General features: G+C 37.4%; 1 protein-coding gene and 1 pseudogene across 4 annotated transcripts; one reads left to right on the forward strand and one right to left on the reverse strand.

Moving 5' to 3' along the window:
- Positions 1–9,694: 9,694 nt before the first annotated feature.
- Positions 9,695–48,204, forward strand: YTHDC1 (YTH N6-methyladenosine RNA binding protein C1). Of its 4 annotated transcripts, none has more exons than XM_052641706.1 (17): positions 9,695–9,929; positions 20,759–20,860; positions 21,224–21,552; positions 21,681–22,107; positions 27,268–27,357; positions 27,823–27,876; positions 28,456–28,550; positions 30,665–30,773; positions 30,883–31,000; positions 38,181–38,265; positions 39,442–39,608; positions 42,147–42,229; positions 43,392–43,428; positions 43,501–43,564; positions 43,672–43,734; positions 45,229–45,363; positions 47,209–48,204. In XM_052641706.1, the coding sequence occupies exons 1-17, from the start codon at positions 9,902–9,904 to the stop codon at positions 47,431–47,433; spliced, it is 2,211 nt and encodes a 736-aa protein (XP_052497666.1). In that variant the 5' UTR covers positions 9,695–9,901; the 3' UTR covers positions 47,434–48,204. The 4 variants fall into 4 exon arrangements, with proteins under 4 accessions (XP_052497666.1, XP_052497667.1, XP_052497668.1 ...); XM_052641707.1 differs by having other exon boundaries at positions 43,525–43,564; XM_052641708.1 differs by lacking the exon at positions 27,823–27,876.
- A 20,089-nt stretch (positions 48,205–68,293) lies between these two features.
- The window catches only part of LOC128049531 (UDP-glucuronosyltransferase 2B31-like), a 15,909-nt pseudogene continuing 12,113 nt past the window's right edge, over positions 68,294–72,089 (reverse strand).

A 72,089-nucleotide genomic window follows, 5' to 3' on the forward strand; every position in this document is an offset into this window, starting at 1 on the left:
GTCTTTTCAGATTAGCTTCTTTCACTTACTAACACGCATTTAAGATTCCTCTGTATCTTTTCATGCTTAATAGCTCATCTTTTTACAGTGCTGATTAATAATATCCATTGTCTGGAGTACCATAGTTTGTTCATCCATTTACTTACTGAGGAATATCTTGTTTGCTTTCACATGTTGGCAATTATGAATAAAGTTACTATAAACATCCATGTGCAGGTTTTTCCTTGGGCATAAACTGTCAACTCCTTTGCGTAAAACCCAAGAAGGATGATTGCTGGACCCTATAGTAAGAGTATGTTTAATTTTGTAGGAAATAGCCCAACTGCCTTCCAATGGCTGTACTCTTTTGCCTTGTCACCAATGTAAAAAGATAAACTGAGGCAAATTAAAAATCCTGTTTATTTGAGCAAAAAATAGATTCAAACTGCAAGTAGTTAGGAGCAGTTGACTGAAAAGAATCAGGGGAAAGACTTTATATAAGAAAGCACAGAAGCTTATAGCTTAAGGCCTAGATGGTTATTTGTGATGTGTTGCACTTAGTGGTTTGATTTCGTAAACTTGAGACATTTACAGGTTTAGGATTTGGTTTGCTTACATCAGCCCCTATGGTGTTAGAGCCATCTAAGAATAATGGCTTCCTCATTTAATTAATTTCACAAAGGTAAGATTATCTGTCCAAATGCAAGGATAAAATGCAGCTAAGTCTCAGAAAGAATTGCAGCTGAAAACTCGAATGCTGTAAGACAACCACAATGGGTATTTTCCTTTTCTGCTTCCCCTTTGCATTTCTTCCTTACTAGAAGATCAATCGTACCTGCTACTCAGTCCACATTGTGGTGATTAGTTCAAATATTCAGTGTTAATTATAGCTCAGTCACACAAAGAAAATGATCCTTGGTCTTAATTCACTCCTAAATCCTGCATTACTCGCATCACCTGCGGCCAGGAGCGACCATGACATTATACAGATAAAGCCACTGGGAGCTGTATATGTGAGCGCAGTGGTTTGCTGGAACTGGCTTATAATGACTTGTGTGCGTGTGCTCAGTCACTCAGTCATGGCCAACTCTTTGCAACGCTATGGACTGTAGCCTTCCAGGTTCCTCTATCCATGGAGTTTTCCAGGCAAGAAAACTACAATGGGTTGCCATTTCCCACTCCAGGGAATCTTCCTGACCCAGGGATTGAACCTGCATCCCTTGCATTGGCAGGCAGATTTTTTACCACTGAGCCACCTGGGAAGCCCTATACAAGAGCCAATTGTGAGATTTTCAGAAATTTTGCAAGCTGGTTGTTAACGGGATTATTTAAAATTAGATTATATGTGGAGTCCATCAAGTATATTATCACCATGTTTATTTAACTTTATGTAGAGAACATCATGCAAAATATCAGGCTGGATGAATCACAACCTGGAATCAAGATTGCTAGGAGAAATATCAACAACCTCAGATATGCAGACAATAGCACTCTCATGGCAGAAAGTGAAAGGAACTGAAGAGCCTCTTGATGAGGGTTACAGAGGAGAGTGAAAAAGCTGGCTTAAAACTCAACATTCAAAAAACTAAGATTAGGGCATCAGGTCCGTCGCTTCATGGCAAATAGAAGGGGAAAAAGTAGAAGCAATGACAGATTTTATTTTCTTTGGCTCCAAAATCACTGTGGATGGTGACTTCCTGCCATGAAATTAAATATACTTACTCCTTGGAAGAAAAGCTATGACAAACCTAAACAGCATATTAAAAAGCAGAGACATCACTTGGCCGCCAAAGGTCTGTTTAGTCAAAGCTATGTTTTTCCAGTAGTCACATATAGACGTGAGAGTTGGACCATAAAGAAGACTGAGTGCCAAAGAATTGATGCTTTCGACTTGTGCTGGAGAAGGCTCTTGAGAGTCCCTTGGACAACAAGGAGATCAAACACATCAATCCTAAAGGAAATCAGCCCTAAATATTCATTTGAAGGACTGATGCTGAAGCTCCAGTACTTTGGCTACCTAATGTGAGAAACTGACTCAATGGTAAAGACCCTGATGCTGGGAAAGATTGAGGGCAGGAGGACAAGGGCCAGTAAAGGATGAGACGGTTGGATGGCATCACCAACTCAATGAACTTGAGTTTGAGCACACTCCGGGAGACAGTGAAAGGGAAGCAGCCTGGCATGCTGCAGTCCATGGGGTCACAAAGAGTTGGAGACAATTTATCAATACTGAACAAAAAAGTTGTAAATAGATTATTTTAAAAACAAAAGTAATAAATTTCAAAACTCACCACTTTAATTCTTTCAACTAAAAGTTAATGCTGTCTCTGTTCTTGAGCTTATTTATATTTTCATCAGTTGCATCTGTGTTGTGAAAATACTACACAATTGTGTTACTGCACACTTTTCAACTGAACATATCACTTTGTTCATGATATGGTCTTACTTTGGTAGCTTGAAATAGGTCATCATGGAATTATCTATACCATAGAAATTGGCAAACATTATAAAGATAGTTTTCCCTTCTGGAGAGCTGGTTGTTAAATATCTACCAGCTCACCACCAATTAAAGGAATCAAAACCCTTTATTATCTCCTTCCATTGTACTAGAAGACAAGTTCCTTCAAACTAACTGTAACACAATTGATAATACAATTTATGCTTCTACAGTTTTTTAAATTATTTTTTTAATTGAAGTATAAAGTGAAGTTGCTCAGTCATGTCCGACTCTTTGCGAACTCATGGACTGTAGCCTGCCAGAATCCTCTGTCCGTGGGATTTTCCAGGCAAGAATACTGGAGTGGGTTGCCATTTCCTTCTTCAGGGGATCTTCCCGACCCAGGAATCAAACCCAGGTCTCCTGCACTGCAGGCAGACTCTTTACCTTCTGAGCCAGCAAGGAAGCCCCAAAATTGAAAATAAATTGAGGTATAGTTGGTTCAAAAAATAAGATGGTAGTTTTAAGATTATTACTGCTAAGAGATGACTATGAGTTTGGATAGCTAGATAGCAGTTTGCATAGCCATGTTCACAAGTAACCACAATGAGAACAGCAAGTGTCATGGGACTACAGGGTAGACAGTGATTACCTGAGACAGGCTGGATGATATATTAAAAAAGAAAAAAAAGGAATATATAAATGTTTGTGCTCAGATGCTCAGTCATGTTCAACTCTTTGGGACCCCATGAATCATAGCCTGCCAGACTCATCTGTTCATGGGATTCTCCAGGCAGGAATACTGGAGTGGGGTGCCATTTCTTCCCCAGGGAATCTTCCTTCCCCAGGATTTGAACCAGTGTCTCTTTTGTCTCTTGCATTAGCAGGTGGATTCTTTACCAGTAGTGCCACCTGGGAAGCCCAATATACAAATAAATACATAGTTTTCCTTAATAGAATTACATTTCCTGGTGGCTGAGATGGTAAAGAATCTGCCTGCAATGCAGGAGACCCAGGTTTAATTCTGGGTCAGAAAGATTCCCTGCAGGAGGGCATGGCAACCCTCTCCAATATTCTTGCTTGGAGAATCCCATGGACAGAGGAGTCTGGTGGGCTACTTCAGTCATAGTTGGACATGACTGAAGCAACTCAGCACACACACATACATGTATACTCTGAAATGATTCCTGCAATCAAGTTAATATACTCTCTATCCATTTACATAGTTATAGTAACTGTTTTTCCCCCTTTGGTGTGGTGAGAATACTTAAGATCTACCCTCTAAGAAAATCACAAGTATGTGTAAAATGAACTATGAACTAGTCACCATGCTGTACATTAGATCCTAGAACTTAGTCATCTTAAAGCTGTTGTGAAAGTGAAAGTGAAAGTGAAGTCGCTCAGTCGTGTCCGACTCTTTTCGACCCCGTGGACTGTAGCCCACCAGGCTCCTCTGTCCATGGGGTTCTCCAGGCAAGAATACTGGAATGGGTTGCGATTTCCTTCTCCAGGGGATCTTCCCAACCCAGGAATTGAACCCACGTCTCCCACATTGCAGGCAGACGTTTTAACCTCTGAGCCACCAGGCTCTCCTAATATTGTATTCTCTTATTTTATTAAACTTATTTTTTAAAATATGTGTGTATGTATGTGTGTTAGTAACTCAGTTGTGTCTGACTTTTTGCTGCCTCATGGACTATTTAGCCCACCAGGCTCCTCTGCCCATGAAACTCTCTAGGCTAGAATACTGGAGTGGGTATCCATTCCCTTCTCCAGGGGATCTTCCCAACCCAGGGATTGAACCCAGGTCTCCTGCATTGCAGGCAGATTCCTAACCATCTCAGCCACCAGGGAAGTCTCTTTTTAAATAGATGTATATGTTTGTATTTAGCTGCGTCAGGTTTTAATTGCATCACGAGAGATCTTTCCATGAGGTGTACAGGTTCAGTAGTTGTGGCTCACTGGGTTTAGTTGCTCCTCATCATGTGGGATCTAGTTCCCCAACCAGGGATAGAACCCAGGTCCCCTGCACTGCAAGGACGATTCTTAACTAGTGGGCCACCAGGGAAGTCTCTGTTATACTAAACTTTTTGATGTTATTATTTTATAAAGATACTTCATCCTTACCAGGCAAAGGTGAAGATGGGAAAATAGAGAGGCAGGAGCATCACATCAGGTCCTATTAAATTAGCTCACATAGTACTTTACAGAGGCACTCAGGCTGGCAGTAAATAGAAAAGAGGGTGGAAGATGAAGGCACGCTAGGCTTTATGCATCTGGAAGTCCAGATAAGCATTTCAGTAAAAGATACAGACTCCTATCTCCTGCTCTCCTCTCACCTACATGCGCTTGCTTAGAAATAGGAAATGTCCTCGTCTGCATCAAACTCTTCAGAATGAGCAAATACAAGGCCTCTAGTGGAAAAGGCCACAGACAATGACAGTGGGCTCTCGGCTTCTTTACTACTGCCTTGAGCAACTATTTTAAACACAATTGCATGCTGCTCAATGTTAAGTTCAATTTAGAGATTTGCCTAAAATTCTTCATATGTAATTTTTAAAAATGAAATATTTCAAAGACACTGAAGACAGTAACATAACCCTCATATTAATGTATTAATAATTAATACTTAATGTAACATGTATTAGTGTAATTGCTTTGATATGTATTTCAGTTCTTTCTTATCTTTAAATAAAGCATATCTGATGAGCATTAACTCCTCCTTGTACCCCTTCTCAGTTCTATTCCTTCCTCACATCCCATAATTTTGTATTTTTCATACATTATTTCTGTATAAAATAATACATTATATTTTATGTGTTTTTAACATTTAAACAATATTACGACAGCAATCTGAAAGCTCCTGTTTCACATAACATTATGTTTTTGAAATTCAGCCATGTTTTAAATGTAGCTCTTGTTCATTTTTAATGCTGTATTATGTAACTGTGTATGAATATAACACAAATTATCTATACATTCAATTCTGTATTCCATGCCTAGGTATGATTATATCATACTTTCAGTTCAGTTGAATTCAGTTGCTCAGTCATGTCTGACTCTTTGCCACCCCATGAATTGCAGCACACCAGGCCTCCCTGTCCATCACCAACTCCCGGAGTTCACTCAGACTCACATCCATCGAGTCGGTGATGCCATCCAGCCATCTCATCCTCTGTTGGCCCCTTTTCATTCTGCCCCCAATCCCTCCCAGCATCAGAGTCTTTTTCCAATGAGTCAACTCTTCGCATGAGGTGGCCAAAGTACTGGAGTTTCAGCTTTAGCATCATTCCTTCTAAAGAACACTGAACAGGGCTGATCTCCTTTAGAATGGACTGGTTGGATCTCCTTGCAGTTCAGGGGAGTCTTCTCCAACACCACAGTTCAAAAGCATCAATTCTTCAGCTCTCAGCCTTCTTCACAGTCCAACTCTCACATCCACACATGACCACTGGAAAAACCATAGCCTTGACTAAACGGACCTTTGTTGGCAAAGTAAGATCTCTGCTTTTCAATATGCTATCTAGGTTGGTCATAACTTTTCTTCCAAGGAGTAAGCGTCTTTTAATTTCATGGCTGCAATCACCATCGGCAGTGATTTTGGAGCCCCCCCAAATAAAGTCTGACACTGTTTCCACTGTTTCCTCACCTATTTCCCATGAAGTGATGGGACCAGATGGCATGATCTTTGTTTCCTGAATGTTGAGCTTTAAACCAACTTTTTCACTCTCCTCTTTCACTTTCATTAAGAGGCTTTTTAGTTCCTCCTCACTTTCTGCCATAAGGGTGGTGTCATCTGCATATCTGAGGTTATTGCTATTTCTCCTGGCAATCTTGATTCCAGCTTGTGCTTCTTCCAGCCCAGCGTTTCTCATGATGTATTCTGCATATAAGTTAAATAAGCGGGGTGACAATATACAGCCTTGACGTACTCCTTTTCCTATTTGGAACCAGACTGATCTATTAATCTGTCTTACTTTACCACACTGTGTTACTGTAGTTTTATGATAAGTGTTGAAGTCAGGTAGTGCTAATCCTCCAAATTGTTCTTGTTTTCCTAAATTATTTTGACTCTTCTAGACCCTTTTCACTTCCCTACAAATTTAATTTCACCTTGTCAAATTCTTATAAGAAACTCCACTGGGATTTTGAATGAGATTGCTTTGAATTTATAGATCAATTCACGGAGGGTTGACATCAATAGTGAGTCCTTCAATGCATGATGAGTATCTTTTCATTTATTTAGGTCTTCTTTAATTTTCTGTCTACACTATTTTATAGTTTTCAGAATTCCTAAGTATCTTATATTTTCAATGCTATTGTAAATGTTTTTAAATTTTATTTTCCAATTGTGTGTTGCTATATTTAGAAATACAATTGATTTTAACATATGGCATTTTATATTACTTCTCTAAGTGCCATGTAACAACATACCCCCAAGTTTAGTGGTTTCAAGAACAACCTTTATTATCTTTTGTCATTTCTGTGGGTCAGGAATTTCAGAACCACTTAGCTGGGTAGTTCTGGCTCAGGAAATTGAGGTCAGATTAGGGCTGCAGTCATATGAAGGCTAATCACCTTGAACTTCTGTAGGTTGCATATTCATGTTTTTTAATCTTTTCCAATATTCAAGACTCAACTTCCACATTTTGTTTCCTCTTGTGGCTAATTCTGGGCCTTGGTTTTACTCTTTCTGTTATACAAATTAGCAACCATCAATAACTACTGTCTTGATCTGTTATCATTCATGGTTATAAAATGATGATGTCCTAACTTCTAACATTGCTTCACCCTGGACACATATTAACTTGAATACCTCCCTAAAGAGAAACTTTCTTTCATCAACTACTTGCCTGGTAACCATGAGATACAGCTCTAATTTGAAAGACAGGTTAAATGATGACTTCTCTTGTTTACCATTTTTCAAAATAATGAACTGGTTCCCTAGCATCACCCAAAGGGGACTGATAGATTTTTTTGAACTATGATGAATTCAAGGATTTAAACATATTTGGTATATCGGTCCACTGCAATTTTATCTTTACAGCTGCTCAAAATGCCTCATAGTTTGATAGGGCCCTAGCATTCTCTTGCCTGGAAAATCCTATGGATGGAGGAGCCTAGCAGTCTGCAGTCCATGGCGTCACGAAGAGTCGGACACGACTGGGCAACTTCACTTTGACTTTTCACTTTCATGCATTGTAAAGGAAATGACAACCCACTCCAGTGTTCTTGCCTGGAGATTCCCAGGGACAGGAGAGCCTGGTGGGCTGCCATTTATGGGTCGCACAGAGTCAGACACAACTGAAGTGACTTAGAAGCAGCAGCAGCAGCAGCATTCTCTTAATGACAAGATGTTCTAGGTTCATATTGTATATTCCCTTTATTGATATTATCTAAGACTCTGTACTGAGTTTACTTTACTCTTCACTCTATATAACCTTCCCAGGGCAACAGAATCCAACTACCATTTTTTTTTTTTTTTTTCTGAATCCACACACTTCATTGATACATACTTCAGTCAGTAACATTGGACAAAGGTAAGGCAGTTGAGAGGGATGGTGGAGGAAGAGTCTTACTGGAAAGTGCCTGCCCTAATTAAAGGAATTAAGCTTCAGTAAAAGCACAGAAACACTGATGGTTCAAGATGTCTTAGGTTAGCAGGCACCAGTTTGCAACCTGTTCTATAGGACCTGGCCCTGGTCTGATTTAATAATAAACATTGCAGAAAATGTTTCAGAGATGTTTAAGATTTTGCTGTTTTCCTGTTAGATGTGCTGCTCATCTTGAACTTGTGTTGGCTTATTTTCACATTTTATAGGTGTGGATCTGTGGAAAGCCAAAGGTGTTTTCCATCTCCGTCCAGTGGGCTCACCCCTGAAATTATTTCTCTCTGTAGATACTGAGCTGCTTTTGTTTTCGGTTGGGTCCTGATTAGGCCCTTACTCCTAAAGATGTGGCCTGTCTCAAACATTATCTCAGCCACTTGCTCTCTCACTCATTATCTGGGTGGTAGCTCAGTGTTCCTTGTGGATCCTTGACCACACCAAGGTCTCTTTCCTGATCAGAGCCTTTTGGTGTGCTGGTCTCTGCTAGAAGACCCTTATCGCCACCTTTTTCTGGGTATCAGTCTCAACTTCATCTCCTCAGGACTTTATATAAAAAGCCTTCACCTATCCCCCCTGCCTTGCCATATTAGCTTTTTCTTTCATACAATTCATCATGATTTTTAATTTTTTACTTATGCTTTGTCTTCCTCGGTAGAACATAAACTAACGCCTTGAAGAGAGAAACCAATCAAGGTCAAAGAACAAGGCAGCATAGATCCTGTCTTTCTTTAAATTTGTTATTAGTTTGATTTTTTATCTTAACAATGTTAACCTTTTCTTTTTTTTGCGTTCAAATCTTCTTTCCCTTGTAAACTCAGTTATGGAACAGTGAAGCAAAATTACATTTTCATCCCTAAGACAAATGAACTTTAAGCAAGTGTCCTCGAAGATCTTACTCTATCATGTAAAATGATTTTTGGTCACTTTCGTAGTTTTCATTTCTTAAGTCTGTTTAACTCAACTGTGTACCCTAGGAGCTCGATACATGTTTAAGTCAAATTTATGTGACTTACAAAGCTATTTTAAAATACAATATAATTCCTTTCCCCAGTAAAAAACAAAACTAGTAGGCTTTTGTTACAAGTATGCTGATCGCATCCTGAGCTGCCTTTCGGTAAGCCTTCAACACCAAATTAGAAAGTACATCTTGTACTTAGTGGAGAAAGTGGTGGCCGCACAGGGACTGGCCCAGACTTGTGCTAAATAAGCCTTCAATTTTCAGAACTGAATCAGGTGTCCCGCGGAGAGACAGGAAGCATCTTTGCCTTGAGGCTGGAAGGTACTTTAATAGGCGCTTCAGGTGACAAAACCTGGGAGTACGCAGGATAGCATGTAACTCGAAATACTTAATCACTAGAAATGAAACTCATTCCAGAGACTTCCGGGGTGCGGGGGGCGGCACGACGTGCGGACGTTACGTCACGTTCTCTTGCCCGTCCCGCCTCCTCGTCCCTCTCCGCACTGTGACGTTCCCAGGGAGGAACGTAGCGTAAACAGCGCAGGGCACTTCGGGAGCTGGATTGTTTCACGCAGGAAGCAGGCTCCATTTTAGCGCCGCCCGCCGTCGCCATCTGTTTCCCTCCCCCCAACCCCCCGCCTTCCCCCCCGCCTCGCGTCTTTAAGCCCCAACGGGAAGGCTGGGCCTAAGCTGCGGGTGGCTAGAGTGAAAGGAGGGAAGGGGAAAAGAGAGAAAGGGAAGAAGCGGGAAGAAAGGGTGAATCGGGAAGGCTAAGTGTAGAGGCCACGGTGCGGAGCGCGCAGCCCAGCGGACGGACTGACGGACGCGCCTGTTTTGCTGCCGCGCCTGCGGCACCCGCGCGAGTCGCCTCGAAGCGGCCCCGGCGGTAGCAGCAGCAGCGGAAACAAGAGGGGAGCAATGGCGGCCGACAGCCGAGAGGAGAAAGGTTAGTGCGGAGAAAGGTGACGAGCGGAGTCGGGGCTCTGGAGTGGTCGCCCGAACCGTGGTCGTCATTGTGAGTTGGGGGTTGAGAAGGTTAGCTTACTCCGCGCGGAGCCTGTCTCCTCAAGGACCAGGCCTGCCCTTTCGTCCTCGGTCTCCACATGACCTAACACTTCATCTAGCCTTGGATTTTTCCTTTGATCCTAATTTCCTTCTTCACGTAACGTTTATGCGTCCTGGGCGCGGCTGAGAGAAGGCCTCTTCGGAGTTGCAGGCCCTTTGGTTTATTTCCTGGTAGTAGTATGCGGAGGTAATGCGTATTTTCAGAACAATCTTTTCTGTTAGGCTGAATTTCGAAAACCCTTAATGCCACGATTAAAGCTGGTAGTCTAGTAAGTAAAGATGTTTAAGACGTGGTATAGATAGATGATTAGTCCGGGGAAATGTCGACAAGTAATTTCTGGCTGTTCCTGTTAAGTAGGCAGTGGCAGGAATGGCCTATTTGGTTACATATTTACTTATTATGGGAAAGGTAATGTTTGAAAAGATGATTATGTGGTTCAGGCCAGGCAGAAAAAATCTTGGCCCCTATTCTGAAAGACACGTTTTGCGTAGTTCCTGGAGGGTAACTAGGAACAAATGTAATTTATAGAGTCGGAGGGATACAATTGCTTTGAAATTTGGGAGGAACTGATGTTGCCAGAATGAAATATCAGGTCTTTTGAAATACTGGCCTTGCTGGCCTAGAAATGTTAATATAGATCCAGAATCAATACAAGTCTGAAGAGTAGTCTAGATTGGGTGGTGCGTTAAGGTTTTTTACAACCCAAAGATTACTGTAATAGTTTTGGGAAGGATATAGCTGATTATTAAAAAATGTATGCATATATGGCCAGCTGCTGCCCTGCATTTCTCGGATCTACCCTTTTGTGTGGCTAATTAACTTGGCGAGGGGAGCAATTTGTTAAATGGACTGTAGAGTCAAGTTCCATTAGATCTGTGATCTCTAATTTTGCTCCTTAAAAGAAGAAAGAGTCAGTGAACTGGAAAAATCAGTGAACTGTTCTAGGGATAGGGACAACCTTGGGAAATGGACTAGGTGGGAATATGTTTAAGATAACTGCTCCTGGTTTAAGCAGGAGATGGTGACTGGGTTTAGTAGTTGAATTTTCCTTCCTTAAATGAGTCCTAAAAATCCTCTCCCCTCCTTTTTAGCAATCCAGAAGGAATGCGATCATGGGATTGATTGGATTTTAGTAGTTGAATTTTCCTTCCTTAATGAGCCCTAAAAATCCTCTCGCCTCCTTTTGAGAAATCCAGAAGGAATGTGATCGTAAGATTGCATGATGTTAGTAAATAAAACACTGCTTTTAATTAGAAGTATAGTAGTAAATAGATGATTTTAATCAGTAAGAATTAACTCAGTCAACAATTGTTTCAAGAGTGTAATCTATGAGCTTGTGTGTGGGGTGGCGGTTGTGATATGTGAGATGAGCTAGATAAAAAATGAGTAAAACTTGGTACTTCTCAAGAGTTCCTTGTCTCAAGATGAACATAGTTGTAAGTCAGTTATGGAGTAGACACAGTTGTACATGAGGAAAAAGAGTAGGTGCTATATTGAATTTTTTGCTTTAGAAATGGATTTAGAGGTGAAAATGTCTAACTACATGAATACTTAGGATAAACTGTCCAGCTTTTGAAAGGCCTCACATTTGTGTAGTTTTTAAAAACTTAATTTTCATAATTGAGCTTATTTCAAAATTTATGATAAAAGTGCTTATCTTATAGTTTAAGATTGTCTATAATTTACTGGGAAAGCTAGCAGATACATACCTACTGGAGTTGCTTATTTAATTTTGAAATGGCAAGATTTCTAGAATAGCCTACTTTGCAAACAAGTAAACTGAGGCCTAGGGTGTCTTACTTTCTTGATATTTGTCGAACAGCTGGAAAATAGCTAGAATTAGAATTAATACTTGACTTTATTTTCACATTGAACAAGGAAAAATGAGCAGCTCAGTACTTACTGTCATCAGTTGTCTTGAATGAAACGTTAAGAAATTATAAAGATAAGCCCTGTAAGAATCTTAGACATGGCAGAAACCTTAGGCCTTTCTTTAAAGATTCTATAAGTGGTGTAAGAGCTTGATAAGAAATGAGTTTAGGTTGCAAAAATTTGCTGTAAATAACAGAACAGTTCAACCTTTGGTCATAAACCCCTTGTATTATTGGGCTTTGCACATTTGCTACGTAATAAGCAGCCATTACCTTGTATAAATGCTTCTGTAATACCTGTACCTGAAAGCTCAAGCCTGTAATTGGAGAAATTGCCTGCTTAATTCCTGTGGTGATTATCCAAAGTGGAGATTTGGAAGATGTTGAAATGTTGGTGGTATTATCGAATGTTATTTGCTGCTTTTCTGTATAAACATCTTTGCATTTTATTTAAGTTCTTAAAAAGTTCTTTCTGGAGAACAGTTACACAAGTTTAATATATCTAAAATGTCGATAATGAGGTACCACTTTAAAAAGTAACATTTTTTTTGCGTGTTACCCAACTGGAAGCTCCATGAGGGCCAGGAATATGTCTGTCTTGTTTACCCTATTCCTGGTGTACAGTAATTGTCTCAGTACCTTGAATAAATGATTTAGAAAATTGTAGTTAGTTAGTTCAAGGTTGGACTTCATTAAAAACTGACTAGTTATATGATATTTGCTATTTATGTCCAAAGTTGAGTTTCTCAGTTTATACATAACACACGTTCATGCAAGTAGATACAAATATGTGCATTTGGTAACACACACACACACACACACACACACACACACGCACACACAAGTCCTCACTCTAGTAAGTCCTTAGGGCTAGATAGTGTTCGTTCACTTTAGTTAGGGCTTTATAAAGCATAGAGTATGTTTGATATTCCAATGTATTTGTTTTATCCATGATAGACGTAGGACAGAAAGCTACAAATGCTCTCCGTAGACTTCAGTTGTTTGTTTTTTGAAAGGAAGTTTGGACGGGATGGGAAATCCAAGTCTCTTCTTTGAGAGGAGTGACAATTTTGAATGACAAAAAAATAACTCGTCTAATCTAAAACAAAACAGAATGGGAGGTTCCAGGAGATGTTGCTCCATTGCCAAACCCCGCTGTAACTATATTAACTGAATTAAAATAACAACCGTAATGTATTGGTGCCCTATGTTAGACACAAAAAGCACAATATATTTAACTGCTCAGGTTTTTTTGTTTTTCCTTCCTTTAAATACTTAAGGTCTTAGTCTGAACCTGGATCCTGAAATAAATAGTACTCTATCTCCTGATCCAGAAGCTTCCAGAGTCCAAAAAAACCAAAAATGAACCATTTCTCAGATAAAGATTATTTTCAACACTGATATCCCTGGAGTTAAGGACTGTGGCCTTTCAGGCCAGGAATTTCAAGGTTGAGGTGTAATTCTGGTAGAGTGGAAAGAGTACTAAGTTGCAAAAATTTGCTGTAAATAACAGGACAGTTAAACTTTGGTCATAAACCCCTTGTATTATTGGGCTTTGCACATTTGCTACGTAATAAGCAGACATTACCTTGTATAAATGCTTCTGTAATACCTGTACCTGAAAGCTCAAGCCTGCAATTGGAGAAGTTGCCTGCTTAATTCCTGTGGTGATTGGATTCAGAACTGTGAGATTTTATTCACAGTACTTGAATTCATTGGGCTTTTTGGAATACTTGTTCCATACATAACCTTCTAAAGGTTAAAAACTACTTTCAAAGCCAGTTAGATTTTAAAGTTCCTGTGCTTATCTTATCCAAACAAATACTCCCATCTACAGAAGACAAGCCTTGTTGACCAACACAGTTTTGAACAGGTTCTCTAAAAACAGTGATTTTTTTCTTTGTTTTGTTTGTTGTATTGTGGATCTGTATATTTATCTCAAAACTCAGTTTGTTAATAGTTTGTGATGGTAACATAAGATGATGCTTGCTTAACCAGTGATGATAATGAAGTCCATGTATGAACATCATATATTGCATATGCAAAGCATTCACAGATGATTGTATTTCCATAAGGGAATCAAGCTAGCAGCAGCGTGCTTTGTTTTGTTTTAAATCAAGGAGTATTTGAAAGTCAGACAATTCAAGTAGAAATCTGAATTTGGAAATCCTCTGGAAAATTTATAAGCTCTGACAGGGTACTTGCATTTCTCTTAAGACAGTGAATCCACTGGAGTTGAGTAGGGTTGTCTTGTGTACTAAAAGTATATATGTTTGGTGTTCCTGTTACCTCAGTGTCTTGAATTGAACCTTAATTTTTTGTAGTTACTTAATATCAGTGTTGCTTAAGAGTTATGGGTATATGCATTCTAGGGTCAGGCAGATAAAATGCTTTTTTAATAGAGTGTGTGTTGGCAAATAGATGGAGAAACAGTGGAAACAGTGGCAGACTTTATTTTCTTGGGCTCCAAAATCACTGCAGATGGTGATTGCAGCCATGAAATTAAAAGACTCTTGCTCCTTGGAAGAAAAGCTATGACCAGCTTACACAGTATTAAAAAGCAGAGACATTACTGATAAAGGTCAGTACAGACAAAGCTATGACTCTTTCAGTAGTCATGTATGGATGTGAGAGTTGGAATATAAAGAAAGCTGAGCGGCGACGAATTGATGCTTTTGAACTGTGGTGTTGGAGAAGACTCTTAAGAGTCCTTTGGACTGCAAGGAGATCCAACCAGTCCATCCTAAAGGAAATCAGTCCTGAATGTTCATTGGAAGGACTGATGTTGAATCTGAAACTCCCAATATTTTGGCCACCTGATTCGAAGAACTGACTCACTGGAAAAGACCCTGATGCTAGGAAAGATTGAAGGCAGGAGGAGAAGGGGACGACAGAGAATGAGATGGTTGGATGGCATCACTGACTCAATGGACATGAGTTTGAGTAAACTCTGGGAGTTGGTGATGGACAGGGAGGCCTGGCATGCTGCAGTCCATGGGGGTCGCAGAGAGTCGGACACTACTGAGTGAGTGAACTGAACTGTGTGTGTCTTAGTCGCTCAGTTGTGTCTGGCTCTTTGTGACCCCATGGACTGTAGCCCACCAGCTCCTCTGTCCATGGGGATTCTCCAGGCAAGAATACTGGAGTGGATTGCCATGCCTTCCTCCAGGGGATCTTCCCAACTCGGGTCGAACCCAGGTCTTCCATATTGCTGGCAGATTCTTTACCATCTGAGCCACCAGGGAAGCCCTATGTAATACAATAGGTAATGGCAAGGGATAAGTATGGTCTATGTTCAGGAAGTATTGGTAAATACCCTGATGAAACATAAAGATAGATTGTCTCATGCACAGCTTTGACATAAATTACCTTGTCTGTGTCTTTACCAAAGACTCTCAGGACTGCTCCATCTGGTGGTTTTCAGGTAAGAATCTGGGCCCCTAGTGATCAAATAGTCTTTTATTAAAATGTAGAATTTATGTTCTTATTTTAAACCCTTGGAGCTTTCAGAAACAAACCATCCAAGAGCTAAATTCATTCTACAGGCTCTTAATGTATAATTTTGAATAGATTTGAACTTTAAATGGGAATACTGTTTGTGTTTCATTTGAGTTACTTTGTTGCGTCGACACATTGTGAAAAATTCATTTTTTGCTGTGGCTTTAAAAGGGTGTTTTTTTTAAAAAAAGACTTTATATAGATTTCTCAAAAAATAAACAAAACACTTTAAATACTGCATTTGAGGGGCTTCCTTGGTGGTCCAGTGGTTAAGAGTCCACCTTGCAATGTAAGGGACTTGGGTTCGATCCTTAGTTGGGGAAGATCCCACATGCCACAGAGCAGCTAAGCCCGTGTGCCGTAACTGTTGAGCCTGTGCTCTAGAGCCCAGGAGTCTCAACTGCTGAGCCCATGTGTTGCGCCCTAGGGCTTCTGCTCTGCAGCAAGAGACGCTACCGCAATGGGAAGCCCATGTGCCATCACTCCTGAGCCCAAATTGTAGAGCCTGTGCAATGAGAAGCCACCACAATGAGAAACTCAAGCACCACAAAATAGCTTTTGTGCAGTGAAGACTCACCACAGTCAAAAAATAAAAATAAATAGATCTTTAAATAAATAAATTCATCTAAAAATCCTATTAGGAAATGCTGCATTTGAGTTATATTTTATATAGAATTCTTAACCAGGTATCTGCTAACCTTTGTTCATTTTATTGCTAATATTCTTATGGTTCTGCTGTCAAACTACTGTGACGAAATTGAACATGTGCATATCACTGTGCAGAATAATGTTAAATTTCAGGATAAAACGAGTGATTTAAAGCATAAAATAAGTCACACTGGAGAACCAGTGGTTGTTACTTTCTCTCTTCTTCCCCAAAAGGATGTACCAGGGGTAGGTTAATCTTTCATAGTAATAACTTCTGAGATTACTAAAATAATCCTTTATAGCTAATTCATTTTAAATTAAAAACATGAATTAAAATACATACAAAGTGTACATTTTCTGGCCAATGAATGGTCATAGGAAGCAGTTAACTTTATAACCTAATACTCTCTCATTATTTTAAGAATACATCTTACATTTATAATTAAATAAGCAAAACTAAGCAAGTGGTGATAGTTTGGATAACACCTTCCAAGTATTTGGAACATTTCTTCTACAGTAGTTGGAGTCCCTGGCTCCTCTCTTTGAACCTGAGTAGACTTTTATGATTGTCTTGGAGTAAAATAACTATGGCCCTTTTTCTTTTGGGCTGTATTATCTTTAGAGCTCTAAACCACCACGAAAGGGGTTGACCTATGCTGAAGCTGTCATGGTAGAGGGTGCCATTTGAAAAGCATGCCCTAGGAGCCCCAGCTGTTTTGAGTCTATCCAGCCAGTGTGAATAAGCAAGGCTTCAGATGGTTTTAGCCATCCTTTAACTATAGCCACCTGCGAGACTGTAGTTGAGCTTCAGAACCATAAGCAGTAATAATAAATGACTGTATTGTTTTAAGTCACCAAGTTTTGCGATAGCATGTTAAATTTACTGCAGTAGTCAGAATATTTATATATTTGTGTTACTGAGAAAAGAGGATTTTGTTTTATATTCAGGACTATATTTTGTGTATCATGTACCCTAGTCGTTATTAATGCAAGGTTCAGGAGGGTCAAATACCTGCCCCCCCCCCCCCCCCCCCCCCCCCGCGCCTCCCCGTCCCCACCCCAAACAGTGATCCTTTTATTCTAAATACCTCTTATCAGAGGTGAAGAAACTGGAGCTCAGATTGGGACTTCCCCAAAGATACCTAGCTCTTGAATGATGACCTGGATTTTCTTCCTTTCAAACACAAATCTCATCTGTATCATATTTCAGCAAATAAAAGATTTCAGTGGTGGAGAAAAGTAACAAATACAATCTTTTATATCAGGGAGTCAGAGAATAATATTTTAGGCTCTGTAGGCCTCATAAGGTCTTTGTCGTATATTTCTTTCTCTTTTAAAAACACAATCTTAAAAATGTTGAAACCATTCTTGTCTTGCCAGTCAAAAATAGGCCGTGGGCTGAATTTTGTCCTGCAGGTCTTAGTGTGCCAATTTTGTGATAAAATCAATCACATTTTTGTTGTCCTAGAGTATAAAATGGGTAAAAATTTGTAGACATCAAATGAGGATATTATAGTTGAACTTAAAGTAAATTTAAGATGCTGCAGTGTTTGGGATACAGGGCTTTGTGATGCACTAATTTGAAATTAATTATTAGTGCACCCAACCTTTCAGTGATGCTTTGTGATTTTTTTCTTACACTTTGTTTAAGGGTACTTCTATTGTTTACATGTAATTTAACCATATATTTAGAAAGCCTGAACTCTAGACAAGTGAATTTTTGTAACTTGAACTTCTGAGCTTCTTATTTCTTTATCTGCAAAGTAGTCTACCTAAAATATACTTTATGTGTATCATGTATGATATGTATGAAAGTGATAAAATGTTGGAAAAGCAAGTATTGGTTAGTATTTTAAAAATTTGTAAATACTTTCTAAAACTGCAACTAATCTTTGGGTTTGTCTAATAAAATTATTTATTGAAGTTTTTGAGGAGTATAGTACTCTTTTTGTAGGGAAACCATAATTTAGGCATGTCTAAAATTTAAATTGATATAGTCAGCTTCACAGTATTTCTGTGTTACATTTAGCGTGTATAAAAGTATATAATTTCATGTGACTGTTCAAGCTTTTGGGTGGATATTTCTAATCAAGAACTAGCAGTTTCTTGTAAAGATTTAGGTAGCACTGTATTAATTGTCTTATTTGCTGTCATGTCATAGTTTTGTTTTTTTTTTCCTTTTGGTTCTACAGATGTCTTATCTTTCAGGATTTGTTGGACCCACTTTTTTACTGACTAGAGAACTTTGACCCAAAGATTGCTTAATATCTGAAAAACATGGATTTCTAAAAATCAAATTATCTGTTTTTATTCTTTATTTATAATATAAATGGCAACCCAGTCCAGTACTCTTGCCTGGAAAATCCCATGGGCAGAGGAGCCGGGTCGGCTGCAGTCCATGGGGTCGCTAGGAGTCGCTAGGAGTCGCTAGGCATGACTGAGCGACTTCACTTTCACTTTTCACTTTCATGCATTGGAGAAGGAAATGGCAACCCACTCCAGTGTTCTTGCCTGCAGAATCCCAGGGATGGGGGAGCCTGGTGGGCTGCCATCTCTGGGGTCACAGAGTTGGACACGACTGAAGCAACTTAGGTAGCATCCAAAGATTGTGTTTGCACTGTTCAGGTTTCGAGGGGATTGTCTTCAGTGAAAACATGAACCCAGAGGATGAGAGAAACCATTTTGGTTTACATATCTTGATTTTCGGTAACATTTTAAAAAAAAAAAAAAGGAAGCCGTCCATATAGTATATATTCATTTTAGAAAAATAGTAAAGTACAGGGAAGCATTTTTATGGCTCAAAGAAATCTCTTACTATGCTGTTCAGGCATATGTAATTTTCAGTGTTCTAAGTAGCAACTGTGGCTCCAAGTACAGAAGATTTGTTTTCTGTATCCTGTGTCACCTTGCTTTTCCTCTTATTTTACCTACATTATCTGCTTTAGTTCTCTTCAGTCCCTGATTTCTATTCCTCTTTGGGGAAGTTTGAGTTATATCTAACCTGTTCAAAGACCTCAGGTTAATAAACCTTGTTACACTTTGAGTGGGCTTTGCTTTTTGGCTAGAGCCATGGGTACAGTTGTCCTGTCTCATCAGTTTTTATGATTTTATACCTCTTGTTATGACACCTTAAATTTGGAAAGATATTTTTGATGCTTGTATGCTTAGTGTTTAAAATGTTAACCATTAGCTTAGTGCCTTATTTGGGGGAAAAATCAGTTTAAAGTAGTAAATACATAATTGCATATATTTCTAAGAATTTTTTTGTCCTATTAGACAAGATGGAGGGGTATGAAGGGGGGTGGGATGATGAAACTGAGTTGTAAGTTTTCGTGATCATTGGAAGTATCAGTTATAGTCAATGGTTCCTTTGTCTGGACAAGTTATACTTTTTATAGTCCAAACCAGCAGCCTCAAATGTTTCTGGTTATGTACCCCATCACTAATTTCCTTCTTTTAACCTGCTTCGGCTTTATTTCAGACAACAGGATAGCTGTAGCAATAGTACAAAGATTTTCTTTGCTTTTCAACCACATTTCACATGTTAACATTTTTTTACCATATTGGTCTTTCTAATTCATCCACACTCCATCTTTTGTCTGTTGCAGACAGTATTGCTTCTTTGGTCCTAAATACTTACGTATGTATTTTCTAAAACGTAGAATTCTCTTTTACTTAACAGTAGTACTATCAAAATCAGGAAGTTGACATTGATACTTGTAGTCTGCAGACCTTACTTAGATTTCACTAGTTTTTCCAGTTAAGTCTCAGATCATGTGCTGTATCAAATGTCTTTTAGTCTCCTTTAATTATCTGAAGTGTTTTCCTACTGTTTGTATTTCATGATACTGATGTTTTGGGATGCCTCTAAATTTGGGTTGGTTTTGTATTTGTTTCTTTATGTATAGGTTTAGGTTTTTTATTTTGCATAGGAATATTGCAGAATTGCTCCATGCGTAGTGTGTCATACCAGGGTCCATGATACTGCTTTGACCCACTGTGGCTGATGTTAACTTTGATTACTTGTTTAAGCTGCAGTCTACCAGAGTTTCTGAATTGTAAAATGGTAATCAGTAAGTATTTTCCCAAAATACACAATCTTTGATAAATACGCATGCTGTCTCTTCAGTTGTGCCTGATGCTCTGTGACCCCATGGACTGTAGCCTGTCAGGCTCCTCTTCATGGGATTCTGCAGGCAAGAATGCTTGAGTGGGTTGCCGTGCCCTTCCCCCAGGGATCTTCCAGACCCAGGGATCAAACACATTTCTTCACGTCTCCTGCATTGGCAGGCGGGTTCTTTACCACTAGCACCACCTGGGAATCCCTTTGATAGATATGTTTATTTAAAAGTTATGCACCTGTATTTTTTTTTTTCATTGTGTACAGTTTAAAGCAGTTGACAAAAACTAGAGATGAAAGGATGATGCACAAATAGGTTCTCACTTTTTCTTTTCGTACTCCAGTATATCCTTTCATACCCTATGTAATATATACTCTAGGCTTTGTAGACCAGGGCTCTGTATCATATCCTCTACTTTGTATGGTTTTATAGGAATTATTCTTGTGTCTTGATCCTGAAATAAAAGCTCCTTAAAGGTTATGTTCTCATACTTAAATAGCTTCACAGTAAGTACTCAAAAATAAATACTTAATGATTTTTCCCCATTACTTTTTAATTTCCTTGCTTTCAGATGGAGAACTTAATGTTCTAGATGATATTTTGACTGAAGTACCAGAACAGGATGATGAACTCTATAATCCAGAGAGTGAACAAGATAAAAATGAGAAAAAGGGTAAGATTTCTGTTTATTTTGTTAAAATAACAGTGTACATAGAGATAAATATCTTAAATCTTTGCTTTTGTACTTGTTCCTTGAGGCTCTTAACACCAAAAGCACAATCATAACAAGCAGTGGTACCCAATTCCACATGAAAGAGAGTAATATATATTTTTTCAAACATGTGAAATGTCTCAGATAAGTGAATTTATTCCAGTATTTGAAAGCTGTGTTTTCTTTATGATTAACTTTGGAGTACAAATATTTCAGAAGACATTTTAAAGAAATGAGCTTTTTTTTCTCTCTGATATATTTACTTGTTGAACTTCGGTGAAATAAGTCTTAATACCCAAACTTTTTTTTTTTTGTATTTTCAAGGTTCAAAAAGGAAAAGTGACCGAATGGAATCTGCTGACACAAAGCGACAAAAGCCTTCTGTTCATTCAAGACAGTTGATTTCTAAGCCGCTGAGCTCATCAGTTAACAACAACAAAAGAATGGTTAGTACAAAAGGAAAATCAGTCACAGAGTATAAAAATGAGGAATATCAAAGATCTGAAAGAAACAAGCGGTTAGAAGCTGATCGGAAGATTCGTTTGTCAAGCAGTGCCTCCAGAGAACCTTATAAGAGTCAACCAGACAAAACTTGTCTGCGGAAAAGGGATCCTGAAAGGAGGGTCAAATCCCCTACACCAGATGATTCTGAGGTAGTAAATATTATTGCAGATATAATACAGAAAGCAATTCTTTGAATTCTGTTTGAGGCTAGAACTGTTTATTCACTCTGACCTTGTCTGTTGTATGACTGCTGATTCCCTTTTTCTTTAAACATCAGAGAATTGGGCTTGAAGTGGATAGACGTGCAAGCAGATCCAGCCAGTCTTCTAAGGAGGAAGTGAACTCTGAAGAATATGGCTCTGACCACGAGACTGGCAGCAGTGGTTCTTCTGATGAGCAAGGCAACAACACTGAGAATGAGGAGGAGGGGGTGGAAGATGTGGAGGAAGACGAAGAGGTAGAAGAAGATGCAGAGGAAGATGAAGAGGTGGATGAAGATGGAGAGGAGGAGGAGGAGGAAGAGGAGGAGGAGGAGGAGGAAGAAGAGGAGGAAGAGGAGGAAGAAGAATATGAACAGGATGAGAGAGACCAGAAGGAAGAGGGAAACGATTATGACACTAGAAGTGAGGCTAGCGACTCTGATTCCGAATCTGTTACCTTCACGGATGGGTCTGTCAGATCTGGTTCAGGAACAGATGGATCAGGTACTAATTTTTATATGTAAAAGTTTTTTAATTGACCTGGTTGATGTTTTTCTTGAATATTTTAAAATTGAATTATGAAATTTGAGGCACTGTGGGATGTTAGGAAGACTGTCTTGTGTTTTTGTTCTTTTTTTAAAAAAATATGGTGTGTTTTGGGATGTATTATGCACTTGAATAAGATTTACATTTCTTAGTAAAGGTGTTTCTCAGCTCCAAATTGATTGTATTGCAAATGCACATTACTTTATTTGTTACTCTAATAAGGAAATACATCTGAGGTTTTTAATGTTATAAATTCTTAGATTTACATACTAGTCGACACCAGCTTTTTTAAACACTGCTGTACTTAAAGTATATTCATATGGAACCTATCTGCTAGGTATTACAGTATTTTCATGTTAAATGCCTCTAGATTTCCATAATGTGGCAACGGAAATCAAAATAACTTTGTTTTTCTCTTGGGAGCATGAAGTTTTATTTTTATACCTTTGGGTTGACTGACTGGGGCAATGCCTCCAGAGGGCTGGGTGTAAAAGGTATTAGATGGAAAATAAGAGTATAAAATTCTTATGAGAGACTAGGAAAGAATACTAGATGCTTTGCCACTTTCTCTGACCCAGGAGACTTAAAGTAGGAATAGTAGATAGTTGTAGTCAGTAGGCTGAAGGGACCCTCTTTGGGGGAGAAATTCAGAAGGTAGAGCAAGGAGAGGTCAGTGTCCTTAAAGAACATTGGCCACTAATGATGATTCTAGTCCCATGGCTGTCTTAATGTAAAGGTGCAATCAGATCTGCTACATAGGCCAAATGTAACAAACATTGGAAGACAAGAAAAGTTCTATTCTTTTGATATATGTGATAGTTCAATGTCATTATAGAATTTTATCATTTTAGTAGTACATTGTTGGTTAATCATATTCTTAATAGTGTAAATGTTAGAGCAGATGGCCAGGTATTCTCCAGTTGGCAGCTGAAGTAGTGCTAGCCTTTTACTCACCAGAGTCTAGGTTTGGGAGTTAGGTTTTTGAAGGTGGTTAAAGAGTTAAACTGAACAGATGGGTAGTTGGGTTTAATACAAAAAAAACTTGTGGAATCTGTTACTATTATTCCATCATACTTTGCATAGACTGATGGGATATGCATTTATAATTTATGTTAATGGATGGAGAACACAAATTGCATTGAAAGTATGAATGAGTGTTCTTTTATTGTGGAGAATGTGTGAAAATGTAGAAGTAGGGGACATTTTATTGTAGGAATCTTCTTTTTGGTCTCTACATTAGGAATGATATTTCTTAGACTTGAATGTTTCTTGTTTAAGTTAAATAGGGGAGACTTATTTGGAGAAGGGAATGGCTGGCTACCCATCCCAGTATTCTTGCCTAGAGAATCCATGGACAGTAGAGCCTGGCAGGCTACAGTCCATTGGGTTGCAGTGAGTCGGACACGACTGAGCGAGTAAACACGCACGCCAAGGAGATTGTATAAATAGATCAGACCTGAAATCATGTGTATTTTTAATAAGCTCCTAGATGCTAATACTTAGCAAGATACTTATTCATACTTTTATGTTTTTTGTAGATTAGATATTTTGTATTGAATACTAGCCAATGGTTTTTAGAAAACCTGGGTATTAAAACTGTTAAAGAGATTTATTGTTAGAGATACCTGGAACTCTTACTTTCCTTATTAAAGGAAGCTTTGTGATTTTCTTTGGAAGAACTCTTACATGGAACATGTTTTAAAGACTGTTTAGTATGCAGGATATTATTATTTTTATCACGGAGCAGTTTCTATTACTGTGAAAGAAAAAGAACCTGAAACTCTTTAAAAGAATACAAAGGATGACAGTTTAGTTTCCTTGTCATGAATTTTCTAGACTCTGGTTTATTTTACCTTATTTTTTCCTCAGAACTTTAGCAACTTCCTTTTATAATAAAAGTGACACAGTTGGTGCTTGTTAAAGGTTATTTTTTAGGTGAACTGTTTTCTTGATCTGAGAATAATAGGAGAGGGGATCATAAACTTAAGAGCAGTGAAAGTTAGTTGTACAAAAAAGATAAAAACTCCTTGCAGGTTTTTCATGGTAATAGAATATTTAACGTTATATAAAATTGTTGGGCAAGATCTGCTTCTCTTATTTTTCCTGCATTATCTTAGTTGAGATTCTTTTAGTACTTAGAATCATAAAGTATTATTTTTAAACAGCAATAGAAGTTGTATTATTTTTTGTGATCAATTTGTAATGTTTGGAAATGTTAGTCACTCAGTTGTGTCCGAATCTTTGCAACCCCATGGACTGTAGCACCCCAGGCTCCTCTGTCCGTGGAATTTTCCAGGAGAGAATACTGGAGTGGATCACCATTCCTTTCTCCAGAGGATCTTCCCGATCCAGGGTTGAACTTGGGTGTCCTGCATTGCAGGCAGATTCTTGACCATCTGAGCCACCAGGGAAACCCTGTAATGCTTAGATTCCCTAGCTGTTCAAATAGGAAAAAGTAAAAGAAACATGTTAGACGTTTTGAAAGAAATAATTTAGAATGATTTTTTTAAAACAAAGTTTATTTTTCTAGTCTCCTTCATGTGCATGTTAATTGATTCAATGAATTCAGTTCCTTCTGTATGCTAGACGCTATATAAGAATGTGTAGTCAGTGAACAAAACAGACAGGATGAGAAAGAGATTTGGGATGTGACAAAAACTCCTGTTTCTCATCTGTTTGGTCGAGGTTTTCAGTTATTTTGTACCAAAACTTCAGTTTAATTTCTTTTGAAGTCTTAACAGTTTACCCCAAGGGAGAGGATTTTAAAACTTGAAAGTTAGGCCTCATTCAAAGCTGGCAAGCCTAGGAATACTTTTTTCTATAGCTAATTACATGAATATCATCAGTATGTTCCCTATGGGGTCGCACAGAGTCGGACATGACTGAAGCGACTTAGCAGCAGCAGCAGCAGTATGTTCCCCAGTTGCTAGCTTTAAATGGGCTTGGTTTTGAAATTGTGTTAGTATGTACTGCCTTGCCTTTCCTGTTTGCCAGCGTTAGAAACATCAGCATCATTTATAAACTTCTTGTTAACAGTCTTATTTGGAGAAGGTATTAGTAGTAAATTACAAGGGGGAGAAATGCTTACTTAAAAGGAACTTATTACCTTGTAGTTTTCCCTCTTTAAACTAGCTTAAACTTAGAATCCACTTTCAAGAACAGTAGTAAAATATCTTTTCTATTCTCTTAATAAGAATAGAGCTCTGGGCTTGTACTTTCAAGTTAGAAACTAGGATCTGCCACTCAGAAACCATGGGACCCTGCCCAAGTTTCCTAACCACACCACTAAGTTGAGGTTTCCTTTTCTATAAGTGAAAATAATGGTACTATGTATCTCACGAGTTTGTTTTAAGGATTAAGGGAGATTATTTAAAGCTTTTAAAATAGAAGTTTATATGAAAGATTGTTGATTATCATTTCAACATTCTCTTATTTTTATAAAAATAAGTATATGTGTTTTCTCCCATCATATTTGTTTTTTTTAGCTGTAAAGGTGCTTATCATGATGCAATTAAAATACTGATAAACAGTGACAGGAAAGCCTAATTCCATTTTATGTCTTCATTTATATGCTTATAAAGTTCCAAATTAAGCTTGAAGTTGTTTTTATAAGTAATACAAACCTTTTCTGTCTATTAAAGATTCCCAGCTTTTTAACAGCACTATACAGACTATCACTGAGATTTTTAGAGATAAATTTTGAATTGAATTTGAAAATAAGCGGTAATTCAGGAAGGAAATGGTCAAAAAGAATGTATTTGAAGACACAGAAGCAAGCAGTAGCAACCAGAAGGGAATTACTAGTTTAGTGTAATTTTTTTTTTTGAACAGTTGAAAACCTTTGAGTTCTGGGGTTCATTGGACATCTCAAATCAGACTTGGAATTTTGCTGAAGAATGATAGTAAACTTTTTAAAAAGAGGACTTAAAACAGTGATATTTGGTGCATAGAAGGGAACATTGTAATTTTTTTTTTTAACTTTATTTTTTATTGGGGTATAGCTGATTAGCAGTGTTGTGCTAGTTTCAGGTGAACAAGGAAGGGACTCAGCCATAAATACACATGTATCAATTCTCCCCCAAATTCCCCTCTCATCCAGGCTGCCGAATAACATTGATCAGAATACCTACTCTGCTATACAGTTGGTCCTTGTTGGTTACCCATTTTAAATACAGCAGTATGTACGTATCAATCCCAAGCTCCCTAACTATCCTTTCCGCTCATTCCCACCTCCCCACCCCCAACCATAGGTTGGTTCTTGAAGTCTGTGTGTCTGTTTCTGTTTTGTAAGTTTGTTTGTATCATTTCTTTTTAGATTCCACATATAAGGGATGTCATAAGATATTTTTCTAGGTCTGATTTCATTCAGTATGACACTCTCTAGGTCCATCCCTGTTGCTGTAAATGGCATTATCTCATTCTTTTTAATGGCTGAGTAATACTCTGTTGTATATATGTATCGCATATTCTTAATTTATTCCTCTGTTGATGGACTGTATGTTGCTTCCATGGCTTGGCTGTTGTAAAAAGTGCTGCAGTGAACATTGGGGTGTATGTATCTTTTTCAATCATATTTTTCTCCGGATATATGCCCAGGAGTGGGATTCAGGGTCATACAGGCTGAATGCTTTTTAAGGAACATCCATACTGTTCTCCATAGTGGCTGTGTCAATTTGCATTCCCAACAAAAGTGTAGGAGGGTTCTCTTCTCCCCACACCCTCTCCAGCATTTATTATTTGTGGATTTTTTGATGACCGCCATTCTGGCTGGTGTGAGGAAACACCATAAATTTAATTGAAAGAAAAGTAGTGTTTGCTTTGCAGAATTTTTTTTCCCCCCTTTCAAAACTTTTAAGACTTTCTTTTATATATAGGGTAAGTAGTTTTTAATTAATGGCTGTGCATTTTTATTTGATTCAAATTGGTAGGAGAAATAAAAAATGTGCTTAGCTTTTGAACAGTGTCTGAATTGGAACACTTTCTTCTGAGGAAGTTAAGTAGGTCAGGAGAGGTTAGTAATGAATAATACTTACGGAAAATCCAGACATGATGATACATTCTTATTTGATCAACTTACATTGTAATGTTTTTAAAAATCTTGTCTTAATTCTTTCTTAGATGAGAAAAAGAAGGAAAGAAAGAGAGCTAGAGGCATATCTCCTATTATTTTTGATAGAAGTGGAAGCTCTGCATCGGAGTCATATGCAGGTATTCTCATTTACTCTTATTTGTGATCATATCTGACTGATTCTAATGTAATCTGCTGTAAAAAGTGTGGAGGCTGTAGTTTAGCGTGAACTTGTTGATGTTCATTAGTATTGATTTCTGGCATGTTCAGTGTAATAATTCTAGAAAAAACTAAGCTTTTTCTTATTATTTTAATCCTGTTCTGTTACTGCTTAAGTGGAATTTCACTTTTTTTTTTTTTCTTGGAAGATGATGATTCAGTGACTAGTTTTCTGAGTGAGAAATTGTTCAAATATTTTTAAAAACATCCAAACAACCCAAAAAGCAAAACACTCGTACACATTGAGAAGTATTTTTTTTGTGTGTGTGGGTGCGCCAGGAAGAATAATTTGTCTTGAATGAGAACTTTATGTGACAAGACTGTAGAAATTTTGTCTTATCTCTATTAAAGCCCAATCTGAACAAATGTACTTTGGCTAAATACAGGTTCAGAAAAGAAGCATGAGAAATTATCATCTTCCGTTCGTGCTGTCCGAAAAGGTATCATTTAAATTTGAAATTGTTTTCATTGCATGCTGCTTTAAAGTCATTATTTTGCCTTATTGGTTCTCCATTAATAGTTGGTTTTAATGTAGTAATGTTCTGATATATTGCATTAAGGGGGAAAAAATAATGTCTTACACAGAGCTCCATATTCACTTTTTACTGCCATATCTTTTAGAAAAATAGGAAACATCTTCAGCTATCTTAGTTTCTGGACAGAGTGGATGGTGTGTGTGTGTAAAATATATATATATTTTTTAATAGCATAAGAATTTATTAACAATTTTAAATGATTAATGTGACAAAAATCCATAAAATTTATAGCTGTTTTCACACAAAATATGGATCTGATATATCAGAACATTACTATATTAGGTTTGCCTTCTTGCAAAATGCTGGTGTCTTTTCTTAGCTTTGCTTTACTACGTGTTGTGGCTTAGCTTTTCAGGTTGAATGGGTGATTATGAATTTTAAAAGTTTAGCTGGGTTGCGGAGGGCTAATTTCAGTTAGTACAACTTAAATTCCTCTGTGTGATAATGGCCTCTGGTTAATCAGTTTGGATTTCTTTTTTTCAGATCAAACCAGTAAACTCAAATATGTTCTACAGGATGCAAGATTTTTTCTCATAAAGAGTAACAACCATGAGAATGTGTCCCTTGCCAAAGCTAAGGTATTAGCATCAGTTCTGTTGAAACTATTCTAACCTTGAAAATTTTAACTGTGAAGGTGGACTTAAGTATCACTTGAGTACATGAGATACTGTAATATTCATTAAAGCTTTAAAGCTCTTTCCCCCAGTTGCCCTGCGGGGTCTGCTTTTTTTGACTGGTTAAGCAACCCAAGTAACTTTAAGTTTTCTTTTAAATTTTCTGAAGATGAGTTTAGAAGTAAAATTACTCAATATTTGAAGAATATATTTCATTATACATTGTACTGCAGAAGTGGTTCAAGTTTTGTGTTTCTTTATTCAAGTTGCTAGCTTATTATACCAACTCTTTTTAAAAAGGTTCTTTAGTCAGCCAGTTTTTGTTTTATGTTACTGCTTGTTTTCCACCTTGAGGTTTTCTTGGAAAGAAGGTGTTCCTTTATGGAGAATCTCAAAAGTAAGATCACTTGGATTTCAAAGAAAAGAGAAGACTCAGTTTATAGGCCTACCCTAGCCTTTACAAAAGGGATGTACCTGGTTGCTGTCAGATGTTGTAACATTAATTTTTTTCTAATGTCTTTGCTGTAAACTACATCTACTTTTTATACAAAGTATTACAGTATTTTCATATTTTTGGTTTAAAACAGTTTCCACTGACTTCAAGAAAGGTAAAACTAAACATTTTTATTTTTTAAGATATTTCTGTCAGTATTAATGATCCTGTATTTCTGATTTGAGATTAACCCATTAAATTTTACAGATGGAAGGAATAATATGCCAAATAACTATCTAATGGAAATTTATTCTGTTCCTTAGCTGAAGTGGATTTAGGCAAAAGTATTTAAGCATCTAATGTGAATGAGATCTAGTATGTATCAGCAGATCAAACTGAATTGGAGCTTCTGCTTTACTTTACCATTCTGCCTCTTAATCTTTCATGAAAAAAGAATTGATTAAAATGTTTTGGAAATGGTAGCTGTGTTCCAGCTCTACATAAAACACAAGTCTCTTCAAACTATTGGTATATGAAAATTTGAACTTAAATTGAAAAGAGAAATGATTCAAATTTAATAGAAATTCTTCCCTGTGGTTTACTAACATATTTTTTCATCATTAGGCAGTTTTTATTTTACTTATTTTTATTTTATTTTTTAAATTAAATTTTTTTTTGGCCCTGATGCTCTACATGTGGGATCTTAGTTCTCTGACCAGGGATTGAACCTGTGTACCCTGCAGTGGAAATGCAGAGTCCTAACCACTGGACCACTAGGAAAGTCCCTGAGCAAGTTTTGTTTTTGTTTTTTTAAATTATGAAACTAGGATAACACATTTATTGGAAAATTTCCACTACAGATTACAGTTAACTTCTTAAGTAGATGAATTAAGATTTTTTTGTTGGAGTTTCAGCATTAAACTCTGAAATTAATAGAGTGAATATACAAAAGTAGAATGGTATAGTAGACGTGAAAAGCACTATGAACCAATTCAGCATAATTAAGATTTATACAGTTTTCACACAATAGCAGGGTACAAAGTCTATTCATGTTCCCATAGACTATAATCGAGGAGACAATTGGAACATATCCAAGGATGTAAAACAAAGTGAAAAATTTCATGGTCTAAAGGTATTGAAATCGTACAGTCTGTTCTCTTATCATTGTGGAATTATGTTAGAAATCAGTGTCAAGAGATATTTGGAAATAACACACATATTTTCAAGTGCATTTTTTGTGACATTTACCAAAAGAGATCTCTGACTTAGCCATTGAAAGTCTAGACACAATTTTTAAAGAAGAAATGTACACATTGTGATTCACTTTCAAACAAAATGTTTTTCTGGTAGTAAATGGTTCTAATTTAGAGTAACTGTTGGTAATTGTTTTTATTGTATAAAATTGTAGCTCATATGTTTTGGTCACCTCCTGCCCTCATGTGTTTTCACTCGTAGTTTTAATATTTTTGTTAAGTTTGGTTAATTTTCTCCATATTTTTCCTGAGTATTATATTATTTTGACGGCTGATAAATAGGACCTTTATTCATAATAGCTTATTGGTAGCCTTGGTCTTTTGCAGATATAATTGGAAACATAAAAGATTTATATTAATTTCAATCTGTGATCTTCACGTCATTTATATAGGGTGTATGGTCTACACTGCCTGTAAATGAGAAGAAATTGAATGTTGCATTCAGATCTGCAAGGAGTGTTATCTTAATATTTTCTGTGAGAGAGAGTGGAAAATTTCAAGGTAAAATTTCAGTGTTAATTTTTCAAGGGAAATTTCAAGGTAAAAATAATTTGGATATGTAAAAACATTAATTATATTTGCATGAATACATTATAATTTATTCCCTTAGGATTTGCAAGACTTTCTTCAGAATCACATCATGGAGGATCTCCTATACATTGGGTACTTCCAGCAGGAATGAGTGCTAAAATGCTGGGAGGTGTCTTTAAAATAGATTGGATTTGCAGGTAAATTATACACTTCACTGTGGATAATTAAAATTGCCCTTGTTTTGAGTGGGCTACCAGTTGATAATGTTAACATTACAGTTATGTAGTTGTAATTTATTATCCTAATTATTCTCCCCTTTTTTGGCCTTATTCCTAATCTGATTGGGATCTGTGGGGTTTATTCAACAATGTTGAAAGTAAAAATAATATTATATACTTTATCACCTTTATCATCTAAGGTGAATAGGGCAAAGATTTAGTCAAGAGTTTTATGTATTTCATTGGTTCTCTGTGTTAGTAACATAGCAGAAATTTATGAACCAGACAACTGCTTGGAATGTTATTTAACATTTATATTTAGTGGTTTAACTTGACATTTTATTACTGTAAAGTGGGAAAATAGTCACTCTTTGGCGTGGCTAAATAACATTTTGGAGGTGACTAATTTAGTTGTGAACAAGTAGTGTTTTTTAAGGAAATTAGCAAAGTCATGTTAGTAAGCATTGTGATCCTTGAAACTGATATAATTAAGATTTAAATGTTTGTTATAAAAATAGACTTATTTTGAACTTAGAGTTATTTACTACTTTTTTTGACTTTACTGAATGATTATACATTATTAAAAAAAAATGATTAAAGCAGTCAGTTTAGATAATGCAAAAAAACTTAACACTTCAGGAAATGGACAGTTTGTTGTCTAGAACTGCCAGCTGGGGTGAAAGCAGAAAGCTTTTATAGGATTAATAGTAATGAATAAGAAAGATACTAATAAGAGATTATTTGATTGGGTGGGGTAACATTGTCAACATTGCTTGGGATGAGGAAGCCCAGAGCTGTCTTCTTGTTTGGGGATTGGCTGACAGGACATACTGCATTTCTGGTCAAATGGAGCATTTACAGGGACATGAAAGTTACCTAATTTTCAGTTTGCTGGTTTGGCACCTTGGGCAGGAGTGACTCCATCTTGGGCCTAAAAAGGTATTTCAGCAGTCTGAAAAGCTAGTTATTTAAGTGATCTTGGCATGCACAAATCTACTACTTGTAAAATTAATTTTAGTTAAATAAGAATTATCTGAAAGGGACCATATGGATTTTTTGGTATTATAAGTTGACTTAGGTGGATTTTGAGGGGGATAGAGGAATTAGATAAGAAGGAAAAATAGCTATTCGTTTTCAGGAAGGCAAACTAACACACAGGAGAACTAACACAGAGAAGAACCATGAAATCAGAAACCTTGGGGGTGGGAGGTGGGGTATGTTGGGAGCCACCTTTTTAATGAAGCAAAGTCAGTAAAGAGAACAACAAAAGGCAAAAATTATTATTAATGTGGGTCAGCCTAAGGAGTTAATCTTTTACTTTGGGACAGTGAAGAACTAAGAAAATACACGGGCAGTGATACAGCAAACTATGTTGATATTTAATAGAGTAGCGAAATGCTAGATACATACAAATATATCACCATTACTTTCTATAGGGAGAAATTAGAAGCAATCTAAACTCTCCTGTATAGGAAACTGGTTACGTAAATTATGGTTTGTAAGGTAATACGGGTAACATGGAAAGATTTAACAGATGAAAGGATACATAATTACATTGAAATGCATTGTTAGCGTGGTGAGACTATAGATAATATTCCCATCTCCATTGTACCCAGGGTTTTAAAATGTAGTTCTTTATTTCTAAAATTAATCATAATCAAAATTACAAAGTTTAGAAATCTGGTGGTAGTTTATAAGGAAGACAAATTATTTTTTAGAGATAAGACATTTTTACTTACAATTTTTTTGATAGATAAAGGCCAAAGGAAAGGCTTGCTAAGTCTATGGTTTTATGACTAGAGACATTATTGGTGTTACGGAAAGATATTTGGAGATGATGCTTTCTTAGGAATAGAAGAAAAGTAATTACCCAGTTTTAGATTGGTGGTAGCAAATTTTATTTTGGATGTTACTTACCTAACTTTTATTTTCAAATTATTGATAAGGAAATTTCTCAGTTTTGGAATATTAATTTATACACAGATTATTGTCTCATTTTCTTCCTCATATGACTTACTGGCAGTTTTACTATCTTATTTATATTAGCAACAGAAGAGGTAAAAATTCAAATAGTCCATCCTTCTAGCACTTTGTGCAAAATTTTAGGTAGTAATTCTTATTTTTAAGTAAGTTTTAAGGTTTACCTGAAAAGAATATTTTTAAATTTAAAAAATTACAGCTTTAAAAACAAAAAGTCACAAGTATGTTCAAGAGTAATTTTATAGTACTTGAAAGTTCTGAGGAGGCACATGATGTTATTACATTGATACTTCCTTGGGTAAGTCACTTGAACTGTTCTCCACATGAAATGAGAATTACTTTTAACTGTTGGTGTTAAAAGGATTCAGTTAAGTCACTCAGTCGTGTCCAACTCTTTGTGACCCCATGAACCACAGCACGCCAGGCCTCCCTGTCCATCACCAACTCCCGGAGCCTATCCAAACTCATGTCCATTGAGTCAGCGATGCCATCCAACTATCTGATCCTGTCGTCCCCTTCTCCTCCTGCCCTCAATCTTTTCCAGCATCAGGGTCTTTGCCAATGAGTCATCTTCACATCAGGTGGCCAAAGGATTGGAGTTTCAGCTTCAACATCAGTCCTTCCAATGGACACCCAGGACTGATCTCCTTAAGGATGGACTGGTTGGATCTCCTTGCAGTCCAGGAGACCTCAAGCATCTTCTCCAACACCACAGTTTAAAAGCATCAGTTCTTCGGCAGTCAGCTTTCTTTATAGTCCAACTCTCACATCCATACATGACTACTGGAAAAACCATAGCCTTGACTAGACAGACCTTTGTTGGCAAAGTAATGTGTCTGCTTTTCAATATGCTATCTAGGTTGATCATAACTTTCCTTCCAAGGAGTAAGTGGCTTTTAATTTCATGGCTGCAGTCACCATCTGCAGTGATTTTGGAGCCCCCCAAAATAAAGTCAGCCAGTTTCCACTGTTTCCCCATGTATCTGCCATGAAGTGGTGGGACTGGATGCCATGATCTTAGTTTTCTGAATGTTGAGTTTTAAGCCAACTTTTTCACTCTGCTCTTTCACTTCCATCAAGAGGCTCTTTAGTTCTTCACTTTCTGCCATAAGGGTGGTGTCATCTGCATATCTGAGGTTATTGATATTTCTCCCGGCAATCTCGATTCCAGCTTGTGCTTCCTCCAGCCCAGCGTTTCTCATGATGTATGTAGTCTGCATAGAAGTTAAATAAGCAGGGTGACAATATACAGCCTTGACGTACTCCATTTTCCTATTTGGAACCAGTCTGTTGTTCCGTGTCCAGTTCTAACTGTTGCTTCCTGACCAGCATACAGATTTCTCAAGAGGCAGGTCAGGTGGTCTGATATTCCCATCTCTTTCAGAATTCTCCACAGTTTATTGTGATCCACACAGTCAGAGGCTTTGGCATCATCAGTAAAGCAGAACTAGATGTTTTTCTTGAATTCTCTTGCTTTTTCGATGATCCAGTTTAAAAGGATTAAACTTTAATAAATATAAATCAGATATTATAGTTACTACAGTTTTATTTAAGTGCCTTTTGGATTTAATAACTGGCTCTGAGTTTTTTTTAGATGTGGTCCTTGGATCACTTGCATCAGTAGTATCTGATTATTAGAATGTAGAATCCTGACATGTGCCTCAAACCTGTATGCACACACTCATGGTCACTCACTCAGTTGTGTCTAACTCTTTGTAACCTTTTGGACTTTAGCCTGCCAGACTCCTCTGTCCACAGGATTATTTTCAAGCAAGAATACTGGAGTGGGTTACCATTTCCTCCAGGGAATCTTCCCAACATGGGGATAAAACCTGAGTCTCCTAAATCTAGTGTATCTTCTGATTTGCAGGTGGATTCTTTACCGCTGAGCCATCAGAGAAGCCCCGTAGGCACACTTGAGTTTTTAAGACTAGATGGTGCATGGTAGCACATGAGGAAGGAAGCATGCATAAAAAGTCATTCATTTAAGTTGCCACTGGGAGTTAGATCAAAATAAGACTAAAATTATAAAATATTATTCAACCAGAATTATATCTGTGTTTTAGCGTCACCCGTATCATGTCCATTCCAAATAACCCATTTCTCTTTTCTTTCATGGTTTCTCTGCTATTCCTATTAGCTTTAATGACCACCTATTATTTAGTACATGCAGTCTTTGTACAGTTCATGTTCTTTTTTTAAATATGTCCCATTTACTAAGCTCCTCAAAGTAGAGAATCACTGCCATGTTACCTAGAATACTCACAGTAGAGATAATCATCTGTAGGTCTCTTCATTACATGTCTGCTCAAAAGCTAGTTTTTAGGATGCCTGCTCTATAATCGTGATAACCACAGATGTACCATTTCTCTTAGTTTTAACCTGAGCCCTGTTTTACTTGAGGCTGTGATATTCAGGCTGAGGTTAACTAATTTGTCAAAACAATGGCACATGTCTCTGGAATCCAGTTAGAACCAGTGCCATCAAAGAGCCACGGAAGAATTTTAACCCCAAGTGACTCAACCAGCTCAACATAAAGCCTTTTTTTGGGACCAAGAGTAATCCATGGCTAATGTTTAAATAACAGTGATAATTCTGTGCAATAATAGCTTGAAACCTTCCTTTGCTTTGGTAGTTGAAAGTGAAAGTGTTAGTTGTTCTGTTGTATCTCTTTGTAACCCCATGTATTGTAGCCCTCCAGGCTCCTCTGTCCATGGAACTCCAGGCAAGAATACTGGAGTAGGTTGCCATTCCCTTCTGCAGGGGATCTTCCTGACCCAGGGATAGAACCTAACTGGGTCTCCTGCATTGCAGGTGGACTCAACCATTTGAGGCACCAGGGAAGGTTGTAGGTTATTCCTTTCTGTAACTTATTAACTGGCAATTTAGAAGAAAAATATAAGAAACTATTAAAATACAGTTTTTAACTGTAGATCTGTGTCTGGATATTCTAGGCTTTGGTATAGATTTAGTCTAGCTTGATGATCTCTTTCCTCCCAGCCCTCCCTGAAGTGGCGGGGTGGGGATGTGTGTATATATATATATATGTACATACATATTTTTATTTGTATACATTCTTGAACCACTCTTGATGTGTGAGGTAAGATGTCTTTTAGATGAAGATTCAGCCCTTTTAGTAGTATCTGCTGCTGCTACTGTCGCTAAGTTGCTTCAGTCGTGTTCGACTCTTTGCGACCCCATAGACAGCAGCCCACTAGGCTCCTCTGTCCTTGGGATTCTCCAGGCAAGAGTACTGGAGTGGGTTGCCATTGCCTTCTCAGGGCATGAAAGTGAAAAGTGAAAGTGAAGTTGCTCTGCTGCTGCTGCTGCCGCCAAGTCACTTCAGTCGCTCTAGTGGGCATTTATTTTCGCCACTCATTGCTCACTTCTGCCATACATTGACATCACCACCACAACAGATCATGCCCCTTTGTAACTTTAATCTTTTCCTGTAGATGTTAAAAATATTTTCTGAGGTTTAAAAAAGTCCAAACTTTGAGCATTTAATATTTATCTTTAAAAAAATTCGCATAAGGCTAGAAGTAAATGGTTGTATAGCTTGTCCATTGGACCAGGTCATTTGCTTGTAATTTTTCTTCTCCGTTATGTCTTCCCTCAGGTCCTTTTCATTGCTTCAGAAGTATCTCTGCTTTACCTTTCTACCTATGACTTTTCCCAAGTCACTTTTCTTTCAGGCTTCTCCCTTAGGCCACCTTTACCACGAAGCATTTCTATTTGTTTCTTTCTTGCTTGCCAAGATAAATATGACCATTCACATTAAAAGCAAAAGTTCTATACTCTGTTTATGGTATTCATTCTTTTTACAAAATACTTGTGTGTGCTTATTTATTGTTTGGTGAAAGCTGTTTAAAAAAGGTTAGGAATTAAAGCTTTTTATCTTACTCATCTTTGTATGTCTTTTGAGCAGTTTTACTTGTAGATATAGTTCTTTAAAGCATTTATTTACTTTATGCACAAATAGATGAAACATTATTGAATGATGTTAATTTCTGATTTTTTTGGCAGCAGGTATTTATTACGTCATGTTTATGTTCATTGTTGTGCTATAAAAATGCAGGGTATCTTTTTTTTTTTTCTAAACTTGCTGAGAGTATTTTGCCCTGTGGCTCAGAAACTGGAGCCTATAATACAGAGTGAAGTAAGTCAGAAAGAGAAACACCAATACAGTATATTAATGCATATATATGTAATTTAGAAAGACAGTAACGACGACCCTATATGCAAGACAGCAAAAGACGCAGCAATGTAAAGAATAGACTTTTGGTTGGTCTGTGTTGCAGAAGGCGAGGGCAGGATGATTTGAGAGAATAGCCTTAAAACATGTATATTACCATATGTAAAATAGAGGACATGAAGCAGGGTACTCAAAGCAAGTGCTCTGGGACCACCCGAAAGAGGGTGGGTTGGGGTGGGAAGGGAGGTGGCAGTGGGGGTTCAGGCTGGGAGGACACGTACATTCGTGGCTGATTCATGTCTTTGTATGGCAAAAGCTACCACAATATTGTGAAGTAATTAGTCTCCAATTAATAAATAAATGAAGTATAGCATTGTAGTGTAAGAGGAGAGGTAGTGCATAATTAATACATGTGAATATGTAAATTTATAATATAAAATTTTGTATTATCAAGAGCTATTCTATGTGTGGTAGAGAATATTGCTTTAGCAAAAGGGGAGGATAATTGAATCTGGGAAAGCAGTCTTGAACCAAGGGTAGGGAACGTGTATTCATGTGGTATTAACTACCTGGTTAAAGTTCATCTCTTTATTGATCAGTTATTAAATATACAACATTTTTAGTATATAGATGTAAGATGTAAACATTATTTCATTTGCAAGCTACCTAAAACAAGTTTGAAGAGAGTGGCGCTATCCTTATAAGATGAAGAAACTCAGGCTCAGAAAAGTTGAGAGAGACCAAACTGTCTTGGTGTCTTAGCTCATGTTTTTAAGCATATTTAGCTTTTTTTTTTTCTTTTTGAGAATATAGGAGAATGTGAAAAGTGTGTCTCTGAATGTGGCTTTGTTTCTGGGAAGTAATCTCTTATCAATCTTATTTAGTCACATTTAAGTCATGATTAACAGGAACTCACTACTAAAGTAGTGTAAGGTCTTTAAAAGATTCTGCAAAATAATATAATTGATATCACTTTGTGTTTAGGCGTGAATTACCCTTTACTAAGTCAGCTCATCTCACCAATCCTTGGAATGAACATAAGCCAGTAAAGATTGGACGTGATGGACAGGTTTGTTGTTTTAATTGATTCTAAAAAACATTTAATCACTCTTCTAGAAATCTTTATTGAAAGTTACTTTAAAACCATTTTTGAATGAATTTCTGGGAATGATTGGGGAAAATATTCTTATTTGGAGTTTGGGATTACTGTAATTATGACTGATTGAATGACTTCCATTAATGTAGAAAGGTAGATTTATGTGCTACTTGATTTATACAATTGAAGGAAAAGTTTTTGAACAGAACTGGCATGATTTTAAAAACCTTTTAGGTTTAGGTTTTTCATTGTATTATTACTGTTTAACAGATTCTGATACATTTTATAGATGCCACTTAACATCTTTACTGAAGTTTTCTGAATAGAAAGAAACTTTATTAAAAGGAGATGAATGTGTGTATATGCAGGTTGTCTAGTCTGTAGATGAAATTAAAAATGTGCCGTGATTTAAAATAAACGTAGGCCTGTGACCCTTAGTTTTCTAAATGTAATTTTGAACCAAGTTTTTATTGCTCATAAGTGAAAATGTTGGTAATTTAAAATAAAAATTATACAAAGCCCATAGATTAATTTGCCCTTGTTAATATATTTCAGTGCATTTTGCAGTTCATAAACATGAAAATTGTTGACACACACTAAACATTTTTTCTCCATTGTATTTAGATGGATGACTTCGTCCTGATACTTCATGTATTTTGCACAAAGAAATATTCCTTTGTTACAGAGGGTGACTGTCACAGATTCTGTAGTTAACCTTGCAGATTCTGTGCTGTGCTTAGTCGTTCAGTTGTGTCTGACTCATTGCAACCTCATGGACTGTAGCCCATCAGGCTCCTCTGTCCATGGGAATTCTCCAGGCAAGAACACTGGAATGGGTTGCCATGCTCTCCTCCAGGGTATTTTCCCAACCCAGGGATCAAACCCTGGTCTCCCACATTGCAGACCGATTCTTGACTGTCTGAGCCACTAGGGAAACCATTTTCCCCCTTACATAAATACATGAAACACTTTTGAAAAGTTTTTTTTAAATCATTCAAGGAAGTTGATTGGAATCTCATGTGATCATCAACCTTGGGAAGGAAACCTCCAAGTCAGCCTGTTTTTGTTCTGTACATCAGGAAAATAGAACAAGTCTATCAGACATTTCTCCCTTCTTTCATTTTGTAAATTACTGCTTTCTTATTCCAGGAAATTGAACTTGAATGTGGAACCCAGCTTTGTCTTCTATTTCCCCCTGATGAAAGTATTGACTTGTATCAGGTCATTCATAAAATGCGTCACAAGAGAAGAATGCATTCTCAGCCCCGATCAAGAGGACGACCATCCCGTCGAGAACCAGTCCGGGATGTGGGAAGGTTAGAAACGTTCTTTGGACTGATAATAGGCACATATATCAGAATAACATGATGGAGGAATGTGATTCGTCAAAAGTTTGTCCTGCGGTAAAGAAGAAAGAGAAAATCCTCAAATCAAGCTGCATGGACTAGTTTGTGGCTTCATTGAGGATTTCAGATGGTCACCTTGGTCTCAGTCATTTTTCAAGAGGAAAATGGGGATCTTTCCTTATGCAGAAAAAATTATCTGCTAACGAGTGATAACCAGTTTAGATTAGATAGTAATCTGATAATCCAATGTATATCATTGAAATGAGGTAGGCCTTTGTTGCTAAGAACAGGCTAGAAAGGAGGAAGAGGAGGAAGTCTTTATTTGCAAAAATTGTTAATATTTTGTAAAAAGCCTTTTCTTTCAGGTGTGTCTCTGGATAAGCCTTATCAGATATGGGACTTTTATAAAGGATCACTATTATTTTTTCAGAAGATGACGCCTCATTTATTAGAGGATAAAATATTTTAAGTTATTTTGATATTCAAGAGGAGCATTGTTGGGACTATTTCAGATTTTACCATCGTGATGTGTTAACCCCATTCTCAATATTGTCTAACATGTACCCCGTGAATTCACACATCTTGCTGAGCTTCTGAAAACAATAGGTTCTTTCCAAAGGGGATCAAGTGGCCCTGGGAGACCCGGCAACAAACCAAAAAGAAGGGCTGTTGCTGTGTCTGTTAACAGCTTTTCCAGATGCTGGCAGTACCTGTGGACTTAAAAGTGTTTTTTAGAGGATCGCCATGGTTGTTGATCACTACTTTATGAACTAAACAGCATTTTCCAGGAAAAGGGGTTTTAACTTGTTACAGAATTGGAGAAGTCTTTGCAAAGGACTGATTTAAGCCCTTCACCCAACACCTTACCCTGAGTAGATTTGCATACAGCTAAATCTAAAATATTCTGCTAAAGACTGTTGGATGTGTGGTTGATGGGATGAAACCTTTGGTTAAGTTTCCTTTTGGTGGAAACATCCTGTGGTAGGTACAGATAATCCAACAAGAGTCCCCATTTCTTTGAGCTTAAGAAGGACACTGTCAAGTAGGTAGGAGGAAACCTGGCAGAGCCCCCTTACTTTTGGCCTAAAAGGACTGATCACCAAGATGTCTTTTGAAGTTTTAAGCTAAGAGATTTCCAGTGCAATACAGTACATACAAGTGAAGTTTTTACCTCAGATTTGCAATGGACTGTAAACTATACTTATTACACCACTACTCCTCTCAAGCCTGCCAGGGCCTCCATATTTGTATGTGGCTTACAGCTTAAAGTCAGTAGTTGGACTACTTTATGAACTGTTACTATCATGTTTTATACCGGTCGTAAATGCACTCCCCAAACTACAGGAAAGCGGTATGTTTATTTTTTAAACCAGTTTTTAATTTTCTTAGTCTTATTTATTGTAGATGCAACTGTTTTATTATGTTGGGGGGCTTGGGTTTATTGCAGCTTTGTAGTTTGAGTGAACTTGTGTTGCAGAAGTTTATGAAAGCAGTAAACATTCAGAAATAACTGGAAAGCTAGTGATGCCCAGGTTATTACAGAGATTTTGACAATAAGGGTAAAAAGATATATTTATTATTACCTTAAAAAACTTGAAATTTTGTTTTTTCTTTTGTGTAGCTCTTTATTAAATGCTAAGTAAAGTGAAGTGTATTTCATGATGTATATACATTAACCTTAATGGTTACATTAACCGTTGAGATTTATGGAAGATCATGAAGAGCAGCCTGCTGCAGATAGTAAAGTTTCACCTTCTAAAGAATACATTTTGAATTTGTATTATGAAACTCTGTTAAAACTCTGCCCCATTATTTTCCAGTTTATTTTAAGGCATTGTTTCTGGGAAAAAAATTCCCATACTTTGTAAATGTTATTAACTTTAAAAATTAGTTTTTCAAAGTATTTAAACATTTTTAAAACTTTCCTGTAAAATAGCTTTTAATAAGTATCAAATTTTCTGTATGATCATGTGAAAAGTATAATTTTGTACAAAGCAGAAGAAAAATATTTAAGAAATACATAATTTTCTTTAGATTTAACCTAAAATGACATGAATAAGTTTAAATATATAGATTTTAGGGTTACCTGTTGTGTAATGATGAGAAGTTTTTTCCCCTTTATTTTACCTGAATGAAGAGTTTATTCAGAAAAGTGTTTTAATTGTTAAACTGGATATTTATATTAGCTTTAGGGTAGCTCATTTACTTTTGTTTAGATAACTAAAATGTGATTTACATATTTTGAGCAGATTGCTTTTAAGTGTCTGATCATAGCACAAGGATTAGAGAATATGTTTCTTTCTAGCAATACATCTAAGGATTGATGTATAATAATTTGAGGAGTTAAAATTTAGAGATTCTAAGATGTTTGTCCACCAAAGACAAGGCTGTTATTTTAAAGGAAATAATGAGCTTTTCTTTGTACTTATTTCTGTCAGAAACTCTTACTTTGCTGTTTGTTCTCCTAGCAGTTTTTGGTTTAATTTCTAATGTGTCTAATTTATGTAGGCGTCGACCAGAAGATTATGATATTCATAACAGCAGAAAGAAACCAAGGATTGACTATGCCCCTGAGTTTCATCAGAGACCAGGTTAATATTTTATAATCCTGCAGATATTTGACTTGAAATTATTAAAAGCAGCAACAGCACAGAATCTTCTATCATGACCCTATAGTTTTAAAAGTGAGAAAACTTTAGGATAGCTATTAATGACCTGAAATTGTAGGAAATGGAAACTGCACTTGTGTTTTAAGTGTTTTAAGATAAAGTGTAGTTAGGGAAAGCAATGAACTTACACTCTTATTAGGATTTTTATTCTCTTTGATACTTAGTATTTCCTGTGGTAGAAAGCTTTACTTGGAAACTGAAATTATGCTATATTTTTCTAAATACATCTTTGATTTTCATATTTTTAGAGAGGAATGGGAAATGCTTGGTTTGTAATCTAAAAGCAGCTTTTCAGTTAACCTTTCCCTTACTGGAGTTGAAAAAGGCACACTATAGTTAAGAGAACATATTTATTTAAAACAGTCACGGACACACTTAGAAAAATCAGACCATTTGGAAGTTGGTGTTAGTGAGCATTACAGCATTGTTACATGACACGTGGCTTGATAAGCCTCATTCTTCTCCAAAATGGGATATTCTGAAGAAGTAAAATTTTTCCCCAGTAACTTGGCCACTTAAACTTTTTCACATTTTAATTTACTAAGTTCTTAGGAGAAGAAGAGGGGAGAATATTTCTCTGATTACTGTGGTTCTTTCATTTAAAATGTATATATTTTAATTTTTGCAACTTTTGTTAATTTTGTTTTTCTCCCCTTAAGTTTGCATTTTTTAAAGCTTTGGTTGACTTAGCAAGGCTTATGTATACTCAAGGTGGAAGGTAAACATTTGTTTTAAGGAAGACCTATTACAGTGTCCTCAAGATAATTCCTCTGTCCTTACCTTCCTGTGGTGCAGCATGAAGAAATTTCTGTCTAGCAAGAATTGGGGTGTGGATTTAGAAGATCCATATGCAAACCTCTCTAACAGTTTATAATTCTGTGATATCAGTAAGTTATTTAGTTACTTTCTAATTATGTAATCTGAGAAGAAAATTTGAAAATGGAATAGTATGATAATAGTATCATTTAATAGCTTCACTATTATATCATGGGAAGAATTGAAATGAGTGGTAAGGAAGGTTTAATTATGATGCCATAATAAAAAATATAAGTTTGATATACTAAAATGCTTGATGTTTGAACAGGGTATTTAAAGGATCCACGATACCAGGAAGTAGATAGGTAAGTTGGGTTCATTTTTGTTCAGTTTTGAATTACATTCTTGGAACTAGTTTATGAACCACCTGAATTTAGTTTCACAAATCTTATTCCCAACAGACGGTTTTCAGGAGTTCGCCGAGATGTATTTTTAAATGGGGTAAGCATTTCTTTTTATTAATTTAATGCACATAATAAAATCAGTATCTGCTTGATTTTGTAAGTTCTGGGTTTTTTATTTATTGACATTATCATCTTTCATTTTAGTCCTACAATGATTATGTGAGGGAATTTCATAACATGGGACCACCACCACCTTGGCAAGGAATGGTTTGTATTAATTCTGTTTTTGCAAGTTATATAATTTCATTTGCAGTTCCATATATTTTGAATGCTTACTTGGAGTATGATTGTTATAGTTACCCATTAAGAGACATAAAATACATGTCTGGTGATAAGTAAAATTGCATGCTCTTTAAAGGCTAATGAATGATTGGATTTGTATTAACAGTGGAGGCTTAGTTGATAAATGTTATGATTTATTATTGTGGTGGCTAGTAGTATATAAACTCTTCAGGGTTCAAATACCTTCTCTTCTCTACTCTGACTTTAGATAAGTTTCATAATACATTTTTGTCTTAATTTTCCTTATCTGTGAAATTTGGATATCCATTCATTCTTTGACTCATGAAACTGTTTAGTACCTACTCTGCAGAACACTGTTTGCTCTTGGTGTACATCGGTGAATAAGTTGGACAGTATGCCTATGCTTGTATAGTTTAAAATTTAATGGAATAGTGTCAACCTCGTAGGATTGTCAAGAAGCCAAGTTTGCAAAATACATGTTAAGTTTAGCATAGTACCTGACCCTGATATTCAGTAAATTCTCTATGTTAAATAAGGTTAACTAAATCTTGTTCCTAAACTTTAATTTTTTTTCTTTCTCTAAGAAAACTAAATGTGCTTCTTAGAGTATATTGTAAAGTATTAAAGATACCTGAAGCATTAATTCCTAATAAAATAAAACAGCTTGGAAGTTTAATTTGTTCTGATTGTTTCTTACCTTTTTATCTTGAAATGCTTCCTGTAATGTGGCGTTTTCATCTGACTTTTGTTTCACTTAAGGTACTGTATATAGACAGATAAATTATTTCTTTCCTTTAGAGTATGAAACTAAAAAAATATTTAATAGTAATATCTTGGCCCTAACTAGGAGGAGAACTACCTTGATTTTCCATCATTCATTTTATAATTGCATTTAAAAGTTCATTAGCTCTTTAAATACATTTGTGCATAGTATTAACATGACTGATTCTAGAGTCAGAATGTCTGATGTTGTGTCTAACTTCTACCCCCTTTAGTAGCAGTGTGAATTTGAGCAAGTGACCTAACCATTTGGAGCCTCAGTTTCCCTTTTTGTAAACTAGGATCACATAATAATACTATTAGCTATAATTCTATTAGTACCTATCTGTAGGGTTGCTGTGGGGATTCAGTGAGACTTGTAAAGTGCTTAGGACAGTGCCTGGACAATAGTAATCACTGTGTAGGAGGCTTTTGATTTCTAGTGGTATTTTATGGTATGTAAGTATAAATGTTACGTGTTAGATGATGGAGTTTAAATATTCAGAAGTTTTATTACACACATTTTTTTTTCAACAAGCAAATAAAGAGGGTATTTTAAAGAATGCTGATGTCATCAAAGTAAATGGCTTCAACAGAGTAAATTCTTTGGGATGGGTGGTTTGGATAGGGGAATTCTAAGAACGGTTTGTTACCAAGGATGTTTTTTAGATGCTTACGGAAATGGTTTTCTTTTTTTAGGCTCCTTATCCTGGAATGGAACAACCTCCACACCATCCTTACTATCAGCACCATGCTCCACCTCCTCAAGCTCATCCCCCTTATTCAGGACATCACCCAGTACCACATGAAGCAAGATACAGAGATAAACGAGTAGTAAGTGCACAAGAAGGCAAAAGCGTGAGGGAACACTTAGAATTCTGTAGATAATTTAAATGTGGGGGACACCGACTTGCTGGAAAAGACCCTGATGTTGGGAAGGATTGAAGGCAAGAGAAAAAGGGCGACAGAGGATGAGATAGTTGGATGGCATCCCAACTCAGTGGTCATGAGTGAGATAGTGAAGATAGTGAAGGGAGATAGTGAAGTACAGGGAAGCCTAGTGTGCTGCAGTCCATGGGGTCAAAAAGAGTCTGACATGACTTAGTGACTGAACAACAACCAGATTATGTTGATTAATAGATAATGGTTTCATATTCCTATTGCAGATTGTTTAGGCTAATCCCTTTGATTATTTCAGTGGATTATTTTTGAGTTAATATTTCTGGGTCTTCAATATAATAGTTGGGCTGAGTTTGTTTATTAAATGCTCCACACATGATGACTCTGCTGGGCCACATAAACTTCTTATTATCTTCCCACATGATAAAGAACATGCATGTCTGAGAACCAGTCAGAGCGGTAGTTTCCTATATTTGAGATACTTTCATCTGTCATTTATTTCCTTATCTCATGAAGTTATTAATCCTTCAAAATAAAGTCACACTAGGACCATTAATATTTAGTAAAACAATCTGAGAATTCTAACAAACAGACTTTTGGAGAAGGAAATGGCAACCCCCTCCAGTATTGTTGCCTGGAAAAGCCTGTAGACAGAGGATCCTGGCAGGCTGCATTGCAGTTCATGGAGTCACAGAAAGAGTGGGACATGACTTCACAACTGAACAGCAGTAGACTTTTAGTAGTTGTTTTTTTTTTTTTCCCCAACCACTCGAAGAAGTATACAGCCACTGTACGATGAAATCTTAGTTGAATAGCTAGGTTGTGGTGTTTTTAAAAATGCCTTTTTTAAATGATCAGATTACTTTCAAAAAAGTAAGTTTTTCTGAGACTCTTACCAAAATATTCTTGTCGTTTTTAACAGGTTGTGCTTCATGCACCATTATATAGTAGCTTTCTGGCTAATATATATGTGTAATGTATTTTGTATTTACTTAATTGCTTTTTTTTTAATATATGAAAGGTAGTGTGAAAATTTGAATCTTATAAGCTGACTTTTGAAGAAACAAAGTTCAGTAAGTAAAGATGAGTTGAGAACTGAAAGAGGAACTCTAGAGCAGGGGTCAAGCTTAGTAGTAGCCACAGTGACAACCTTGCACCTCACTTACTTGCTTATCTTACCCTTCACTGTCCTCCTCAGCCTATGTGTATTATTAGCTCTGTGTGAAATAGACTTCACAGTATTATTGCAGTACATATTTTTAAAAAATTCTGTCAAATTCCATAAATTGTTAACAGTGATTTAGTTTGAAAGAAAATCAGGAATGGAAGAATTCCCAATTTCACCTTTAGAGGGCAGAGTTGGTTTGCTTTAGTTTGTAGACTCAAAGGAGGAAAAATTAAGTAGAATCCACCTGTTGAAGAAAAACATTGACATTTAGCATAGGTGGCCCCATGTATTGATGTTATTGATCATGTGTTTGGAGGTCATCATTAGGTGATTATTTTGGCTTAAATCTTATAAAAGAGATTGGGTAGAGAAATTAAAAACTGACTACAAAAAATGCTTTTTTAAATGAGGTCTGAGTAAATCATTTGTTGTGTCTAATTAGTAAGACATCAGAATCCTTTTTATAAACAGTGTCAAAATTGCTTTCTGTGAATTAATACATTAGGGTATTTCTTTAGATTCTTCTCTCTACCAGATAATAATTACCATAAATGGACTCATAAATTACATTTGATTTTTGACATACCTTATCCATTTCTTACCTTTTCTAGCATGATTATGATATGAGGGTGGATGATTTCCTTCGTCGAACACAGGCTGTTGTCAGTGGCCGGAGAAGTAGACCCCGTGAAAGAGATCGGGAGCGAGAACGAGACCGACCTAGAGATAACAGAAGAGACAGAGAGCGAGATAGAGGACGTGATAGAGAAAGAGAAAGAGAGCGATTATGTGATCGGGACAGAGACCGAGGGGAGAGAGGTAGATATAGGAGATAATGCGCTTTTGGAAGCACTGATTGTTTAAAGATACAGAATCTTGTATTTTTCTTTTTGTGTGTGTTTACAAGTAGTAAATTTATTTTCAACTGTCTACTTAAAAGTTCATTGTGTAGAAGGATTTATTATGACCCTCTTTGTTCCAAGCATGCAGTATAATAAGAACTGGAAAAACTCAAATCCTCCAAAAATGCACAGTTGACAATTTGAGTTGATACTTTTATTGGGACAGAATGGAACAGTCCGAGAATGTAGATACTGATTCAATCTCTGTAAATCTTCATCTGCTTATAGGGTGTTCATCCTAGAGTTATTTTTTGTTCATTTTCTTTCTTTTGGATCTTGATTGATGACTGCCATGATATTTTGCTTTGATGTATTTCTACATGTAGTTGCACACGGTTCAGTAAAAATAATGCTGCTATCAAGTATGCAAATATTGAAGTATGATGGTTTGACTCTATGGCAGTGTTGTAGCAGCCTCTTGGTTTCTCCCTTTCCCTCTTTTTTTTAATCTTAAAAAAGTCATTTTTTATTTTTCTTCGTCTTCAATGATGAGAGCAATATTAAGAAGACATTGCTATCTAATTTTTAATCTTTTTAGATAGGAAAACTTCTTATGTTCAGTAGCATGGTTGATGCTATTGGTTTAGCCTTCTCCTCCAAACTGTATACATTGGCTTGGAATGTTCACAATTTGCGTGTGTGGCAGCAGAAGATAATTCCCATATTCTACATTGCTACTGTTTTGTATAAAATAAATTGGTAAAGATTGACACTTATCTCTTGTGTTTCTTTCTTGTCTGAACGCAAGTTTGTTTTCTTGTGTATGATGTATGGGTTGGCCAAAAAGTTCATTTGGGTGTTCCATATGATGTTATGGAAAGACCCAAATGAACTTTTTGACCAACCTATTAGTGGACATAAAAGAATGCTTTGTGCTTAGAAATTGTGGGAACCCCATTTGTCTTTTTTGCGTATTTTATCAAAAATGATTAACCTAGGTTAATTATATATAAATGCTTACTTTTGTTTCTAATGTAAGAACTAATGATACACAGTGGAATTTTATTGATATTTTGGTTAAGGTATTCATTTGGTAGCATTTTTGGATCTACTTTGGTTACAGGATTATTTTGTTTTTTCAGGTTTTGTGTTCATCTTTGATAAGTTAGATATTTCCTATTTTACTTTTAAAATACACCTTTAAAATTAATCCTCATAGAGTTACTTAAGTTGATCATTAATCCCTCTCAGTAGTAGCAAGCTATATAAAATATAGTTTATAAGAGATTTAAATTTTTTTTCATAAATCCACACGTTTATTTATTTACTTTTTAGTAAGTTTAAATACTTAAAGGGTGCAACATCACCCAGGTTCTGTGTCCAGTAGCAGGAAGGTTGCTTTGAAATTGGGCATGAACCATGCCACTGTTTCTGTGAGCGTGAGTTATCTTTTTCCAGATTACTCTGGTTTTGTTAGGTTATCTGCCAGGATTTACTGTGGTGGTCTCTGCTTTGTGCACATAAGCAGATCTCTTGCCTAGATAGAATTCATCCTAAGCGTATACACCTTCAATTTTCAGCAGAGCTGTGTGTTCCCTCTGGTTCCATAGACCCCGCTTTTAGCCAGTAAAAATGGCCTTGTACCACAGCCTTCCAGACATATCTGCCATTTTAGACATCCTGCTCCCAGCAGGCCTCTGCAGGATCCAAGATGGCTGAAAGAGCTGTATTACCATTTTGGCCTTTGTTATGTTGAATATTTAAATATTTGTGATACTTGCATGTTTGACACTGTTGTAATTCTGTACTAGATCATGTTTATAATTTTATTAGTGTCAAAAGAAAACAAGAACTTCACTGTTGAATGATTTTTAAAACCTTTAGTTTACCGCTTTCGTATTCTCATTGACGTTTAGAATATTTTCCCATGTGCTCCCAATTAGTGTTTAGGTTGGTACAAAAGTAATTGTGGTTTTGCATTGTTGAACTTTGTCGTTTGATATTGAAATATATTCTTAAATAAATGTTATGTTTACATCATTTTAGCACATTTCTTTATGTTTTTGCTGAAGATTTATAGCTGTTTAATTTAGACTAGAGAAATGATAATTAGACAAAAAGCAAAATCAAGCAATTTTCTAATCCGAGTTCAAAATGGCTTTTATGCGACAACCAGCTCTGGTTGGACCAAGAAGCTCCAAAACACTTCCCAAAGCCAAACTTGCACGCCCAAAAGGTCATGGTTACTGGTGGTCTGTTATCAGTCTGGTCCACTACAGCTTTCTGGATCCTGGCAAAACCATTACATCCAAGAAGTATGCTCAGCAGATCGATGAGCTGCACTGAAAAGGCCCAGTTCTTCTCCACAACAGTATCTGACCACTCAACCAGAGCTTCATAAGTTGAAAAAATTGGGCTATGAAATTTTGCCTCATCCACCGTATTTACCTGACCTCTTGCCAACCACCACCTCTTCAAGCATTTTACAACTTTTTGCAGGGAGAATGCTTCTACAACCAGCAGGAGGTAGAAAATGCTTTCCAAGAGTTCATTGAATCCTGAAGCATAGATTTTTGTGCTACAGGAATAAGCAAACTTGTTTCTCATTGGCAAAAATGTGTTGATTGCAGTGATTCCTATTTTGATTAATAAAGATGTGTTTGAGTCTAGTTATAATGATTTAAAATTCATAGTCCAAAACCACAATTAACATTTGTACCAGCCTAATAGATAAATATTTTGTTCAGTTGCTCAGTTGTGTCTAGCTTTTTGTGACCCCATGGACTGCAGCACATCAGGCCTCCTTGTCCTTCACCATCTCTCGGAGCTTTCTCAAAAACTCAGGTCCATTGAGTCGGTAATGCAATCCATTCATCTCGTTCTCTGTTGTCCCCTTCTCCTCCTGCCTTTCAGTCTTTCAAAAAAAGGATTTATTTTAAATCTCTGCAGTGGGGTTGAGAAGAACGAACACTTATGTATTAAGAAACCTGGATTCGGAATCAGCGTTGCCTTTGATTAAACCAACTGGTAATAAATTTCACTAACATTTTGTTTTTATTCATGAGTACATTTTATAAGTTAATATCAGTTTAGTTGCTCAGTCATGTCTGACTCTTTGCAACCTCATGGACTGCAGTATGCCAGGCCTCCCTGTCCATCACCAGCTCCCGTAGTTTACTCAAACTCATGTCCATTGAGTTGGTCATGCCATCCAACCATTTCTTCTTCTGTCGTCCCCTTTTCCTCCCGCCTTCAATTTTTGGGAGCATCAGGATATATGTACATATATTTAATTCATTGACCCAGCCATCATAAAAAAATTTTGCTTTTTTCCATATCAGCTGTATTTTTTATCTCAATCCCTCCACTGAGGAACTGTGACCACTATCTTTTGCTTTAGAAAAAGCTTTGCTTGTCTCTTCATCTTCCTTTACTGCAGATTCTCTTATTTCTCTCTTTGCCTGCACTTTGGCTGTCCTAAATTGCTAGTCTGATGGGATGACATGAACCTTGACCCTCAAACTACCTTACCCTTGTCAGTTCGTGGTTATCACTAGCACTGAGTTCTACCCCCCAATCGCTTCAGTCGTGTCTGACTGTCTGTGACCCCGGAGACGGCAGCCCACCAGGCTCCCCCGTCCCTGGGATTCTCAAGGCAAGAACACAAGTGGGTTGCCATTTTCTTCTCCAGTGCATGAAAGTGAAAAGTGAAAGTGAAGTCTCAATCGTGTCCGACTCCTAGTGACCCCATGGACTGCAGCCTACCTGCTCCTCCATCCATGGGATTTTCCAGGCAAGAGTACTGGAGTGGGTTGCCATTGCCTTCTCCGCAGGTGCTGCTAGTGGTTAAGAACTTACCTGCCAATGCAGGAGATAGAAGAGACTTAGGTTTGATCCCTGGGTCAGGAAGATACCCTGGAGAAAGGTATGGCAGCCTATTCCAGTATTCTTGCCTAGAGAATCTCTTGGACAGAGGACTTTGGTGGGCTATAGTCCATGAAGTTGCAAAGAGTCAGACATGACTGATAGACTATAGCACACTGTATCCTGAGTCTCAGATTAATCCCTTCTTTCCCTGTCATGGAACTATGATCCTATCTCCTGACCTGGATCAGGGTCCGTTGTCCACTCTAACAGTTACTATTTTCTTTGCCACCGAGTCACTGGTATGAAGAGTCCAAAATGAGATATTCATAGCTTTATGTTCATTGGTGAGTTTACTGTGACCCTTGATAGAACTGTGTTCACTACTGTACCCCCAGAAGCAGAACCTAGAAGAGCCTGGGTATTGAGCATTTTCAGGCTTACTCCCCCAACCCAGGTTTCAAGAGTTCCCCATTTTTCTATCCAGACCCTGACTTTCGTAGGAAAACTGTTGAGGTTGTGAATTGAATCTTTGTAGACTTCGATCTTCGCAATTATATTCTAAGTCTAGTTTTTCCAGCTGCGGAAGAAAGAGGCTAAACACTGCCAAGGAGAACTTCTGACTTGCACAGCGTATTTTGATTTGATGTCTACTTAAACTGAGTTTGTCATTTACAAGACTTCTAAAACTTTTTGTTTTTTAAAAAAACCCATGTCACTCTGTAAACTGTATTATTACCAGTAGTAATTTCCACATAGGCATTATCTGGTGACTCAGATGGTAAAGAATCTGTAACGCAGGAGACCCGGGTTCCATTCCTGGGTCGGGAAGATCCCTTGGAAAAGGGAATGTCTACCCACTCCAGTATTCTTGCCTGGAGAATTCCATGGACAAACGAGCCTGGCAGGCTATGGTCCATGGGTTGCAAAGAGTTGGATATGACTGAGTAACTAACGCTTTCACAGTGTACTGTCCATAAATGAATACTTTTTATCTTCTCCACATACCTCACCGGTTGTATGATTCTTATAAATTGTAATGTTGCCAAATGCTAGGAGCTCTCAGTGTTGCACATGTCATCAGGAGTGAGATTGTTATTGCTAGTTATCAGTGAGTTAGCCATTTCCCACATCTTACCGTTGCAGGTCTGCTTTCTAGAGCCAGTTCTGGTACAGCCTATCTCAATATATTCTCAGAAAACAGAGTCTGAGATAAGGATCAGAAAGCAGTAGTTTATTTTGAGAAATCCTAGGGTACAGGAGTAGGGAACAGGAAAGGATGAGACAGGAAGCAAGAAAAGTTAGTACACATATTACGAAGCTAATAAGCAAGTGGAACCTAAGTCCACTGGGCCCCAGTAAGAAGCCATGTATAATATACTCACAAATGACCACCTGAACGATGGGAGAGGGCTCCTATTCAACATTCTGCTAGATTATGCTTGTGTGAGATGAGTTCCTTCAGCAGTTTCATGCAGTGGTGTTGAAGCTCTTGTGTAGAAAGTGAGAGATCTGAACTATCCAATTATAACTGCAGAAGCTCCTTGGCACAGCAAAAGCTAGTGAGCAAAATGGGTTAAAAAGGTAGGAGGTAGGACAGAAGAGGTGTGAAATATACAAGAGCCCTCCCTTTTTCCTCATTTTATTTTGCAGTAATTATGAGTGAAATATTTTTGACTGCCTCTGAGGTTACTAAATAAGGTTAAACTTTAGTTTTTAAAATTCTCATTTGTTCATTATGTTTATTCTGGTATGTGTGTGTGTGTGTTGTGTGTGCTGGCCTTAATCTGCCATTTTATAAGCCATCCATAAATGTTTTCTGATCTTTGCTTGTCTCTTTGTATTTAAGAATGAGCAATAGATCAAATAAATCACTGGGATTGCTCTGTACCTGTAAAGGATTTGTTAACTGGCTTTGATTTTTATGCTGAGTGTGTATTATTAGACATTGCTCAGGGGACCCATACATGTCAGAACGAGAAAGGATTTACTTTGATGTGTTACACTGATTTTAGGTACTTTATTTCTCCCTGGACAATTTTTCAATTTCTATACAAAAGAACTCTAATTTTGGGAGTTGTGGGGTAGGTAGAATGTAGAAACCACAGTTATAACAGTCTAGCTATAGATTTTCCTATTCTCTAACTTTTTCTGCACCAGGATCCAGTCCAGGTTCATAGATTGCATTTAGTTGTCATATCATCTTAGTCTTTCTTAATCTTAGATAATTAATCTTTTAATCTTCGCATTTAGTTGTCATGTCATTCAGTTTAGTTTCTCAGTCGTGTCTGACTCTGCAGCCCCATGAACCGCAGCACGCCAGGCCTTGGCCATCACCAACTCCCAGAGTCCACCCAAACCCATGTCCATTGAGTTGAAGATGCCATTGAACCATCTCATCCTCTGTCGTTCGCTTCTCCTGCCTTCAATCTTTCCCAGCCTCAGGGTCTTTTCAAATGAGTCAGCTCTTCGCATCAGGTGGCCAAAGTATTGGAGTTTCAGCTTCAATATCAGTCCTTCCAATGAATACCCAGGACTGATCTTTAGGATGGACTGATTGGATCTCCTTGCAATCCAAGGGACTCTCAAGTCTTCTCCAACACCTCAGTTCAAAAACACCAATTCTTCAGCGCTCAGCTTTCTTTATAGTCCAGCGCTCACGTCCATACATGACCAATGGAAAAACCATAGCCTTGACTAGACGGATCTTTGTTGACAAAGTAGTCTCTGCTTTTGAATATGCTGTCTAGGTTGGTCATAACTTTCCTTCCAAGAAGTAAGCGTCTTTTAATTTCAGTCTGCAATCACCATCTGCAGTGATCTTGGAGCCCAGAAAAATGAAGTCAGCCACTGTTTCCACTGTTTCTCCATCTATCTGCCATGAAGTGATGGGACCGGATGCCATGATCTTAGTTTTCTGAATGTTGAGGTTTAAGCCAACTTTTTCACTCTCCTCTCTCACTTTCATCAAGTGGCTCTTTAGTTGTTCTTCACTTTCTGCCATAAGGGTGGTGTCCTCTGCATATCTGAGGTTATTAATGTTTCTCCTGGCAATCTTGATTCCAGCTTGTGCTTCCTCCAGCCCAGCATTTCTCATGATGTACTCTGCATAGAAGTTAAATAAGCAGAGTGACCATATACAGCCTTGATGTACTCCTTTTCCTATGTGGAACCAGTCTGTTGTTCCATGTCCAGTTCGAACTGTTGCTTCCTGACCTGCATACAGGTTTCTCAAGACGCAGGTCAGGTGGTCTGGTATTCCCATCTCTTTCAGAATTTTCCGCAGTTTATTGTGATCCACACAGTCAAAGGCTTTGGCATAGTCAAAGCAGAAATAGATGTTTTTCTGGAACTCTTTTCGATTACTTAAGATTATGTATATATTATTAAACATACATTCCAAACAAAAATTGATGTCATACTATTAATTTCAAACAAGCAGAATGAAAAATGAAAAGCAAAATGTGATAAACATTTCTATGGGTAGAATTAACTGATTAAGAACATGTAAAAATTGTGATATTTTAATGTACTCTTGGAAACTGATAGATCAAGCAAACAAAAATTAGTATGAAACTTGATTGTTTTGGGAAAACAAGTTTCATCTGTTGAATTCTGTAGCTCCATATAGAGTATATACATTCTTTTCAAGAGCGCACACATGAAACATTTGATAAGACTGACCTTGGACAGGGTCACAAATGAAATCTCAACGAATTTTGAAGTATTTATAGAAACATCTCTGACTTGAATAAAATTTAAAAAATAATTAAAAGGGAATGTCTTATCTGAAAATGCTGTAATTTGAAAAGATACAATCACTGCAATATTCATAGCAGCACTATTTAGCAAAGACAAAGAAGCAACCTAAATGTCCACTGGTGGATGAATGGATGAAAAAGATGTGTTGTGTACACGCACACCCACACACACGTAAATATAGTGGAATATTACTCAGCCATAAGTGCATGCATGCTCAGTCGTATCCTACTCTTTGTGACCCCGTCATCTGTAGCCTGCCAAGTTCCTTAGTCCATGGAATTTTCGGGGCAAGAATATTGGAGTGGGTTGCCATTTCCTACTCCAAGGGATCTTCCCAATCCAGGGGTTGAATCTAAATCTCCTGAAGTGGCAGCAAGATTCTCTTACCACTGAGCCACCTGGAAAGCCCCACTCAACCATAAAAAGAATGAAATAATGTCATTTGCAACAACATGGATGGACCTCGAGATTATTGTATGAGGTGAAGTAAGTCATAAATATGATACTGTTTATATCTGGAATCTAAAAAAATAATACAAATTTACTTACAAAAACAAACAGACTCACATAGAAAACAAATCTGTGGTTACCAATGTAGAAGTGAGGGAAAGGATAAATTAGGATTTGGGGATTAGCAGATACAAACTACAAACTGCTATATATAAAATAGATAAATAACTAGGTCCTACTATATATAGCACAGGGAGCTGTATTCAGTATCTTGTAATAAACTATAATGGAAAAGAATATTTATGTATATATATATGTCACTTTGCTGTACACCAGAAATTAACATTGTAAATCGACTGTATGTCAATAAGTTTTTTTATTTAAAAAGCATGTTTAGACTGTTCAGAGATGAAAATGCAGGTAAGAATGGGTTGGGGTAGGAAGTTGACTATAAAAATTCTAGAAATCAGAAATATATTCATTGATTATATGAACTATAATGGAACTGAATGGATGAACAGAAAAATGAATATGATAAATTGTAGAGAGAATTAGTGAATTTTCTGTTTTTCTGACTGAACCTTAACAGAGCCTCTAGACCTGAAGGCTCTAGGAGTTTTCAGTAAACTGATTAGAATATGTGTTTGTTTGCTAATACGTTATATCAGAGCTCTCCTGATTATCTGTGGTGCTTTTAAAGTTCTCGTGTTTCTAAGTGTTTTCCTGGCCATACTTACCCATCCTGTGCTGCATTGCATTATTTGTAATCTGATTCAGTGTGTTTGCTTTCCTTTTTATTTCATTATTTCCTGGCTCATGTAACTTGCATCTCCTCATTATGACTGATCAACCCAGCTCCAAAGCTCAACTTCTCTGACCTTGAATTTCTGGTTAATTTTTACCAGTTAATCTGTCTTTTGTGAATCTTGTTTCTTTGCCAGTCACTCTCAGTCATGGTCATCCATGACTCTGGGATTCTAGATTTTTTGTTTTTACAAATGACAAATTGACCTTTCATACCTTTTCTAAGCCAAGGAAGAGTCAGTAGAAAAGCACCACAATAGAAAAGGAGTTCGGTACATACAAAAAAGAGTCTTGAATGGATAAAAAACAACAACAAACCAAAACCACCATACAAAAAAATGGGTGATCATGTTAATAGAGATTTGCCAGTTAATAAAATACTATATTTCTATATATTTTGCATTATTTGATTTAATATCCATCATAGAGGAGACCCCAATTACCTGGTCACTCTAGGGCTGGTTTGATGGATGTTTGAACAGATTGGTGATGGGTTCAGAGATGAAAGCTTATGTGGGCTTTTAGGGGAGGAAAACTTTCCTTCTCTTTTGGGTTCATTGTCTGATCTTATAATTAAATTTGCATAATACAGATAAACAAGGAAAACATTTAATTTTTTATATACGAGAGCCCATAAAAATATGAGACTCAAAGAAATGACCAACCAGGCAGATTTTATACCTTTTAGACAAAGAAAGAATACCTTGATGAAGAATTGACAAGGTAAAGGGGTTTGCCCTTTGCATAGCAAATTCATGAAAAAGTAGCAAGTTTTGTTTAGTCTTCTCAGCCCTAAATTCCTTATCTCTGTTGATAAGGATGCCTTCTATTCTCTTGGAATAGAGGGTAACTCACTGGGCGATTTATTTCCTGCTATCAGTGGGGATAGAGGAAAGTCAGAGTATCCTTACACCAGTTTTCTCCTAAGTAACTTTATTTTCCTAAGTATTTAATTCAAAGTAACATGCCAAAGTGTCATAGTTTGGGATGGCATATTTGGCTTAGACTGAGCTAGCTATTACTTACATAGAAAATCTAGTCTATTCTACCATACATTTGAACAGTAAAGAAGTGACCACCAGGGGTGCTGCAGACCCAAGGGGACCTACTTTTATTCATGTTTGTCAGTTCTGTCTGCTACCACTTTTATGAACTTCATTTTACAGACAAGCTGTGCCTTTTATTTGGCTTCCCAGGTGGCACAGTGGAAAAGAATCTGCCTGCCAATGCAGAAAGTACAGGTTCATTCCCTGGATCAGGAAGATCCCCTGGAGAAGGAAATGGCAACCTACTCCAGTATTCTTGCTTAGGAAATCCCATGGTCAGAGGAACCTGGCGGACTACAGTCCTTTGGATCACAGAGTCGTACATAACTGAGCACCTACACATGCCTCTATTCACCTAAATTTTATTATGATGCTGGGCTCAAGGATGCAAAAACCTTTGGGATGTTAATGAATGAAAAATTTGAAGTACTATTGTCTGTTATACCAGTTTTCAACTTATTGTTTCAACTCCAAATTGAGCTTTGTGATAGAGACATATCTTATTGTTTTGCTTTATTATTTATTTATTAATCTGTTTGCTGTAGGTTTGTCATACTACTAAGTCACTTCAGTCGTGTCCGACTCTGTGCGACCCCATAGATGGCAGCCCACCAGGCTCCACTGTCCATGGGATTCTCCAGGCAAGAACACTGGAGTGGGTTGCCAGTTCCTTCGCCAATGCATGAAAGTGAAAAGTGGAAGTGAAGTCGCTCAGTCGTCATCAGTTCAGTTCAATTGCTCAGTCGTGTCCGACTCTTTGTGACCCCATGAATCGCAGCACACCAGGCCTCCCTGTCTATCACCAAATCCCGGAGTTCACTCAGACTCACGTCCATCGAGTCAGTGATGCCATCCAGCCATCTCATCCTCTGTCGTCCCCTTCTCCTGCCCCCAATCTCTCCCAGCATCAAAGTCTTTTCCAATGAGTCAACTCTTCGCTTGAGGTGGCCAAAGTACTGGAGTTTCAGCTTCAGCATCATTCCTTCCAAAGAAATCCCAGGGCTGATCTCCTTCAGAATGGACTGGTTGGCTCTCCTTGCAGTCCAAGGGACTCTCAAGAGTCTTCTCCAACACCACAGTTCAAAAGCATCAATTCTTTGGTGCTCAGCCTTCTTCACAGTCCAACTCTCACATCCATACATGACTACTGGAAAAACCATAGCCTTGACTAGATGGGCCTTAGTTGGCAAAGTAATGTCTCTGCTTTTGAATACGTTGTCTATGTTGGTCATAACTTTTCTTCCAAGGAGTAAGCATCTGTTAATTTCATGGCTGCAGTCACCATCTGCGGTGATTTTGGCCTTAATTGTGTTGTATATGCTCAGTTGCTCAGTCGTGTCTGACTCTTTTTGCTACCCCCCGGACTGTAACCTGCCAGGCTCCTCTGTTCATGGGACTTTCTCGGCATGACTACTGAAGTAGGTTGCTATTCCTTCTAGTGGATCTTCCTGACCCAGTGTTCCATCCTGTGTGTCCTATGTCTCCTGCATTGCAGGCTGATTTTTTATCCGTGAGTCACTGGGGGAAGCCCCTATGTTGAAATATGTTTCCTCTGTACCCACTTTGATGAGAGTTTTTATCATGAATAGATACTGAATTTTATCATTGGTGATATTTGTGTGATTTTTACCTTGCCTTTCGTTACTGTAGTGTATCACATTGATTGACTTGCGTATGTTGAACCATCTTTGTAATCTTAGAATAAATCCAAATTGAGCATGGTGTGTGATTCTTTTTATGTATAATTGAGTTCAGTTTGCTAATTTTTTTGTTAGCTAATGTTTTAAAAGGAATGGATTGGGTGGATCTCCTTGCAGTCTAAGGGACTCTCAAGAGTCTTCTCCAACACCACAGTTCAAAAGCATCAATTCTTCGGTGCTCAGCCTTCTTCACAGTCCAACTCTTACATCTATACCTGACCACTGGAAAAACCAGAGCCTTGACTAGACGGACCTCAGTCGGCAAAGTAATGTCACTGCTTTTGAATATGCTATCTAGGTTGGTCATAACTTTTCTTCCAAGGAGTAAATGTCTTTTAATTTCATGGCTGCAATCACCATCTGCAGTGATTTTGGAGCCCCCAAAAATAAAGTCTGACACTGTTTCCACTGTTTCCCCATCTATTTCCCATGAAGTGATGGGACCAGATGCCATGATCTTCATTTTCTGAATGTTGAGCCTTAAGCCAACTTTTTCACTCTTCTCTTTCACTTTCATCAAGAGGCTTTTAAGTTCCTCTTCACTTTCCTTAGGGACAATTAAAGAGAGCTTATGGTCTAGAATTTGTTAAATGAGCAGAATTTGAAGCTATGAAAGAGAGAAAAGATGGGGAAGGAGAAACATCAAAGTCTAAAGAGTTGAATGAGTTAAGTCCCTAAGGCAAAGAAAGAGAAAGAAGAGAAGAAATAAATACATGATTTGAGTGTTCAAAGCTTGAATCATCCAGTAAAGAATTTTTAATAGATAAATTTTGAAATGCTGTCATAACCCAGAGATAGCTGGTATATCTATGATGAGGTTCAGAGACACATCCAGGCAGGGATGAGTAGGAGTAGCCCAGAAATCGATATTGACCTTTTATTAGTGAAGTAACAGTTGAAAGTGTGGAAGTGAATTGCCTTGGTTTGAATCCTGACTCTGACTCTTATTTGCTGCTTGTTTTTCATTCTTCCTAGTTCACAGTTTTTTTTATTGTTGAATGAATGGAAATAGTACCTTATCTGATTATTTTGAGAAATAATGTATTGATTCTTAGAGGCATTCCTAGCATAAAGTAAGCTCTCAGCAAATGTTTGCTAGTATTGTTGTTTTCATTATTAGTTGTTTTAGAATCTGGAGAAGGCTCAACATTTCACTTCCAGGCTTTGCAGTTACATTTATTTCTACAGTTGAAATGATGCTGGACTAACAGTCAAGAAAGAAGGAGGAATAAAGAAATATGACTCAGGAGCTCTGAATCACAAAGTGCTACAACATGGCAGTGTAGCGATAATTATTGAGGCAACTTCTCTCCCTGTTCTGTACAAAACAGGTGGGGAGCACTGGGTTTTAGAGAAAAGGTCAGTAATCCAGACACATTTTTGTTATACTCTAGGGAAACACTATAATGAAAAAGTTACTTAGTATGTGCAAAAAGACTTAGTACACCTTGTAGAGTTTCATAAACATTCCGTATATATCAGGTAATAAATTATTTTCATTTTTGGACAGCAGCTTTATAGTATTAAAGATTAAGAAATGTATAAAGATACTAGAGAGATGTACTTTTACATAAAAACCACCAGGTGAAGCCTATAGCTCAAAAAAGAAGAAAATGTGATTCTTATGGTACTCATTCACTGTATTTGTGCTAAAATAAAAATACTACTACTTTTAAAACAAAAGTGTCCACTGTCACTGTGCTATTATTACCAATATATTCTCAAAATGTTTTCTTTCCAAAGTTACCATGAAGCAAAATGGGAAAAAATATATATCATAGTTATGATATTAATAATATCATTGAAATGGATGCTTATCCTGAAATAATTTGGAAATCAAATATTCCTGGTTTTAGAAAATTTGGCTTTTCTACAGGAATATCCCAATGTATATCTTCTAAACCAATTATGTTATGCTTTTACATTCTTCTAAATAACATAACAACTAAAAGAACTAAGAATATACCTATATTTATAAGTGGTATCTACATAGTTGAAATTGGGTAAATTAGAAGGTTCTGATTGTTTACTGTTTATCAGTGATGGGGTCAAAATATAAGCATAGAAAATTTGGAAAATATTAAGTGTAATTGGAATTTGAGCTGGATTATGTCACACTGGTTTCCTGAAAATAAACCATTTTAGAAGAGTCCCAAAACATTTGTGGAGTTTACACACTGAAAGAAAGTGTTAACTGTCAGATGAATAATCTTGTAACATTCATAGTCTCTACTCTTACTCTGTTCTGGATGCTTCTTCTTAATCCTTCTGTTACCATTTCAGTGATTCCTCTCATTCTAATGAGTTGCTCTTCCAAAATTGCTCCACTATCCCTAAACCTGAGATAAACATTTTCCCTAAAAACCCCAGAGAAAAAACTCAACATGACGCTCAAAATGGTTACTGATGACTGTTTTCAAAGTTTTGAACAATCTTACTCCTCATTGTGTTTATATGAAGTCTCATTTGTCTTTATATGAGAACTTCTCTAGGAAGAGTATCTAGAAAAACAAAACTATACTTAAAAAGGATTATTAATGACTTGCTTCAAAGTATTGAGAAAATCTGTTCTTAACATTGTTTTCAAGTCCAATCTGATGGCTCCTCCCTTGGCCTTCATATGAGTGATGTTATCATGTTGATCAGCAAACAAAGGAAGGCCCACCATAGGGATCCCATGGTAGATCACCTTGTAAATGCTGTTGGTTGCACCACGAGTTATGAAAGCTTTGGTTTTTGGATGGCCTAGGGTTGAGTGAATTTCAGTAGAATTATTAACTTTAAGTCTTAGAAATAAAATGAAAAATGGGCATTATAAGGCACTGAAAGAAGCAGTGTCTTTTAGATAACAGATGATGATACATGGGAAACTTCATTTAAACTGCTTTCAGAACTCAGAGCAAGAATCCATTAAGTCTGCTGAAGAGGTAAGTGAAAACTTCCTGAAAGAAGTGCTTTGTCACATTAATTACACTAGTGAATCCAGGATTGGCAGGTGAACAAATGGAAAGAACAGTCTAGATAAAAGGAAGCACGTGAACAAAAAAACCAGGGAAGGGCATGTCAGAAATATATTCTCTTATTGGAGAAGGAAATGGCAACCCACTCCAGTATTCTTGCCTGGAGAATCCCAGGGATGGGGGAGCCCGCTGGGCTGCTGTCTATGGGGTCGCACAGAGTCGGACATGACTGAAGCAACTAAGCAGCAGCAGCAGCAAAGAAATAGTGAAGCTGTTTATTCAGATAAGAAGGGAGTCAAGGCAACAGGAAGCATAATTGTAGTGGAACTGCAAGCAGAGGGAGGAAAAACCAAATTTTATCATGAAATGTGACATGGAATGCCCACATTTTATGTACTTATTACTGTTTCTATGCAGCCATGACCTTTCACACATAATAGCATAGACAAATGAGATTTTCAATGACAAGTATAAATATTTGAGAAATCATTAGGTGGTCTTCAGTCTAGTGCAAAACAGTCACAGATTACTAATAACTTACAATTTACTTTATTCATATACTAGCTCTCAAATTTAATAGTTACTGGTTTATTTCTTTTTGACTGTTATAGAAGGGAGCTAACATATCCACTTAATATAACTCATTATTTTATTAGAGTTTTTATCTTTTTGTTTACAGAAAGGAAAGTACATACAATCATGCATGCAATGAGAAATATTTTTACAAATTGATGTAATTGTGTCCAATTCTTTGTGACTCCATGGACTGTAGCCTGCCAGGCTCCTCTGTCCATGGGATCCTCCCAGCAAGAATTCTAGAATGGATTGCCATTTTCTTCTCCAGGGTATCTTCCTGACCCAGGGATCGAATCCAGGTCTTCTGCATTGCAGGCAGATTCTTTACCATCTGCGCTATAGGGAAGTCTCTAACTTATCAATAATCAATGTAACTTATGCTGCCTAGGAAGTATAAGTTCTTTTAGATAGCAAATTGTTAAGCCCTACTTCCAACAAAAATGGCGACTGGTAGTATCTTACATGAATCCAGAGTATTAGCACTATTACAAGTTTCAAAACTGTTGAATTTAGAAAAGAAAACCATGTTACTACTTATAAATATCAATAAGGCTGTTGACAAAGTTCCAAAATGATGTTGCTAAAATTTGTCGAATCAATCCTGAACATTTTGACAATGAGGCACAAAGCATTGACAGCATTGATTAATGTGGTTTGCTTGCCCAGTACCAAAATAAGATAACCAACTTTGATTCCCAAGCAATTCCTTTAACTGTACTTTAATTTACTAGCGTTTGACTTCTACTTGTCATGTGAATGTAAAATAACTAAGTTCTCAGCAAAAAATTAGTGTAGGTGCTTAGAAGAAGACTATGTAATCAGATAGCAAGCTAAAAAGTAGTTCACAAATTTCCAAAATGATATTTTACATAGTAGAAAATAACACCCAAGGGTATTTTACATAGTAGAAAATAGACTACTACTATATTTTATGGAGGAGGAGGCAACTGAATCTTTTCCATGCCAGTCTTCCTCATACTTGACATCTTCTTACAGTCTCTTTTCCTTCCTCAATTTGGAGGACAAACAGTCCACTAGAAGTCAGACTTAACAATGGGCAGGGTTCATTCTAAGGGCAGGACCCCATCTTCACACTTTGATCTGACAGGGCCCAGTCAACCAGGGATGCTGATGTTTCTCTTTTTCTAAATCACTGTGGCTGGTTGGATGTCTGGAGGCAGTTTGGTGAGCCCTGACCATCCTTTCTCTATCTAGGTAGCTCCCTGAAAAGCACACTGAATAGCATACCAAAATTTAGAGGAAATAAAAGGGGCCAGGATTACCTGGCAAGTACAAATTGCATGGCACATTTCCGGATTTTATCACAATTAACATTATTGTGCTACTATGCTTACTGGATCATCAAAAAAGCAAGAGAGTTCCAGAAAAACATCTATTTCTTCTTTATTGACTATGCCAATGCCTTTGACTGTTTGGATTACAATAAACTGTGGAATATTCTGAAAGAGATAGGAATACTAGACCATCTGACCTGCCTCTTGTGAAACCTGTATGCAGGTCAGGAAGCAACAGTAAGAACTGGACATGGACCAGGTTCGATGCATGATACTGGAGGCTTGGGGCTAGTGCACTGGGATGACTCAGAGGGATAGTACGGGGAGGGAAGAGGGAGAGGGGTTCAGGATGGGGAACATGTGTATACCTGTGGCAGATTCATGTTGATGTATGGCAAAGCCAATACAATACTGTAAAGTAATTAACCTTCAATTAAAATAAATAAATTTATATTTTAAAAAAGTGTTAAAAAAATAAAGAAAAAAAGAACTGAACATGGAACAACAGACTGGTTCCAAATAGGAAAAGGAGTACGTCAAGGCTGTATATTGTCACCCTACTTACTTAACATATGCAGAGTACATCGTGAGGAACCCTGGGCTGGAGGAAGACAAACTAGAATCAAGATTGCCAGGAGAAATGTCAATAACCTTAGATAAGCAGATGATACCACCCATATGGCAGAAAGTGAAGAAGAACTAAAGAGCCCCTTGATGAACGTGATGAGCAGAGTGAGAAAGTTGGCTTAAAGCTCAACATTCAGAAAACTAAGATCATGGCATCTGGTCCCATCATTTCATGGCAAATAGATGGAGAAACAGTGGCTGACTTCATTTTTCTGGGCTCCAAAATCACTGCAGATGGTGATTCCAGACATGAAATTAAAACAGGCTTACTCCTTGGAAGGAAAGTTATGACCAACCTAGTTCAGTTCAGTTCCGTTCAGTCGCTCAGTCGTGTCCGACTCTTCGCGACCTCATGAATCGCAGCAGGCCAGGCCTCCCTGTCCAGCACCATATCCGGAGTTCACTCAGACTCACACCCATCGAGTCCGTGATGCCATCCAGCCATCTCATCCTCTGTCGTCCCCTTCTCCTCCTGCCCTCAATCCCTCCCAGCATCAGAGTCTTTTCCAATGAGTCAACTCTTCGCATGAGGTGGCCAAAGTACTGGAGTTTCAGCTTTAGCATCATTCCCTCCAAAGAAATCCCAGGGCTGATCTCCTTCAGAATGGACTGGTTGGATCTCCTTGCAGTCCAAGGGATGCTCAAGAGTCTTCTCCAACACCACAGTTCAAAAGCATCAGTTCTTCGGTGCTCAGCCTTCTTCACAGTCCAACTCTCACATCCATACATGACCACAGGAGAAACCAGAGCCTTGACTAGACGGACCTTAGTCGGCAAAGTAATGTCTCTGCTTTTGAATATACTGTCTAGGTTGGTCATAACTTTTCTTCCAAGGAGTAAGTGTCTTTTAATTTCATGGCTGCAGTCACCATCTGCAGTGATTTTGGAGCCCCCAAAAATAAAGTCTGACACTGTTTCCACTGTTTCCCCATCTATTTCCCATGAAGTGATGGGACCAGATGCCATGATCTTCATTTTCTGAATGTTGAGCTTTAGGCCAACTTTTTCACTCTCCTCTTTCACTTTCATCAAGAGGCTTTTTAGCTCCTCTTCACTTTCTGCCATAAGGGTGGTGTCATCTGCATATCTGAGGTTATTGGTATTTCTCCCAGCTATCTTGCTTGGTACCAACTTGTGCTTCTTCCAGCCCAGAGTTTCTCATGATGTACTCTGTATGTAAGTTAAATAAGCAGGGTGACAATATACAGCCTTGACGTACTCCTTTTCCTATTTGGAACCAGTTTGTTGTTCCATGTCCTGTTCTAACTGTTGCTTCCTGACCTGCATACAGATTTCTCAAGAGCCAGGTCAGGTGGTCTGGTATTCCCATCTCTTTCAGAATTTTCCACAGCTTATTGTGATCCACACAGTCAAAGGTTTTGACATAGTCAATAAAGCAGAAATAGATCTTTTTCTGGAACTCTCTTGCTTTTTCCATGATCCAGCTGATGTTGGCAATTTGATCTCTGGTTCCTCTGCCTTTTCTAAAACCAGTTTGAACATCAGGAAGTTCATAGTTCACGTATTGCTGAAGCCTGGCTTGGAGAATTTTGAGCATTAATTTACTAGCATGTGAGATGAGTGCAATTGTGCAGTAGTTAGAGCATTCTTTGGCATTGCCTTTCTTTGGAGTTGGAATGAAAACTGACCTTTGCCAGTCCTGTGGCCACTGCTGAGTGTTCCAAATTTGCTGGCATATTGAATGCAGCACTTTCACAGCATCATCTTTCAGGATTTGAAAGAGCTCAACTGGAATTCCATCACCTCCACTAGCTTTGTTCGTAGCGATGCTTTCCAAGGCCCACTTGACTTCACATTCCAGGATGTCTGGCTCTAGATTAGTGATCACACCATCATGATTATCTGGATCATGAAGATCTTTTTTGTACAGTTCTTCTGTGTATTCTTGCCACCTCTTCTTAATATCTTCTGCTTCTGTTAGGTCCATACCATTTCTGACCTTTGTTGAGCCCATCTTGACATGAAATGTTCCCTTGGTATCTCTAATTTTCTTGAAGAGATCTCTAGTCTTTCCCATTCTGTTATTTTCCTCGATTTCTTTGCATTGATCGCTGAAGAAGGCTTTCTTATCTCTTCTTGCTATTCTTTGGAACTCTGCATTCAGATGCTTGTATCTTTCCTTTTCTCCTTTGCTTTTTGCCTCTCTTCTTTTCATAGCTATTTGTAAGGCCTCCCCAGACAGCCATTTTGCTTTTTTGCATTTCTTTTCCTTGGGGATGGTCTTGATCCCTGTCTCCTGTACAATGTCATGAACCTCATTCCATAGTTCATCAGGCACTCTATCTATCAGATCTAGGCCCTTAAATCTATTTCTCACTTCCACTGTATAATCATAAGGGATTTGATTTAGGTCATACCTGAATGGTCTAGCGGTTTTCCCTACTTCCTTCAATTTGAGTCTGAATTTGGTAATAAGGAGTTCATGATCTGAGCCACAGTCAGCTCCTGGTCTTGTTTTTGTTGACTATATCTATATAGAGCTTCTCTATCTTTGGCTGCAAAGAATATAATCAATCTGATTTTGGTGTTGACCATCTGGTGATGTCCATGTGTAGAGTCTTCTCTTGCGTTGTTGGAAGAGTGTGTTTGCTATGACCAGTGCATTTTCTTGGCAAAACTATATTAGTCTTTGCCCTGCTTCATTCCGCATTCCAAGACAGCATATTAAAAAGCAGAGACATTACTTTGTCAACAAAGGTCCATCTAGTTAAGGCTATGGTTTTTCCAGTAGTCGTGTATGGATGTGAGAGTTGGACTATAAAGAAAGCTGAATGCTGAAGAATGGATGCTCTTGAACTGAGGTGTTGGAGAAGACTCTTGAGAGTCCCTTGGACTGCAAGGAGATCCAGCCAGTCCATTCTAAAGGAGATCAGTCCTGGTGTTCATTGGAAGGATTGATGTTGAAGCTGAAACTCCAACATTTTGACCATCTGATGCAAAGAGCTGACTCATTTGAAAAGACCCTGATGTTGGGAAATATTGAAGACAGAAGGAGAAGGGGATGACAGAGGATGAGACGGTTGGATGGCATCACTGACTCAATGGACATGGGTTTGGGTGGACTCTGGGAGTTGGTGATGGACAGGGAGGCCTGGCATGCTGCAGTTCATGGGGTCGCAAAGAGACATGAGTGAGCGACTGAACTGACTGACTGATGTTTACTGTTAAAATTTAACTCCTGAAAACATCTGTATGTTTACTGTACCCTCAGGGATCCTTGAAGGTAAAGGGTAAATGACAGGCATAATTTGGCAGTTTCTGTACCTGCCCACACTGCTATCATAATATCAGAATTCACAATGCATCTCTTAAATATACTTCTTTTTTTATCAGAATATTATTTCAAAGTTCTCATCAATCAAAGACACCTGTGCTACTTTAGCACCTGCTGTGTATATTTTGGTTTTTATCTGAGGGGCTTCCATGCTGGCTCAATGGTAAAGAATCCGCTTGCAATGCAGGAGACACAGTTCAGTCCCTCGGTTTGGAGGATCATCTGAAGAAGAAAATAGCAGTCCACTTCAGTATTCTTGCCTGGGAAATCCCACAAACAGAGAAGCCTGGCAGGCTATTGTCCATGGGGCCACAAAAGAGTCAGATACAACTTTGTTACTAAGCAATAGCAACAACATGAATATTTGAGATAAGCTGAAGCTATTAAAATGGTTTACCTTTATTACAGAAGATGTCTAACATCTGACCTTTTATAGAGTGTAACCAACTTATTAAATATTAATAACTGTCCACTATTAAGTTACTGTGCATATCTTTTGTGGAATCTGGGCAAGGGCTGATGCAATAATATTAGCTCTTTCTTCTGACATGTTAGTGACAATTGACCCCAAAGAAAACACCACAATAGCATTTTCTCCAGAGCTCTGCACAAGCTCTTCCATTTCCTGTGAAAAAAAGCAGTTGCTCCATCACAAAAGAGCAACAGCGTAGCAAACCTTTGTTGAAGAATGACTGCAAACAGTAAAGAGAAAATCTGATATTTTGAGGAATTATTATAATTGTGGCTGTTTTTCAAAATATTGCGGTAAAATACATAAAACATAAAGCTTGCCACGTTAACTACTCCTAAGTGTATAGCTTAGTAAAGTATATTCATATTCTGCAACCAATCTCCAGAACTTTCTCATCTGGCGAAAGTGGTAGTCTATGTCCATTAAGAAACTCCATTTTCCTCTTCCCCCAGCCCCTGGCAACCTTCATTCTTCTCTATGTTTCTACAAATTTGACTAGTCTGGATACCTCATATCAGTTGAATTTTGCAGTATTTGTTTTTTTGTGTGTGATTTACTTATTTCACTCATGTAAGATTCTTCATTGTGACAAATGTCAAATCTTTTAAAACCGGAGTAATATTTCATTGTTTGTAGATATCACATTTTGTTTATGGATTATCTGTTGATGGACACTTTGGTTGCTTCAGCCTCTTGGCTCTTGTGAATAGTGCTTTTGTGAATGTGGTGTGCAAATAGATCTTGGGATTCTAATATCAATTCTTTTGGATACATGCCCAGAAGAGGACTTTCTGGACTATGATTATATTTTCAAATTTTTGAAGAACATCCAAATTGTCTTCAGTAATAGCTGTCTTTTAAGACTTCACTCCTTAGGTCCTTGAGAAGGATATGTGTGATTTGAGGACAGTTTTTTCTATTAGGTATATTTGTGGGAACGTCTGTGTATGTATGTGTGTTTGTGTATCTGTGTGTGTGTGTAAGCAAGAAATGAGATAGAGCCAGTACACATAGTAATGAGGGGATAATATAATCTTGATAACATGATTATGCTTAGACTCTTTATCAGTAATGTAATCAATTACTAACGTAGATTCTTAGCAGGAGGGATGACCACAGGATCTTAAGTCACCTTTAATTCTTTATTGTTGTAGTTCTACTACGTTATCTGTTTACTCCAGCCAGACTTTCTAGGGAATTATTTTAGCTTAGTCATTACTGTTTCACTTCTCTGACTATGAGCACTAAGAAAGAATTATAATATAAATGATTTTATCAGTTGGTCAGCTCTGTAATTTTTATGCCTTACTTTAAACTTTTTCAGAATTTCTAAAACACTCTATCTAAATTACTAATCACTGACATTGAAGAGTCTGGTATTATGGTTTGGAAGTTCTGTAAAGCAATCCTTTGAGTCCTATTTATATATGACCCAGAGATATGCCTATGTGATTACATATTTTGGTGACCATATTGCTGGATTTGTTTACGTATTACACCCTTTGCCCTGAGCTCATATTGTATGATCAATGTCACAGTAGGCTGTGCTAGGTGCAACTGCTGTGAAGGACTCTTGCTATCATCTCAATGGGTACCCCAGAGAGCATCTGCTCCCCAGCGGGACAGCATTATCCTGATACAAAATAAATAGGAACATTACAATAAAAAACCATAAGACAATACCAGGATGAATATACATGCAAAAATTCTCATCCAAATAGCAAACCAAATTCAAGAATACATTAAGAGGACCATATAGCATGACTAAGACAGATTTATCCCTGAGATGAAAGGATGGTTCAACATACCAAAATCAAACACAATACTTTAGACCAATAGAATACAAGACAAAATAAATTGATCATCTCAGTAGATGCAGAAAATGCATTTGACAAGACAAAAAAATCCTTTTATGATTAAAAACCCTCAACATACTGGATATAGAAAGAACATACCTCAGTAATAACAGCCATATATGACAAATCCAAAGGTAACATTATACACAATGGTGAAAAGTTAAAGGTTTTTATCTAAGATCAGGAATAAGACAAGGAGGGCCACTCCCACACATAGTCAGTTTAACCTAGAAGTTCTGGCTAGAACAACGAGGTAAGATAAAGGAATCAAAGGATCCAAATCAAAAAGGAATAATAGAAATTATCACTTTTGCAGATGACAAATTTTTTTTGTATAGAAAATCCCAGACAGTCAACCATAAAACTGAACTAATCAACAAATTGAGTAAAGTTGCAAGATATATGGAGAAGGCAATGGCACCCCACTCCAGTACTCTTGCCTGGAAAATCCCATGGACAGAGGAGCCTGGTAGGCTGCAGTCCATGGGGTCACTAAAAGTCGGACACGACTGAGTGACTTCCTTTTCACTTTTCACTTTCATGCACTGGAGAAGGAAATGGCAACCCACTCCAGTATTCTTGCCTGGAGAATCCCAGGGACGGGGGAGCCTGGTGGGCTGCTGTCTATGGAGTCGCACAGAGTCGGACATGACTGAAGCCATTTAGCAGCAGCAGCAGTAGCAAGATATAAAATCAACATACAGAAATCAGTTGTATTTCTGTATACTAGAAGCTTTATACAGTCAACAAAAACAAGACCAGGAGCTGACTGTGGCTCAGATCATGAACTCCTTATTACCAAATTCAGACTCAAATTGAAGGAAGTAGGGAAAACCGCTAGACCATTCAGGTATGACCTAAATCAAATCCCTTATGATTATACAGTGGAAGTGAGAAATAGATTTAAGGGCCTAGATCTGATAGATAGAGTGCCTGATGAACTATGGAATGAGGTTCATGACATTGTACAGGAGACAGGGATCAAGACCATCCCCAAGGAAAAGAAATGCAAAAAAGCAAAATGGCTGTCTGGGGAGGCCTTACAAATAGCTATGAAAAGAAGAGAGGCAAAAAGCAAAGGAGAAAAGGAAAGATATAAGCATCTGAACGCAGAGTTCCAAAGAATAGCAAGAAGAGATAAGAAAGCCTTCTTCAGCGATCAATGCAAAGAAATCGAGGAAAATAACAGAATGGGAAAGACTAGAGATCTCTTCAAGAAAATTAGAGATACCAAGGGAACATTTCACGCAAAGATGGGCTCAACAAAGGTCAGAAATGGTATGGACCTAACAGAAGCAGAAGATATTAAGAAGAGGTGGCAAGAATACACAGAAGAACTGTACAAAAAAGATCTTCATGATCCAGATAATCATGATGGTGTGATCACTCACCTAGAGCCAGACATCCTGGAATGTGAAGTCAAGTGGGCCTTGGAAAGCATCGCTACGAACAAAGCTAGTGGAGGTGATGGAATTCCAGTTGAGCTCTTTCAAATCCTGAAAGATGATGCTGTGAAAGTGCTGCACTCAATATGCCAGCAAATTTGGAACACTCAGCAGTGGCCACAGGACTGGCAAAGGTCAGTTTTCATTCCAACTCCAAAGAAAGGCAATGCCAAAGAATGCTCTAACTACTGCACAATTGCATTCATCTCACATGCTAGTAAATAATGCTCAAAATTCTCCAAGCCAGGCTTCAGCAATACGTGAACTATGAACTTCCTGATGTTCAAACTGGTTTTAGAAAAGGCAGAGGAACCAGAGATCAAATTGCCAACATCAGCTGGATCATGGAAAAAGCAAGAGAGTTCCAGAAAAAGATCTATTTCTGCTTTATTGACTATGTCAAAACCTTTGACTGTGTGGATCACAATAAGCTGTGGAAAATTCTGAAAGAGATGGGAATACCAGACCACCTGACCTGGCTCTTGAGAAATCTGTATG

This window comes from Budorcas taxicolor, chromosome 6 (assembly GCF_023091745.1).
Source record: "Budorcas taxicolor isolate Tak-1 chromosome 6, Takin1.1, whole genome shotgun sequence".
Lineage (NCBI taxonomy): Eukaryota > Metazoa > Chordata > Mammalia > Artiodactyla > Bovidae > Budorcas > Budorcas taxicolor.

Coding starts and splice junctions, on each gene's coding strand:
- YTHDC1 (XM_052641706.1), top strand. CDS start 9,902: ATGGCGGCCGACAGCCGAGAGGAGAAAG. Junction 22,108..27,267: donor TTCAGGAACAGATGGATCAG/GTACTAATTTTT, acceptor ATTCTTTCTTAG/ATGAGAAAAAGAAGGAAAGA. Junction 30,774..30,882: donor AGAGAGTGGAAAATTTCAAG/GTAAAATTTCAG, acceptor TTATTCCCTTAG/GATTTGCAAGACTTTCTTCA.